The sequence below is a fragment of the Cornus florida genome, unplaced genomic scaffold, assembly GCF_030987335.1.
Source record: "Cornus florida cultivar Cherokee Brave unplaced genomic scaffold, ASM3098733v1 CherokeeBrave_3.0.0_Hap2_Chr05, whole genome shotgun sequence".
NCBI classification, from domain to species: Eukaryota; Viridiplantae; Streptophyta; class Magnoliopsida; order Cornales; family Cornaceae; genus Cornus; species Cornus florida.
The window spans coordinates 31019116-31091204 of NW_026775575.1; the positions used below are offsets into that span (position 1 = coordinate 31019116).

The 72089-nt window shown below is 37.8% G+C and overlaps 1 pseudogene; it reads right to left on the reverse strand.

The window, feature by feature from the left end:
• Window positions 1-1672: 1672 nt before the first annotated feature.
• Window positions 1673-40759, reverse strand: LOC132309119 (beta-glucosidase 11-like; annotated as a pseudogene).
• Window positions 40760-72089: the final 31330 nt, after the last annotated feature.

Sequence of the window (72089 nt, forward strand, 5' to 3'; positions counted from 1 at the left end):
CATTAATACCCTCTTTAATATAAATGAAATAATATTAAAAAAAAAATAAGCAATGTAAAATTGCAATTTTAGATAATTTATTCTTTTCTTTTTCCATTTTTAGTTGATTGATTTGTAAGTCGTGGTAGTGGAGGGTTCAAAGGCGGCCAAGGTGATGGAGGGAGAAAAGGAAGGGGCTTCAGAGGAGGAAGAGCCTTGGGGGCCCCAAAGGTGGCGGCGGCTTTAAAAGTCGTGGTAGCGGTAAAGGTGATGGAGAAAGAGAAGGAAGAAGGCCCGGAGGCCCCAAAGGTGGCAGTGGCTTTAAAATCAGTGGTGGCTGTAAAGGTGATGGAGGGAGAGGAAGGGGTAGAGGAGACCGCGGTGGACGTGGTGGTGGAATGAAGGGAGGGAGTAAAGTAGTGGTTGAGCCTCACAGCCATCGTAGAGGCCCTCATCACCGCCGGACTGTACTTGGCTAACCCCACTGACCTCTTCCTCAGAGGTGGTGGAACAACTCTCATCTGGAACCACCTCATGAGGTTCACCGTCCTCCGTCTCATTGTTGTAGAATGAGACCTTAACCTTTCACCGTCAGCCAAACTTCGACGGCAAGCTCTCTTCCTTACTAGACGGAAAATGCCAATAGATCTAGACCCTTCTCATCAATTGCCATCACCGATGACATATTAACAGTGTCCCGAACTTGCCGTCCTTCACCGTTGCCAACAAGCACCAACAGTTAGGTTTGTGATGTGGCTTTGTTTGATGACACACTGAGTTAACTCAACAGATCAGCGCTGAACTTTAGCTTTGGGGTTAAATTTAATGGCCAGGATAAACATAGTGGTGGTGGTGGTGAGGATGGTAGTGGTGGTGGAGCGTAGGAGAGAAGTGTATAATAAGAAAAGAAAAGGGTAAAATAGGGTTTTTGAATTTATTTTATGTCAATTTTGACCAAAAAGTGGTCAGAGGGGCTTATATGAACATTTTTTGAATTTTATGGACTGAAATGCACATTTTCAAAAAGTAGGGACTATTTCTGCACAAACCCTATATATCACGGGTTTTTTTGCACTTAACCCTAATTCTAATAAGGAATGATAATGTTATACACTTGATATAAAATAAATAATAATTTTCAAAAAAAAGATAATATTATTTATTTTTAGATTATATTCGGCTGAATGGAATTAGAGTTCTGGAAATAAAATTGTGAAATTAGAGAAAAGTTTAGTTCAAAGATACACAAAATTTAACTAAATTTTTTATCAATTTTATCCATTGTAATTCCAATGCTCCAATTTCATGGAGTCAGACATTGGGCTTAGAAAAGTTGAAAGAAAAACGAAAAATGAGTGTCATCTACATTTGGAATGAGATGCCCAGACGGTGTGAAATGTTGGGGTTACACCCAACTAGTTAGTGATTCGATCAAGTTTTGTAGTTTTGTAGTTCTGATCAAACACAAGAAAGAATATTCTCCAATAGCAAAGAAAGTACATTATTTTTTGTAATCAGGAAATTGCAGTATCTCACAACCAATTGTTCAGAGTATGTGCGATATCACAAATTGCACATAATATAAGCAAGTCATGTAACTAAATAGGAAGCAAAACCAACATATTATTACACAAAATACAAATGGCGCTTGGATATATACTCGTGTCCGACGTCCATACCTGAGTCTAGGCAACTTTGGTTCAGAGTAGTTACAATTTTGCACATAATTTAAAAGCAAGTCATGTAACTAAATAGAACCTATTGAGAAAAGTGAGATTGAGAAAGAGCAGACATGTTCTTTTCAACATAAATAGCTCTATCCGATTTGATGCTTCTTTCCTTTAAAAAACTGGAGTACCATTTTGCAGAGAGCTTGGGGAATCATTTCAAATCCTTGTCCTCCAAATCCACATGGTACAGGCCAAAGCTAAATTCAAATCCACCGAATAACTCATGTAAATCTAAAAAAGGACCACACAAAATACCCTCTTGCATTGCATCCATTCCTTCCACCATTAAAGAACAAAAGGAAACAAAAACAAGATAAATGAGAAGAAAGGAAAGGAAAAAAGAAACCAAGTTCTTTCTAGAGTTGAAATAATGCAATATAAAAATACATAAATAAAAGACTCATATTAAATTCATAAAGCATTTGCCACAGTCAACATGTCTCTCTCAAACCTTGTCGCAAGTGCTTTAGAACAGTCACCAATCTTTTACTTAGTTTTTCTGAGAAGCAATGATCATATGAACTAATTCTCCAAAAAAAAAAAAAAAAAAAAAAAAAAAAATGATCATACAAACTATGGACCTCCTAAGGACATTTTGATCAAATTCTAGTCAACAGGACACTTATGAAGAAGGTGATGATTAAAAAGGCATAAGCATTAGCCTTTAGGTTCACCTTTGCTTAACACTTTAGGAAACTAACGTTACATTTGAAGAGGGAGTTGGAAGGACAACAAATTAAAGGAAAAGGAGGGAAAGGAAAGGGAAGGAAAAGGAGGACATTATTAAGGAAACATAGTAAATGATTATCCTTTTTGTCCCTATTTTCCAAAATTAAATCCCTGTTTTTTCCATCCCATGGATATAAAAGAAAGATGAGAGGGTTACAACAGTCTTTTCCTTTTCTTTTTCTTTTATTTATTTATTTATTTATTTTTACTCCCCTAGTTGCCTAAAAGGGTTAACAGTATACTTTCTTTTCTTATGGGATGTAAGTTTTTTAGAGGAGGATGGACTAGCAAAGCAAACTTCAATAAGAGTGCATCTGAAGCTTACTTGGAAGTGGATAACTACTTTTGTAGGATCAATTCCATTATTATTTCATGGAATAAAGCTGCTGTAATTTAGCCGTCAGTTGTGATAGTGGCTGCCTTCTGTTACGATGATGCCAACCGTAACAATGAATATTATATATTGTTATTGAAGGATTTTCACTCAAAAAGTTGAGCTTCCACAACCTCAAGCGAAAAACAGAATGAGATCCAACTTGGTGTCAAGTAGACATACCTTACAGCATCAAGCAAACCCCCAATGAAAACTTGTATAAAGTTGATCCTTAATGTATCGTTTAATGCTACACTATATGGTGTTTGTTGGCCTGTCAAACAATTCATAAGAGTTTCAACACTAAGATTATCACAACAAAGAGAAAGAAAATAGATCAACTACATACATTGGATGCTACAGGCAATAACCAGATACATTGGTCCAAACACTCTTCCTCATGCATGATTCTCATAGTAGGTTTATTTATTATGCAGTTCAATAATTTTGAATAAACTCCTTTGTGGCCACAACTGTTGGGATTTATATGCCCTGGCATAGCAAATTCGTATCTGGATTATAGTGACATATGTTCCTGACGTTTCTAAAATATTTATGCTTTATACAATTGGTGAATTCAATGTATTATGTTTCGATTCATTATAGAATTGATAGTGTCCACTTGATTACAAGAGATAATTATGTATGTATGTGATGGCAATCAATACATGAATATAAATAGTAATCATAAATTGTTCATAGTCGGTAATTATGGATGGACTCATAATTAGTTAAAACTTGAACTGGATCCGCGTTAAGTTGAGATATATTGCGAGAGCCATCGTATGCAATTACTCCATATCACCATCATGGCATTTGACTCTTAAGCATGAGAAAATTATAAACTTTTTTATTAATTAATAATTACTTTGATTTGTTCGGCGAATTCTTCGAGATCCTTAGACCGACGTTTTGGGTAGTTATATAATTAATAGTTAGAGGGTTATATTTTCAATATTTGCATCATTGCTACTTGTATTTATTTTGTACTGATTATGGTTGATCACAAAGTAAATTCAAATGCCTTTGTATGTTTTTATACAAAATGATTCATTATATATTTATTTATTTAAATTATTATTTTTTGTCAAAACAAATGTTTTATTGTGATCGAGCCAAATATAATCAATGGTACCAAAATAAATATATTAATTAAGTAGTCGGATTGATGGCTTATTTATCCAATAACTAATTATGCATAGAGGGGTCAAAGTGCAACATTGACTTAGAGGTTATTTATTATTTAATTCGAGTTCAATTAATTTCTTTTAGTGGAGTAGAAATTAATTTATGAATTAATTGAATTGGGTCCATGGACCGGGCCAATTATTAATTCATTGTAGCCAATAAAAATAATAAGCCCAAAGGATTCTCACTCATAGCCCAACTTGATATTGGAATCATATTAGATTTGAGACATGTAAATTAGAGATTGAGAAGGATTTATTGTTTCCTTTTCCTTATCTTTATATTGTCTATATATATACATGGTCTATGTATATTTTAGGTGTGATTTTTAGTAGAAGGAAAAAGGAATATATTTTCTTTCTCTAGAAAATTAGGGTTAGTGTTCTCATCTAATGAAGGCTTCCACAAGTCTAGTTTTCCAAGGTCATTCATGGAGGCTTATGAGTGATTCCCAATGGCAAAACAAGTACCAAGAAGATGGAGATCTAAGGAGAAGGCATCTTGCTAAGGGATCTACAATAAGTGAGAACATTCACTTTAGAGGAAAGATTTAAAGGTTTACTCAGACCTTTGATATAAGTATTCAATCTATTAATTGAATGACACATCATATTTTATTTTTGCATAAAACTTGTCTCTTTATGATGAATCAAGATCTATGAATCAAAATCCCTCAAAAAGTTTTTAAAACTTGCACGTTTCCCAATAGTGGTTTCAGAGCATGGTTTGATTCATTACTGGAGATCATGTTTTTAACAAAATCATCATCATGGATCCAAATTATATATATATATATATATATATATATATATATATATATATATATATTGATGTATTATTTAATATATTAATACATGATGATGTGGATGATGATGTGTGTTTGGGCTATAGATGAAACTTATAGGTTATTTGAATGTAATTTTATCTTTGGATGAATGTAATTAAGGCTTTAATTTAGCCGTTTGAAAGTTCAATGATGTAATTTAATTTTTTTCATTGTATTTCAAATTGTAAATATTTTTAAAGCCACGTAATATTAATCAAATGATGCTACCAAGCTTCAAGAAGGTCCAAGAGGGTTAAATTAGGCTTCAGGAATTTTTCCAGAATTTTTCAGGAATTTTTGAAGGCCTAATTTAATTTCTGGGAATTTTTAAATTTTTTCTGGATTTTTTGGCGATTTTCGGGCGACCGAAGGATCACCGGTGGCGAAAACGGCGCCGGAGTATGGTCTGCCGATCAGGTGCGGTGCGGTGCGGTTCACTAGCATGCAGTACACCCGGATCATCAACCGTTGGATAATGACTTGGTTGATGAATGATCAGGTGTGGGCAGATTCATGGTGTGCAACTAACGCACTAATAAGGACGCATGCCGGATCTTTAGCACCTTGCTGGCTCGTGAAGAACACGTGCCAGGCAAGGCTTCAGCCTCCACACGTGCGTGCACGCGCATGGGGGCACGTCCACACGCGCTACAGCGCCTTCCTAGTGCGTGCGAGAGCGTGGGGGAGCATGGGGGCGCGTGCCACGCGCTGCTGCGCCCCCCAGGCGCGTGCCAACGCGTGCAAGGTCCTCCGGTCACTTCCCAAGCGTTGTATTTGTTTCTCCTAATGCGTTCAAGCTCCCTACAGGTGTATACAAGCCGTTGGTAGTTGCCAGAACAACTAGAATAGTATTTGAATGTTAAAAGCTGATTCTATTGACTGTTTTTATTTGCTTTATCTGTTATTTATTGATATATGTGATGCATGGAATAGATAATTGTTTATTAATTATTATCCATGCATTAGATCCATGATATTTAATTAAATGACTTGATTTATATTAATTAAATTATGAAAATAAATTAGATTTGATTACTAATTAATTTGAGGGCACTCATTGGGAAACGAAAAATTATTTTTGTAAATTATTTTTAAAGTGTGCTTCAAATTAAATATTAGTGAATCATTTAAAGTCCAAATATCTTCTAAATTTAATTAGATTAAAATCAAGACGTTTTGCATGCATCATATCATGTGGATGAATAAATTAAAAACCCTAATTATTAATGATTAAAAAATTGATTGGGAGCGGGGATTTTTATACATTACCCCATGGTCTTTGTTATTAAAACCATTGTAATTAGATCTTAAAAAATAAGGCCCCACGCATGATTTGAAGAGTCTTAATATTACAAGAATGGTTGTCTCATGAAAAAAAATATATTAAATGTTTGTTGTAATTAGATCTTTAAAAAGAAGGCCCTACGCATGATTTAAAGAGTCTAGATTAAAATGACAAGATATTTAATGTTTTATTTTTCATTAGAGCTTTAATAACATTATACACTCAATCTAAAATTAATAGTGTTAGCTCCCCAACGGAGTAGTCTACACTAGGTGATTTTAGAAAGGCTAAACATAATCGGGAATCATTTCATATAGATAGACAAGGCATTGTCTTAAGAGATTTGGAAATGATGGGATTTACCCGCCAATAGCAATAATGAACTTCGCCAACCGAATAAGTTATTGGCGTATTGGTTATTCGATTTTTCATGCAATGGTTAAGGGACCCACATATTGTTATGGAAGCACTCACCTAATAGCAAATGAATCCCAACAATAGTAATAATGAACTCCTCCATCAGGATAAGTTATTGATGTATTGATTGTGTGATTTATTATACTACGAAGTTGAGGGACCCGTATTAATTAAAAGGGATTGTTTACCAATAATGATAATGATCTCTTATTCTATTGAGATTATTATATTATGTGGTTAACAAACTTATTTAATTTTAAATTTGCATGATAGTATTAATAATTCACCATGTATATTGTATGGATGCATTTATATTCAGATTGATTATGTCTAATCCATTTTATCTGCTTGCTTACATATTCAATGTAACTGGACCTTATTAATATTGACTGGAAAATGAACTTCGATATTTTATTCACAACGTGATGGTACAAAATGTATTTACTACTCCTAAACCAAATCCTTTAACTTTAAGATGCCCAAGAGAATATTAATGCTTTTAATAAGTGAAATAAGGCAAATGATATAACTTGGTGCAATATTTTAGAGTTTATCTCGAATACACTCCAAAGTTAACATTTACATTATTTTATTTTCTTTAAGCATCATGTTAAATGTCAATAATATGTTTTGGTGAGATTAGATAGAGATTATGCCAAAGTACTATGTCAGACTTGAATACCATCAAGATAGCCTAAGGAACTCCAGTATGAGATCGAATTTTGGAAAATGATTATTTAAAAATTAGCTGGAGATCAATAGGGCTGACTTGGGTGGTAAGTTGCAAGTTGACATGATTATTGCCTTATTATCAAACTGGTTCAGCTTTTTCAGAGTAAACTATATAAGGAATCATTTTGAGTTCACACTCGCTGATATTCTTATAGATTTGGTAACTGATGTAGGGATAATCAATAGTATCGGCATTCCTATCAATCTAAGCTAGTCTATACCATCTTCTTCTAGGCCCAAGTAGACGGGCAAAAGAAAGAAGAAGGATGATAATAGGACTAGGCTAGCACAAAACAAGGGTATCCAAAAGGTTAAAGGGAATAAGGCAGTGTATGCTGAGGACGAAGGAAACTATTTCTTTTGCTGCTAACTAAGACACTAAAGGAGAGAACTGTCTAAGCAATGATGTGGCATAGGAAAATGTATATTTAATCATTGAGTCATGTTATGTGGTTGTATCTATTAATTCTTGATGGATAGATTCTGGAGTCACTAAACATTTTTGCAATTTGTTGCAAAGATTTCAGGAATCCAGAAGCCTCGATGATATGTATATATATTTGTTTTTTGACCTGATGCAAAGGTTGTAGCTAAGTCAGTGGGAGTATTACATCTGAAATTAGAGAGTATAAGGATATTAGTATTAGAGAACTATCTTTATGCATAAATGTTAGACGCAATCTAATTCTTGTTTCACTTTTGGTTTATAAAAACTGTATTGTTAGTTTGTAAAACTGGTTTTATAAAATTGAATAGATGTGTGATTGCTTCTGGTGCATTGAAAGATGGTTGATATACTATAATCACAAACTTTTAATATTTGCAAAATGTAGAAACTAATGTTGCATTTTCTGAATTGAATGTTAAGAGAAGATTTGTTATTCCTGACTCATTGTATTTTTAGTGTCTATTTTTGGGTTATAATTAGTCAAAATAAGATTCAAAGATTGGTTATAGAAGGTTTATAACCTAGTGAGGCAGAAGAGAATAAACCCACTTGTAAATCTTGTTTTGAAAGGTAGATAACCCTAAGGGCTTTAAATCAACCAAATGAAATCGATATAAAGAACAATTGGAGTCGGTACACACTGACACATGTGGTCTTATAAACATCCAAGCAAGATTACTCATGTTTTGGATAAATTTACCTATTGCGATACAAGTCTTAAACTTTTGGTAAATACCGAGAGTGTTAAGACTGATGTGGAGCACATATTAGGTAAACTTATCAAAACATTTCGATCTGATCAGGGATATGAGTATTTCTTGGGATAGTGCAAAGACTATATGGTCAATGAGGATGTTGTGTACCAGTTTTCCGCAATTGATGCTAAATGGATTTAGGTGTCAAATAGGAATAACAGAATTCCGCTTAACATGGTTAGATCTATGATCTATTATGCTACATTATCTCTTTCATTTTAGAGTTGAGCTTTGACGATATCTATGCATATTATGAATTGCATTCCATCTTAGTCTGTCTCAAGGATATCGTTTGAGCTGTGTCTTTGACTAAATCTTAGTTTGAATCATAAGCACATATGGGGTAGTCTTGCACATGTGCGCTTGATATGGACAAGTAAGTTGGAGGTAGATCATATGCATGATAGATTTGATAGTTACTCTAAAGGCACTATGATGGATTATTTTATGATCTCAAGGATAAAAGTTAATTGTTTACACTCACTATTTATCTATAGGAGGATCATATTATGAATCATATACCTAGTAGTATAATGTTTGAGAATATGGTATTAGTACCAGTTGTACCACAAGATGAACACACTTATTATAGAGACTAAGAATTATCGATGAATTTCCTATTGATGCGTCAGCATCATCTAGTACACAGATTCTTGGATCGGTACATTGTTGTAGTGGGAGGATTATCATCCAATCTGACAGAATCATGTTTTTAGGTGAGACCTTTATGGACATCTCTGTTAAACATGAGTTGGACACAATAAGCTACACGGAAGCATGAACCGATTTGGATTCAGATCGTTTTGGCAAGTTGCTATGAAATCAGAGTTGGAATCTATGTATTCTAATTAAATCTGTGATCTTGTAGAACTTTCTAGTAGGGTGATACCTATAGAAGGCAAGTTAATCTACAAAAGGATACCAGAAGATTTCTTAGTGAATAAATCGTGAGTGTACAAGGGAATGTTATTATTTTTCTAATTCTATATATATTGATGACATCCTACTCATTTAAAATGATATGAAAAGTTTTGTCATCAGTAAAGAGGTAGTTGTTCAATTACTTTTAAATGAAGGATCTTCAAGATGTAAGCTATATTCCTAGGATCAAGCTTTTGCAAGATCAGGTTAAAAGGAAAATAGGCTTATCTTAATAATCATACATTGTTAAAGTTTTGACCAAGTTTGGTAAGTAAAACTTAAAGAATGAGTTCTTACTTTATTGATATGGATTGCTCTCTCTATTAAGTACTTTTCTAAGACTAGCAGAGGAGATTGAGCAAATGAGACTGGAACTATATGCTTTGGCATATGGGAGTCTCATAAATGCCATAGTCTATACCAAACAGGACATCCGCTACATAGTAGGGATAGTCAGTAGATATCAGTCCAATCCTAGACTTGATAACTGGTCTGTTGTGAAAAATATCATTAAGTACCTTAGGAGAACCAATGATCTCATACTCATTTATGGATATGATGATATAGTCCTAGTCAGGTATGCTAGTTATGATTTTTAATCAGAAGTAGATACTATGAGGTTCATGATTTAGTGTATATTCACTCAATGGAAGGGAAATCAGTTAGAAGATTGTTAAGCAGATTTCAACTACTGACTCAAACCTGTAGGGGGAGTATATTGCAGCCTTAAAGGCGGCAAAGGAAGCCTTTTGGTTCGATCTCACTGATTTAGAGGTTGTAGAGCATACTACCCTGCCTATTGAGCTATATTGCGACAATAGTGCAGAAGTAGTGGAAACCAATGACCAAAGGGTCCATAGAGGAACAAGATACACTGAGAGGATATATCATGTTCTACATGATATTGTCTAGCAAGAAAATGTACTCGTGGCTAGAACATTGCATTGGAACACAACTTTGTTGATCTATTAACAAAGGTGTCATTGATCAATAATTTTGATCGCCATCTGGATAACATTAGAGTTAGATGCAATTTGAATTGGCTATGAGGGCAAGTGGGAACTGTTGGGATTTATATGCCCTAGCATAGTAAATTCCTATCTGGATTATAGTGACATATGTTCCTGTCATTTTTGAAATATTTATGCTTTATACAATTGGTGAATTCAATGTATTATGTTTCGATTCATTATAGAATTGATAGTGTCCACTTGATTACAAGAGATATTTATTTATGTATGTGATGGCGATCAATACATGAATATAAATAGTAATCATAAATTATTCACAGTCGGTAATTATAGATGGACTCATAATTAATTAAGACTTGAACTGGATCCGCGTTAGGTTGAGATATATTGCGAGAGCCATTGTATGCAATTACTCCCTATCACCGTCGTGGCATTTGACTCTTAAGTACGAGAAAATTATAGACTCTTTTATTAATTAATAATTACTTTGATTTGTTCGGTGAATTCTTCGGGATTCTTAGACCGACACTTTGGGTAGTTATGTAATTAGTAGTTAGAGGGTTATATTTTCAATATTTGCATTATTACTACTTGTATTTATTTTGTATTGATTATGGTTGATCACAAAGTAAATTCGAAGGCCTTCGTATGTTTTTAGACAAAATGATTTATTATATATTTATTTATTTAAATTATTATTTTTTGTCAAAACAAATGTTTTATTGTGATCGAGCCAAATATAATCAATGGTACCAAAATAAATATATTAATTAAGTAGTCGGATTGATTACTTTATTTATCCGATAACTAATTATGCATAGAGGGGTCAAAGTGCATCATTGACCTAGATGTTATTTATTATTTAATTCGAGTTCAATTAATTTCTTTTAGTGGAGAAGAAATTAATTTATGAATTAATTGAATTGGGTCCATGGACCGAGCCAATTATTAATTCATTGTAGCCAATAAAAATAATAAGCCCAAAGGATTCTCACTCATAGCCCAACTTGATATTGGAATCATATTAGATTTGAGACATGTGAATTAGAGATTGAGAAGGTGATCGGTTGATCAACTATACATCAACCTTCGCAATAGTACAAATCATTGTAAAATAGGGCTATTGGTCGAGTAAGTCGAACCACTAGGACTGCGCTAATCTATGGCAACCTAAGTATCTAGAGTCATTTTAGAGTGATAAGGGGTGTTTATAGAGGGTTTGTTTTATTTGTCACTAAACTACAAATTCAGAATGCATAAAACAATAAATTGAAGGAGGTTAAAAGAGAAGATTTAGAGAAGGAAGTCTAGGGAAGTGAGTCCACTCCAAACCTCTACACAAGCTAATTATATGATTAATTTGGGGAATTAATGTAGAAATGACCTTGATATATAATAATACATGACTACTATAATATCTTCAAGAAATTCAATTAATTAAAGAGTAAGAACAACCTATCAAAGCTTCACATGGTTGAGTTACCTAAACTAAGATGCAACCCTAGACATGCTCACTAAGCTAGAGATTGTCAAACAATTAATCAATTGGTGGAAGCACATGATATCAAGTCACAAGATTAACTCATCAAAAGAAATTCTTAAGCTATGGATTAACAAGCTACTCAAAACCATGCCATTAAAACCGTTCCATAATCTTAGTTCCATTGTCACTATGAAACTATAAGCCATACAACTATGAGATTAAATAATCTAAGACAAGAGTATGTAAATCAACATAGTCATTCAAACATTGAAAATCTTCATTACAATTTGTAACATGATCTAGACCATGGAACTAGCCAAATATACATTTCATTCCCCAAAATAAATCAAAAACTAGACATGCTTACAAGGTAGAGCTTCATCACCTCCCTAGATGGAGGTTTAGTTACCCATTGATGCACTAGAGGAAGGAAGAGGCAAAGCCTTGACCTCCATTTTCGAGCTCCCCTCTTCTAGCTCTAAGAACACACCTTTCTTTCTCTCTTCTCTCTCCTCTATCTTGCAAAAATTCAAGGATATGAAATGTGTGGCCTTTGGTTGCCTTTTGTCCTCCAACAAAACCCTCTCTCTCCCCCAAGGAACACCTCCAACCACTTCATAAAGAAGGAAGATGGCATTGAGGAAACCAATGTGCAAGTGGCTGAAATTGAGCCATTTCCGATTGCAATCTGCCTGATTTTCGAGCACTCGAAGAGTGGTCTCGAGCACTCTAAATTAGTGTAATGTGCAACATGCTCTTCTTGCTTAGCACTGGCCTACTTTGGTAAAACTGCTATAACTTTGTACCCTAAACTCTGAATGATGAGCTGTTTGAAGATTTGGAGAGCTGATTCAGTGGTTTAAAAACTTCATGTTTTGATGAAGACCCAATTCTCAAGTCTGGTTGGTCGAAAATGGGGAGAAAGGCAGTACTTCAGTGCTGCCAGGCAGTTCTGCGCACCTCTGTTAAGAAGATCATAACTCTCTGCTCTGAACTCTGAATGACAAACCGCTTAAAGATTTAGAAAGCTGATTCAGAAATATAAATCTTTCATGTTATGATGGAAGTCCAGTTCTTGAGTTTACTAGGTCGAAAATGGCGACAAAAGTCAGGTTCTACTGCTGCCAGAAATTCAGAATTGGCACCCTTTTTGTTCAAAATTCCACAAGGCATCATTTTTGCTTCCTTTTTGCACTTTAACCTGAAAATGCACAAAAACATGCAAATGGAGTTAATCTATATAAAATAATCAATTAATGGACTTTGTTAATGTAATTTAGGGCGCTTGAATATACAGTATTCGACGCTTATCACACCCCCAAACTTACATTTTGCTAGTCCCTTAGCAAAACCAAAATGCAAAGCTCAATGGAATGAAAAACATGGGAATGCTATTAGAAAAATATCCACCATGGCAAAAATAAACATAAACATAGCTCAAATACAACTTGAAACAGATAAAGAGCTGGAGACGGGATCATTGGGAAGACTACCTTGCATATATGAAGCATTGATACAAAAATTGGTAAAAACCATTTCAACATGCATGCATCAACATCATAGTCCATATAAATAATTCAATTATCATCTCTTAAATGGAAATAACTCAAACTCCAGTGAAAGTGAATTGAATTCTCAACATGCGGCTTTTACTTTCTTTTCCAATTCCAAGGCACAAGTTTTCAAATCAATGAATTCCCCTTTACATGAAGTCCCTAAGGTATGATTTTATTTTCAAGACAACTTTTGTTGCCTGTTAATAATTTATTGTAACTTATTAGCGAAACATAGAATGGTTGTGCAATGCTAAAGTCCCTTAAGCTTTCTAACCAACCCATGTAGCAAGCGTTAGGCCAACAACTCCCAAACCAGATGGCTTTAGGGTGTTAAGTGTAGAGACACTCCAAAGGGCTTAATAGCTCAAGTTGGAAAGGCTACGAACTCTAGCGAACCATGTTTATTACAAATTTTTTTTTGAATGACCGTGCAATGTTTAAGTCCTTTAAGCTTTCTAACCAACCCATGTAGCAAGCGTTAGGCCAACAATTCCCAAACCAGATGGCTTTAGGGTGTTAAGTGTAGAGACACTCCATAAGGCTTAATAGCTCGAGTTGGAAAGGCTACGAACTTCAACTGGTCATTATTTTTTTTATTTTTTATTTTTATTTTTTTTTTTTTTTTTGAATCATGCCAAAGATATTCATCTATCAGGTTCATCAAATCAGATTAACTAGGCCAAGGTCAAGGTTGATCAAGTTGCATGCCTTACAGTTAAGTTTCCAATGTGCATCTGTGTATTGTGAAGCTTATAAGAGTGTAAATCCAGCAAGAATCTAATTGGGGCATTCATACAGACTACATTGTATTTGCATGATCATTTCAAATTCAAATTTCTTTATTTTCAAAAATTTCTCAATTGCTTCTATACACAAGGTATTAAACATATGCTTTATCTCCGACAAGTTCCAAGTTACACTGTCATTACTTAGCAAAAATGTGAAACCAAAAATGTCAAAATGTGAAACCAAAAATGTCCTATTGCACCCCCAAACTTGAATGTCACATTGTCCTCCATGTGGGACATGGATGTAAGTTAGAGACAAAAATGACAAAGAGTATAAAAAAGGAACAAAAATACCCAGGGGGAGGAAACAGCATGGTGAAACAAAAACCCCCAAACTTGAATTGGACTGCGCAACATGGAGAGCATCATGAAGAACAAAAAGAAACAACCACAAACAGCTTTAATAGCACAAGCATAAATACAGAAAAAGAATGTACCTAAAGTTAACAGAAAAGAAAGAATTTGCATTTCAAAAAGAGTTTACATGATTACAAAAAGAGCTGTACAGGGATCACGTCTACTAGAGCAACCTATACATAGCAAATTCTTACAGGTCAAAAGGAAAACAAAAGATACAAGAGAAATAGTTACAGATGAAACAAAAAGATAAGGTCCAACACTCGCAACAAGCTACGGTCCAGAGGGTAAACGGGCGAGGATGGAATGGAGGAGAGATTGAGTCTTACGCCGTTCAGCGGAAGCCAAACGACATTCCTCAGCTGCGACACGGCGGTCTTCAGTAGCAAGACGACGATCTTCTTTGGCACATGAAGAAGTCTCACACAGAGTCCGAGTGTACGCGGACAAAGAATTCTCAAAACGATCCAGCCGCTCATGAATACCGGCAATGCTAGCCCAGATGAAAGCCTGGTCCTGGTGAGAGTCGACCGGAGGCTCTACCCTTGCAGTGGCTGCTGCGGTGGAAGCATCCTCAGAAGGAGGAGGAGGTGGAGCTTGGATGAACAGGGGGGCAGCAGGCTGAGGGGTACTAGAATGGCTAAGAACATTGATCCACTGGCGCTTGGTAAAAATTTTAATCTTTTCGCCTTTTGGTTCATGGGGAGGAACAACGAAACCCTTGTGCTGAAGGAGCCGAGTGATGAAAAATGGCAAAGGCAATTTTCGATTTTCAACTCGCGGAATTTGTGCATTATGAGCGTCATGCCAAAACTTCATAAATGTGGTCCAAATGAGCTCTGGGATGGAGAACCATTGGCCTTGGTCCATGGCATATAAGGCTTGCAAAAGGAGGCCCCTACGCTCGGTGCTATGCACCAAAGGGCAGACATTGTGCTTGAAGACAGTGTCAATGAACTAGAGGCATTCCGGAAGATTGGTTTTGTTGATAAAAGACCGGGGCCTATTAGGATCGTCAACAGTGCAAATGGCAGCGGCAATCTGCTCCACAGTTAATGTATCCGGCTCCTCATATAAGGGGAGATTCTCACGATTGACAATGTCATCAGGGCACTCAATGGGGCAACCAGAAACCTGAATGATGTCAGTCATAGTGAAAGCATAGGTGGTGCCATCAGTGGATGTAGTGAGAGAAATGGGTGGCTCTTCAGGGCATTGGAGATTCTGGTAGAAGAGGCGCACTACACGGGGGTAGGCAACCCTGGAAAGGGGCGCGCAAATGTGTTGCAGACGCCGGTTAGTCAATTCGGCTACAGCCCACGAAGTTGTGGGTAGAATATCAAAGGCATCCGTGAGCGGAAAAGAAAGCTCGTAGTTGAGTTGTTTGAGATCCCAAGGATCACGTGGTCGCTCACGATTGACAGCACGGGCACCCACAGAGGGTCTAGGAGGGCGAGAAGGACTGGCACGAGACATTTAGAGAGGTGGACTTGGTTGAGGAATTTCGGCGAACACCTGGCGTGCACCACAAAAAGGAGAAGGTGAAAATGAGTGGGGTGGATGATGAAGCCCAAAAATTTTGTGCACAAACAAGGCTCTAGCATAGAGCAACATCAACAACAAGCAACACAGAACCAAACTCCAACATTACAAGCCCATCCTCCTTGTAAAACACCATGAATGAACAAAGGAAAAGAAAAATAAATGACGAGGTCACAGACCTGAATTTTAGTGTATCCGAGAGCAAGAAGGAAGGCAGGAAGAGGTTGATGGCAGGCATGGGTGTGCATGGGTTTATGGGTTATAGGTTGCTTCATGGTGCATAGTTTAGGGGTGGCATTGAGAGTGGGTTGATGGAGGGATGAAGAAGATGAGGGAAGGGTGTGAGATGGGTATGTGGGAGCCGACAGGGGTGAGTGAGAGAGGCTTGGTTTTAAAAGAGAGAGGGAAGCTTGGTTCGAGCACTCGAAGGGTGTCTTCGAGTGCTCGAAATTGGGTCAGTGAGCTCGGCTGTGAGGATGGTGTATTGTGCTCCACACTTCGAGCACTCGAAATGGGACTTCGAGTGCTCGAAGTCTTGGCAGTGAGTGAGGGAAAGGTTGGAGGGGTGTAGATTGGTGATGGTGGGTTGTGGAATGAGAGAGAGTTGATGAGGGATGGTGGGGGCTTGCATGGTGTGCATGCATGGAGGTGTGCTTGAGGGCATGCATGGTGAGAGGTTGGTGGGTTGGAGCTGGCTAGTGAGAGAGATAACCGAGATGGTTGATGGGGTTGAGGGATGATAGAGAGGGGTGTTGATGGGGGTTGAGTTGAGTGGTTGATGAGATGGTTTGAGGTTGCATGCATGCATGGAGGTTGTGGGTGGAAACCGAAAGGTAGTAGTGTTGCATGGTGTTGGATGGTAGGTTTATGGAGGCATGCATGGGCATGCATGGTGGCTGAGAGTGGAGGTGGTGATAGGGGTTGAAAGAAGGAGAAGGAAGGTTGGTGGAGGGAAGTTGGTATGGTGTGAGGTGGTTTAGGAAGTTGGTATGGTGTGAGGTGGTTTAGGAAGTTGGTGGTTTTGAGGTGAGAGATGAGCTCGGTTAAATTGCATGGTTGGTGGCATATAAGTGGGTTGATGAGGTTGAAGCCGAGAAAGAGAAGGTGAGGCTTGTGGGTGGGATGCAGGCAAGGCTGCATGGTGTGTGGGTGGGTTTTGGGTACATATCGAGAGGTTCATGCATGGATTGCATGATGTGTGGGATGTATGTGTGAGGTTGATGTCGAGGGTGATGGTTTGATGGAGAGAGAGGCTGGTTTGGTTGGTGTTGCGGGAGAATGCTCGAGCACTCTCCAGGTGGTTGCATGGGAAGGGTTTGATGCTGAAGTTGCATGCATACATGGAGCTTGCATGCATGCATGCATAGGTGTTTGGAGTTGAGGATGGTGTGAAGAGTGGTGGTTTGTATGGTGGTGAAGCTTCGAGCATGGTGGTGTTGGGTTATGGGTTGAGGTGGAGAATGGTGTTGGGTTTGGTTGATAGGGCTTGAAGTTGCCGAGAGAGAGAGGTTTGGAGGTGGTTGAAGGTGCATGCAGGGTGGAGTTTGAGCACTCTAAATAGGCTCAGCGAGTGCTCGAACTGAGAGCATTGAGTTGGGTGTTGGGTGTAAGCAATGTTGAGCACTCTAAATGGTATTGTGAGTGCTCGAATTGAGAGCAGTAGGTTCAGTGGTTTAATGCATGGACCACGAGCACTCCAAATTGGAGCTTAGATTTCTCGAAATGAAGCCAGAGAGGTCGAGAGAAAATGCAAGGAAGCTCGAGCACTCTAAATTGGAGTTTGAGTGCTCGAAAGTGGGTCAGTAGGCTCAGAATGTTGTGGTTGAAAAGAGGTTGTGCTTGAGCTTGATCTTGAAACCATGGAACCATCAATGAGCTTGCAGGGATGGAAGATGAGTGCATGGAACCATCCATCCATGGAGTGAAGCTTGCAAGGATGGAAGATGAGTGCATGGAATGGCATGGCTGGTGCAATGCCTGTGAGTTGCAGCCAAATTGAATGCAAAGAGCTTGCATGAGGATTTAAGCAACATTGACTGAGCTTGTGCACTCCAAAAATGAGGATTTAAGCAACATGGACATCTATGCATGCAATGCAGCAAGTTGTGAAGGCATGCAAGGATGCTGATGGATTGTGCCACAGTTTCAAAATGTTTCTATGCATGCAAATGTAGTGCCATACAATATTGAAGTTGGATCACGTGATGAAAGTTGAATGCATGAACTTATGAAAGAATGTACGAATGCAATACAGGCATGCATGTATGCAACATTGTAACCTATAGATTGATCATTCTTATGCATGCATGATAAAATAAATAAAAATAATAATAAATAAATAAATAAATAAAATAAAATAAAATAAACATAAAAATATAAATAATAACAAAATAAAGTAAGATAAAATAAAATAAAATTAAATACTTCAATGAATGAAATCCCCCCCCCCCCCCCCCCCCTTTTTTTTTTTTTTTGTAACTTTGCAATTTCTAATGCATGGAAAAATTGTCAACTTTCAGAACATCACACAAAGCATGATTAAAATTTCCGGAGAAAATTTTAAACTTGCAAATTCATTCCATTCCAATGCATGGGAAATTTTGAAAGTTTTGTTTTGAACCCTTGCAATTTTTCAACTTTTTAATCATCTCAAATGCATGAAGAATTTTGAGAAAATTTTCAGACTTTTCATTAAAAATGCGAAAATATGCACATGAGTCGCATTTGAAAAATCTAATGAAATTGCTAGAAAGCGGTGGAGACTTCCGGGAATAAAAATTAGAGGTGAGAAGGTCTAAGAAAAATCAAACTTTTGGCTTTTCTAAACCGTTTCCCAGAAAATTTGCAAGGCACGAGCAATTTCAAAGAGAAGGAAGCTTGGAAATTGAAAGAATTGCTTCCCCTGAGTTGCTAAATTTAATGTCGATAGCTAGACAAAGCTAGAGCAGGCACTAATCCTCATAAATTGGATCCGTCAAGAGGACTTCCTCAACTTTTTGGGTTAGGATTGAGCCGTCAATGCAAGGCTTAAGCCGTTGGCCATTTACCTTGAAGAGTGATCCACTTGCAGGATCATGAAGTTCGATTGCTCCATGAGGAAAGACGGTAGTGACAATGTATGGACCATCTTATCTTGACCGAAGTTTACCGGGAAAGAGTTTCAAGCGGGAATTGAAAAGCTAAACCTTTTGTCCGGGGGCAAAAGACTTCTTGACGATGTGTTTGTCATGGAAAGCTTTAGTCTTTGCCTTGTAGATTTTTGCGCTTTCATACGCGTCATTATGCAATTCCTCAAGTTCATTTAATTGCAACGCCCGATTAGAGCCGGCTTGTTTGAGATCAAAATTGAACCTTTTTATGGCCCAATAAGCACGGTGCTCTAATTCTACTGGGAGATGACATGCTTTGCCAAAGACAAGTCGATATGGTGACATGCCAATGGGTGTCTTATAAGTTGCCCGGTAAGCCCAAAGCACATCGTTTAGCCTTAATGACCAATCTTTGCGGTCCGGTCTAACCGTTTTTTCCAAAATGTGCTTAATCTCCCGGTTAGAAATCTCTACTTGACCACTCGTTTGAGGGTGGTAAGGTGTAGCAACCTTATGAATGACTGAATACTTAGTAAGGACGGATTTGAGATAACAATTTCGGAAATGAGATCCACCATCACTAATGATTGCTCGGGGCATACCAAAACGGCTAAAGATGTGAGACTGAATGAAATAGATCACGACTTTATGATCATCGGTTTTGGTAGCCTCGGCTTCAACCCATTTAGACACATAATCCACCGCTACAAGGATGTACTCATAGCCATACGAAGATAGAAATGGTCCCATGAAGTCAATCCCCCACACATCAAAAATTTCAACAATTAAAATGTTGGTGAGGGGCATCATGTCTGTTCGGGACATGGATCCAAGTTTTTGACATCATTCACACGATTTGCAAAAATTGTATGCATCCCGAAACAAGGTAGGCCAAAGAATCCGCTTTGAAGAGCTTTGTTAGTGGTCTTTTTGGCACTAAAATGGCCTCCACAAGCAAGAGTATGGCAAAAATTTAGAATGCTTGTGGCCTCGGTTTCAGGAATGCATCGCCGGATGATTTGGTCCGGGCAATACTTGAATAGTTCCGGATCTTCCCAAAAGAAATGCTTGACTTGGGAGAAAAACCAGTCCCTCTCTTGTTTGGACCAATGAGCTAGAATTTTGCCAACCGCAAGATAATTGACAATATCCGCAAACCATGGAAGAGTAGAATGTGAAACTTGAAGAAGTTGCTCATTCGGAAAGGAATCACGGATGGCTGCGAATTCTGAAGATTTCTCAATAAGTAAGCGAGAGAGATGATCAGCGACAACATTGTCGGTCCCTTTTTTGTCCCGGATTTCAATGTCAAACTCTTGAAGTAAGAGGATCTATCGAATTAAACGGGGTTTTGTCTCTTTTTTCGCTAACAAATGCCTAAGAGCGGCATGATCCAAAAAGACGATGACCTTGGAGCCAAGAAGATAAGAGCGAAATTTATCCAAGGCGTACACCATAGCTAGCAATTCTTTTTCAGTGGTGGTGTAGTTCAATTGGGCATCGCAGATAGTTTTGCTAGCATAATAAATGACATGCGGCAGTTTATCCACACGTTGGCCCAAAACCGCCCCTAATGCATAGTCGGATGCATCACACATGATCTCAAAGGGAAGAGACCAATTAGGGGGTTTCATGATTGGGGCGGATGAGAGGAGATTACGAAGTTTGATGAAAGCTTCCATGCAAACGTCATCAAAATTGAACGGAACATCCTTGGCTAAGAGATTACACAAGGGCCGTGAGATTTTGCTAAAATCTTTGATGAAGCGACGATAGAATCCGGCATGGCCAAGAAAAGAATGAATTTGACGGACTGAATTCGGAGGAGGAAGATTAGAGATTAACTCAACTTTTTCCTTGTCTACCTCGATTTCCCGCTTAGAAATGACATGTCCTAAAACAATGCCTTCTTGGACCATGAAGTGGCTTTTCTCCCAACTTAGAATGAGATTTGTCTCTTTGCATCTTTGGAGCACAAGAGATAAATTTTTGAGACACGAGTCAAAGGAGGAGCCAAATACGGAAAAATCGTCCATGAAAACTTCCAAGAACTTTTCAACCATATCGGAGAATATGGACATCATGCACCTTTGGAACGTTGCCGGCGCATTGCATAGACCAAAAGGCATGCATCGATAGGCAAAAGTACCAAAGGGACATGTGAATGTTGTTTTCTCTTGATCTTGGGGGGCGATTGACTCTTGGTTATAGCCAGAATAACCCTCAAGAAAACAATTGAAGCTTTGGCCGGCTAACCTTTCTAGGATTTGATCAATAAATGGGAGTGAAAAATGATCCTTCCTAGTTGATGAATTGAGTTTTCGGTAGTCAATGCACACACGCCACCCGGTGGTGGTTCGTTGTGGCACGAGCTCACCCGCTGAATTTTCAACAACGGTTAGACCAGATTTCTTGGGGACAACTTGTGTAGGGCTCAGCCACTTGCTATTAGAGATAGGGTAGATGATTCCCGCATCTAGCAATTTGATCACCTCTTTCATGACCACTTCCTTTATATTTGGATTTAACCGGCGCTGGACCTCTCTAGTAGGCTTTGCGTCATCCTCCATATGAATGTGGTGCATACAAATGGAGGGGTCAATTCCTTTCAAATCCGCCACTGTCCAACCAATAGCTTCTTTATGCTCTTGGAGAACCACTAAAAGGTTGGTCTCTTGGTCTTTTTGAAGGTCTGAGGCAATAATGACCGGAAGGGTTTGCTTTGGACCAAGGAACACATACTTGAGATGGGCCGGGAGCAGCTTAAGCTCAAGTAGTGGTGGAGATAACAATAATGGGACCGAAGGAGTGGTGGAAAGTTGGGGAAGTGGTTCTTTTGGAATTTTCCAAGGAGGTACATCCATGATAGCATTAATATCAAGTAAGGAATTGACTTCTTGAATGGCTTGATCAACATCAAAGTTTGAGAAGTCAAAATGGGACATGCAAGTTTCAAGAGGATCTTTGCTTAGAATGAAGGGGAGAGATTCTTCGACCACTTCATCAATGACATCCACAAGAAAACAATCATCCTCATTGGAGGGATATTGAGTTGCATGAAAGATGTGGAGTTTGACTTGCATGTTTCCAAAAGCAATGTCCATCACCCCGGTTCGGCAATTAATTGATGCATTAGTCGTGGCTAAAAATGGCCTACCAAGGATCACGGGAATGTGCTTTTTTGGGTCATGGACCGGTTCCGTATCAAGAACCACAAAATCTACCGGGAAGTAGAATTTGTCCACTTTGATGATAACGTCCTCGAGAATACCTCGTGGATGCTTGACCGATCTATCGGCAAGTTACAAAACCACGGAAGTCGGCTTAAGATCTCCCAAACCAAGTTGTTGGTAGATTGAATATGGAATTAAATTCACACTAGCTCCTAAGTCAAGGAGGGCCCTCTCGATTTTGCTGTCACCAATGACGCAAGAGATTGTGGGGGCACCCGGATCCTTGTACTTCGGAGGAGTGCTGTGCTGAATGATAGCACTAACATTTTCAGTCAACCTCACTTTTTTTGGCAAATGATTTTTAGAAGTGCGCTTTTGAGTACACAAATCTTTGAGAAATTTTGCATAGGGAAGGATTTGCTTGATAGCATCCAAGAGGGGCAAGTTAATCTTCACTTGCTTGAAAACTTCCCATATGTCTTGAATTTTACAATTCTTGTTCCCAAAATGTGTCGACTCTTGAAGACGTTGAGGAAACGGAGCTTTTGGCTCATAAGTAGTTTCCACATTTGGGGTGACATGTGTGGGATTTCCGTGAATGGTATTTGGACAAGAATTTGGATTAGAAGAGCTTGAATTTGGATTTGAAGAGCTTGGATTTGGATTTTTCAAAGGAGGGTTTTTCTCACTTGTGTCTCCATCAACCTTGTTGTCAACCACTCTACCACTCCGAAGGGTGGTGATAGCTTGAACTTGTTCATGAGTCGGCCCACTCGGAGGAGGGGTTTCATCAATCACATACATTCCTCTAGGATTTTCAAAAGGTTGAGAGGGAAGCTTGCCCTTGTCCTTTTGAAGCAATTGATTCACCGAGTTAGCTATTTGGCCCACTTGATTTTTGAGATTAGCTATGGATTGAGTATGAGAGTGAACCATTTGGAGAGTAGGCTGCAAGGATGTCAAGAGTTGCTTGTTAGCATCCATTATTTGCTTATTTAATGATTCCATCATTTGCTTGTTTGCAGCTACTATCTCGTCAGTTGGACACACAGGAGGTTGATTGGAGACATTTGGATTGTAAGGAGGATGGTAGCTTGAAGAGGCTTGGAAAGGTCTACCTTGATATTGAGAAGAGGGTTGATTTTGCCGCCCTTGGTTTTGGAATTGGGAATTTTATGGGGCTTGTTGCCGCCACGAGAAATTCAGATGATCTCGCTAACCCAGATTGTAGGTATTGGAATATGGATTGTTCCCGGGCCGCGAGAACATGGCATTAGCTTGCTCTTGGTTGGGATTGGGAAATTGCTCCAGTGTGGGGAAATCTTTCGAGAGATAGAATGGACTAGTACATGAAGTACAAACTAAACTTGCCGAATTTTGAGACAATGAAGGAGGAAGACGTGGTGCCATCAATTGGTAGAATTTATGAGCGATGGCATCCACTTGAGATGATTCCTCCCTTATTGATTTTGGTTGACAAGGGTTGGTGTTGTTTGGAGTGGTTGAGGTCGGAACCCTACGAGAATTGTGTTGAAGTGAATTTTCGCTCAAATTCTCAAGTAAGGTCCAAGCCTCATCCGCATTCTTGGACATGAACATCCTACCACATGAAGAGTCAACCATGAATCTATGGGTGTCGGTCAAGCCGGCATAGAAAGCTTGCACTAATTGCCATTTTGGGATCAAATGATGAGGACATTTTTGAAGAAGATCTTGTAGCCTTTCCCAAGTCTCATGGAATTGTTCTCCATCAACTTGAGAAAAACTTAGAATGGAACGCCTCATTTGGTTGGTTTTACTTACTGGATAATACTTCTTAAGGAATTCTTATTGCAATTGAGCCCAAGAAGTAATAGAATTGGGAGCGAGGGAGTTCAACCAATATTTTGCCCTATCCTTTAGGGAGAATGGGAAAAGATGTAAGTGAAGTGCATTGTCCGGAAAACCTCTCAACCGGATGGTCGAACAGATTTCAAGGAACTCATCAAGATGCTTATATGGATCTTCATTATCAAAGCCATGAAATGATGGAAGCATTTGAATGGTACTAGACTTGATCTCATATTGAGCTGCATTGATGTTTGGCATCACTATACAAGAAGGAGAAGCATAGGTGGTAGTAATGAAATGATCTCTAAGAGTCATTGGTTCTACATTAGGAATTTCAGCCCTTTCATTCCCCGGATTTCCTACGTTATCCCCCATTGTATTGAATTCAGTTTCAAGATCCCTTGTAAGAGTGGGTTCCCTAAGGTTCCATCTAAGAGTTCTTTCAAGTGAATTTATATCAATAGGCAGGTCAAGTGTGGGTAGAGAGAGTGACCTACGGCCAAACATCAACAATTCACAACAACATCATCACAACAAATCTTTATCATCAACTCCATATACGATGTTCCCTTTCTCCTCAATTATTAAGACAGAAAATAAATGGTCATGACAAGGACCGATGCTTGAACACGAAATTAAAACAAGATAATAGCCTCTACAAGGGTTTCATAACTAAATTAACTACTTCTAAAGTTAACACATGCACAATATCCACAATTCGAAACTAGAAGTCACGAAACTTACCTGGGGTCTTCTAGACTTACAATTTGCTAGCAATCCCACGGCGAGCTTCGAGTCCCTAGAATCTTACAACACGAAGATGATCAAAACACACAAGGAATATTCACAAGACACAATATTAATAATCAAACTAAAATTAACCCTAGAACTTTGGTCGCTAAACCGTTTGCAGTCCCCGGCAACGGCGCCAAAAATTGATCGGTTGATCAACTATACATCAACCTTCGCAATAGCACGAATCATTGTAAAATAGGGCTATTGGTCGAGTAAGTCGAACCACTGGGACTGCGCTAATCTATGGCAACCTAAGTGTCTAGAGTCATTTTAGAGTGATAAGGGGTGTTCATAGAGGGTTTGTTTTGTTTGTTACTAAACTACAAATTCAGAATGCATAAAACAATAAATTGAAGGAGATTAAAAGAGAAGATTTAGAGAAGGAAGTCTAGGGAAGTGAGTCCACTCCAAACCTCTACACAAGCTAATTATATGATTAATTTGGGGAATTAATGTAGAAATGACCTTGATATATAATAATACATGACTACTATAATATCTTCAAGAAATTCAATTAATTAAAGAGTAAGAACAACCTATCAAAGCTTCACATGGTTGAGTTACCTAAACTAAGATGCAACCCTAGACATGCTCACTAAGCTAGAGATTGTCAAACAATTAATCAATTGGTGGAAACACATGATATCAAGTCACAAGATTAACTCATCAAAAGAAATTCTTAAGCTATGGATTAACAAGCTACTCAAAACCATGCCATTAAAACCGTTCCATAATCTTAGTTCCATTGTCACTATGAAACTATAAGCCATACAACTATGAGATTAAATAATCTAAGACAAGAGTATGTAAATCAACATAGTCATTCAAACTTTCAAAATCTTTATTACAATTTGTAACATGCTCTAGACCATGGAACTAGCCAAATATACATTTCATTCCCCAAAATAAATCAAAAACTAGACATGCTTACAAGGTAGAGCTTCATCACCTCCCTAGATGGAGGTTTAGTTACCCATTGAAGCACTAGAGGAAGGAGGAAGCAAAGCCTTGACCTCCATTTTCGAGCTCCCCTCTTCTAGCTCCAAGAACACACCTTTCTTGCTCTCTTCTCTCTCCTCTATCTTGCAAAAATTCAAGGATATGAAATGTGTGGCCTTTGGTTGCCTTTTGTCCTCCAACAAAACCCTCTCGCTCCCCCAAGGAACACTTCCAACCACTTCATAAAGAAGGAAGATGGCATTGAGGAAACTAATGTGCAAGTGGCTGAAATTGAGCCATTTCCGAGTGCAATCTGCCTGATTTTCGAGCACTCGAAGAGTGGTCTCGAGCACTCTAAATTAGTGTAATGTGCAACATGCTCTTCTTGCTCAGCACTGACCTACTTTGGTAAAACTTCTATAACTTTGTGTCTCGAACTCCGAATGATGATCTGTTTGAATATTTGGAGAGCTGATTCAGCGCTCTAAAAACTTCATGTTTTGATGAAGACCCAATTCTCAAGTCTGGTTGGTCGAAAATGGGGAGAAAGGCAGTACTTTAGTGCTGCCAGGCAGTTCTGCGCACCTTTGTTAAGAAGATCATAACTCTCTGCTCCGAACTCCGAATGATGAACCGCTTGAAGATTTGGAAAGCTGATTCAGAGCTCTAAATCTTTCGAAGTCCAGTTCTTGAGTTTGCTAGGTCAAAAATGGCAACAAAAGTCAGGTTTTACTGCTGCCAGAAATTCAGAATTGGCACCCTTTTTGTTCAAAATTCCACAAGGCATCATTTTTGCTTCCTTTTTGCACTTTAACCTGAAAATGCACAAAAACATGCAAATGGAGTTAATCTACATAAAATAATCAATTAATGGACTTTGTTAATGTAATTTAGGGCGCTTGAATATACAGTATTCAGCGCTTATCAGAAGGATTTATTGTTTCCTTTTCCTTATCTTTATGTTGCCTATATATATACATGGTCTATGTATATTTTAGGTGTGATTTTTAGTTGAAGGAAAAAGGAATATATTTTCTTTCTTTAGAAAATTAGGGTTAGTGTTCTCATCTAATGGAGGCTTCCACAAGCCTAGTTTTCCAAGGTCATTCATGGAGGCTTATGAGTGATTCCTAATGGCAAAACAAGTACCAAGAAGATGGAGATCCAAGGAGAAGGCATCTTGCTAAGGGATCTACAATAAGTGAGAACATTCACTTTAGAGGAAAGATTTAAAGGTTTACTTAGACCTTTGATGTAAGTATTCAATCTATTAATCGAATGACACATCATATTTTATTTTTGCATAAAACTTGTCTCTTTGTGATGAATCAAGATCTATGAATCAAAATCCCTCAAAATTTTTTTTAAACTTGCATGTTTCCCAACAATAACTTCTTCGAAACTGGCAAGTTATTGTAGTGAAATACTTTCATGGAGACATGTTTTGGAATACTATCAGGTGGATCCTCTTTTCTAACAAAATAACTAATTGATTCTAGTGCTTTTCTAATTTTTTTACCTTTCAATTTATTGGGGAGTAAAAAAAACCTGCATTTTAAAGTTGAAGATGCAAGAAATTTTCCCTCTTGATTTGGAAAGAATATCTCTACACTTCAAATATTTTCCAACCCCTTTTTCCCTCTATTTCCTGTCTATTTATAGACTGTTACAGATCTTCTAGAAGCTTCCTAACTAACTTTCTACACTGGGCTGATCCTCCGAGCTTTCTTTGATTGTGGGCTTAATTCCCTCTATCCAAAATAAGGCCTCCAACGTGATTTCCCGGTCCTAGGCTTGACTAGTGAAGACTTGGTCCAGACCGGTTGTTCTTGTCTGACTCATTCCTAACCATCTGGATCATAACCGGCCCAGGTCATTTTTTGGTATCCTTATCTGTCCCCATAATCTCTCCCTAATTAATAAGGGTGAGATTATCGAAAGGACATAATCATGACATGACGGCTCGAAGTGATGATGTAGGGAAGCGAATGGTTGGTTTAGAGACCCATGCTTTGAGATCTGCACTCCACTTTCAACATAGCTCCTTGAATGTTGAACCATTTTTATTTTAAAAATCCCGATCTCTTATTTTTTTGCCTTCACCCTTCTCATCTTCATCTTCCAGTGTTATCCTCCCCGATTACTTCTGTCATCCATCTGCACTTTCCGGCGGGTTTCCTTAGTTTTCTCCTGCGAGTTTTCCTCTTGCGATTCGACCTTCGCTCTGTTACCAGGTACTTTAGAAACTCTCTTTCCAAGGTTAGTCCCTTCCTCTTGCTACTTTCCTTAAACGAAATAAATTTTATACTTAAAGATTTGTTTTTCCCTCTCTTCATGGCTCCCCTTGATTTCGATGCTATTCGTGTAAAGAACAACATCCCCAATGACGTTTCCCTTAGGATTTATCCTACGAATCTGGATGAGAGCTCCGGTGAGGGTCTCCTCCCTAGGGAGATTCTCTTCTCGGCTCTTCATTTGAATGTAGTTAGATTCTCCTTACACCTGTTTTTTTGTTACGTCTTCAGTAAATTAGGGCTTTCCGCTCTTCAGGTTAACCCTAATTTCCTTAGGGTGATATCGGTCCTTTTAATTTTGAATCGTGATAGGGGTCTTGACTTAGATATCATAGACCTTCTCCTTTGCTATCGAATTGTCAAAACCAGAAGCAACGAAATGTATTTTCACTTCCATCCTATCGAGAAACGATCCATCTGTATGGACAAGCTCTCATTTGAAAAGGGCTGGAAGAAAAACCTAATCGGGGTCAGTGGAAATTGGCGAACTCCGTTCGCTCAGACCTTCCCTGCACCAACCACTTTTGGAGAGTGCTCTATCCTTCAATATAAAAAATTTAGGAGGCATCCTTCCGACTGCCATTACGAATCCTGTCTTACTCGTTTCTGTATTTTTTTTTTGTAGTTGCCTTTAAATAAATCATGATGAGTTGGTTTATAGCATTTGTAGGGCTACGCTTGATATTTTGAAGAAGAGGGTTCTGAACAACATCCCCTCAGCCACTGACCTGCTCACCTCTGATAATCTTTCTGACATATCCGTTCTTAGTTCCACCATGGAGAGTATCCAAATTCCTTTTTTCAGTCAGAGGAGGCATCCTACTCCCACTCCTCCAGCTGTACCAGCCACCATAACAACCACTTTAACCGCCTTGACTTTGTCTCAAGCTACCGAACATCCAACAGTTGGACCATCTGCACCAACTTTTACTAAAGTTCAGCCTGTCGCGCCAAACAACTAACCCTCTGACATTTTGAATGAAGCTTCCCCGAATGGTGCTCAGGATGTTAGGGGTTCTTCTTAAAACAATGGCGGATCTCCTCCCACCCAGGCTGGTGTTTCAGAGAAGAGCCTGGAGAAAAAACCCATGCTTGAGGGTGGTCTTGATCAGAGTGTCCTTCCTCCAGCTCAGAGGGCCCAGATTTCTTTCAAGGTCACCAATCTTACCCCCTGTCCTCAGCTATCCATTCTAAAGGGTGAATCAGTCAAAACCTCCGTCTCTTTGCTAACAGTAACCGCATGGCGCCCCTTGCTTAGTCGTGAGGATGGATCACTCATTGCCCCCACAGATTCCTTGTTCAAGGATCTACTCACATCATTTACCTTCTACAAAGGCTTTTGGACTCCCAAAGACATTGAAATTCAGAACAAAATGACCTTCAATGAAATGTATCAGTGATTCCTAGCAGTTGTTGTTGAGGTAATTCTTCCTCTCCTTTTTATATGTTTTTTCTCGTTATAATTAGTTGATGGTTATACTTATCAGAGCACCTTTGCCATTGTGCAGACTCTATTTAGGATGTTCACTTTTCAGACGAGCATTGAAATTCTGAACATGAAGATCAAATCCCTCTCTGCTGGTCTTAAAAGGTCTGTTGACTTAGAGAAAATAACTGAAAACAAAAACACGGAGCCGTTCGTTAAGCTGAATGAATCAGAGAAAGTGATGGATGCTCTGAGGATTGAGAGGGACGCTCTTAAGGCTGAGCAAGATGCTCTAAAAACTGAGCGGGATGCTCTTCAAGATGATGCTAACGTTTTAAAGACAGAGAGGAACGTCACACAGATAGAGAGGGATGCACTGAAGGCTAAGAAGGGGGACCTCCGGCGCACTTTAATCGCCGAACGGTTGACCCATGCTAATTCTGAGGAAAAATTCCTGAACGAGCACACCACTCTGTTCAATGTTGTTAGCCGTGTTGATGGCGGTATGAGAGCTCTTTATGCCTGTTTCACTAGGATCGGGGCTCTTAGATATGTTGAGGGGTATAGGGACGGTTTCATTGACCGGTATCCCCTTGAAGGTGAGTCTAGCTCCTGTGCAGGTCCGGATGAACTAGATGCCTCCCTAAATATTAACCCACCGGGTGTATATAAGGATCCATCTCCCACTCCTACTGAGAACATCTTTATTGAGTGCAATGAGATTGCATCTTCAGAAGTTATTCCACCTGTATGTCCTCTGAACGTTCCCCCCATCACCACCATCGTACCTTCACATCAGTTGCCTCTGACAGAATTTTACTAGCTGGGGAGGTCATTCATCTTGACTCTCCTTCCAAAGATGGTGATGCGGTTAATGGTGAAGAGAACAACATCGAGCCAGCTGGCAATGATAGGGAAGGCAATGGATCCGGACTAGGGGAAGAAACTACAGACTAGCGTTTTATTGATCTTTGTAGTTGTTTTTTTTTTTTTTTTTAAAAAAAAAAAAAAAAAACATTAACTCATGTAATTTAAGAACTTATCTTGTGATGAATAAAATGGTATTTCTGTTTTGCAAAGCTCTTACTCTTTAATTTTGAATGAGTTGATAACTTGATTTTCCTATTTGGTTTTTATTTCACAAGTGTTCAACATTCGGCTATTAGTGCCATTTGCCGCTTGACTTTTATTTTGCACTTGTGCTTGGTGTTTGGCTAATAATACCCCTTGCCACTTACTTTGCTAAGTGTTCGGCGTTCGGCTCATAATGCCACTTGCCACTTAGTTGTTTAAGTGTTTGGCACTCGGTTAGAATGCCATTGGGCACTTTTTATGCAAGTGTTTAGCGTTCGGCTCATAGCGCCACTTGCCACTTACTTGTTTGAATGCTTGGCGCTCGGCTAGAATGCCACTTGCCACTGGGCACTTTTTATGCAAGTGTTTGGTGTTCGGCTCATAGCGCCACTTGCCACTTATTTGTCTGAGTGCTTGGCGCTCGGCTAGAATGCCACTTGCTACTGGGCACTTTTTATGCAAGTGTTTGGTGTTTGGCTCATAGCACCACTTGCCACTTACTTGTCTGAGTGCTTGGTGCTCGGCTAGAATGCCACTTGCCACTGGGCATTTTTTGTGCAAGTGTTTGGCGTTCGGCTCATAGCGCCACTTGCCACTTACTTATCTGAGTGCTTGGCACTCAGCTAGAATGCCACTTGCCACTGGCACTTTTTTTGCAAGTGTTTGGCGTTCGGCTCATAGCGCCACTAGCCACTTACTTTGCTAAATATTCTTTGCTCAATCAGCTTTTAAAAACGAAATGACTTCCTTTATAAATCTTGGAAATTCTACACATACATCTGTGAGTACATAACCCAAAATGTGTATTACTGAAAATGGAATTCAACTTTCTATTGGTAGTACCTTTTCAGAGCTGTGGCGTTCCATAGTTTATTGACCAACCTTCCAGCCATGGTCTTTAAGACGTATGCCCCCTTTCCAATGACTTCTGCAACTCTATACGGTCTTTCCTAGGGTGACACCATCTTCTTGACAATTCCCACCTTCTTCTTTAGAACTAGATCACCATGTGCAAAATCCCTATGCTTCATCTTTTTGTTATAACTATTAAAAAACGTTTGCTGATACGATGCGAGCCTTATTACTGCTGCATCCTTTTTCTCTTCTAACAAATCGAGATTAAATCTTAACATACTATCGTTCTGCTCCTGACTCCACGCCAAGCTTTGAACAATCGGAACCAAGAGTTCAATCGGTATTACTGCCTTAGTGCCATACGCCATAGCGAATGGGCTTTCACCGGTCGGTCACCTTGGGGTTGTTCTGTAAGCCCACAGAACGTTAGGAAGCTCCTCCAACCACTTATCTTTCTCGTCTTCAAGCTTTTTCTTAATACAAACAAAGATTATTCTATTTGTAATTTCAGCTTGCCCATTTGCCTGCGGATGGCTGACCGCTACTAACTTGTGATTAATCCCATACTCTTCCAGCAATTCCCTCACTTATTTACTAACGAGATTAGTTTCATTATCCATAACGATTAACCTTGGTACACCAAAGTGACAAATAATATTACTCCAAATAAAGTGCCTTACCTAAGTTTGGGTCACACTAGGATATGGCTCTGTCTCCACCCATTTGGTAAAGTAATCTGTTGCTAGCAAAACCTATTTGTTTTGTGACCTCGCGGTCGGCCAGGGGCCAACCACATCCATTCTCCACTACACAAAAGGCCATGGTTTGGCCATTACATGCAGGTCTTCAGGTGGTTGGTGGATCAATGGACTGAACCTTTGGTAGTGATTGCATCTTCTTGAGAATTCTTCTGTATCTCGCGACATGTTCAGCCAAAAATATCCTTGTGTCATCGCTTTATGTACGAGAGATCTTCCTCCTGAATGACTGCCACACACACCCTCATGGATGGTTCACAAAATTTGTCTAGCTTCTGTGGGGGTTAAACATTTCAAGTACGACCCTGAGAAAGACCATCTATAGAACTGATTATACACAATAGCATATTTTGTAGCATTTGACCTGATCTTCCTTACTTCATCTTTCTGTTCGGGCAGCACACCATCCCATATAAAAGTCATGATTAGCTCAATCCAGCTCGGTTCATATGGTATAACATTAACTTCCCAAAAATCTGAACTGGACAGTTCCGAAAGATAGATGGTTGGAATAACACGTCAACTGGTATAACCCTGGCCAATGTTTTTCCAGAACTTGATACGCTACAAGCCAATCGATCGGCATCTTCATTGTACTCCCTCGGCAACTGGATGAATTTGACCTGATCAAAGTCTTTTGCTTTGCACAGAACGGCAGAACGGTATGCCTCCATTGTCTCATCTTTTGTTCCATACTCTTTAGTCACCTGCCGAATGATCAACTGTGAATCACTGAAAACAATTAGACTTTTGATCTTCAATTCTTTTGCCAACTTTAGTCCACCCAATAATGCTTCATATTTTGCCTCATTATTGGTTGCGCTAAATGCAAGTCTGATCGTTTGGCTCAATGTTATTCCCTCCGGCGTTTGCAGTTTGATCACAATTCATGCCCCCATTTGATTAAAAAAACCATCCACAAAGAGCTTCCATGAAGTACCCCCAAGATCTTCTTCTATGTCTTCTACATCACATTCCAGCAAGAAATCAACCACCGCTTGTCCTTTGATGGCCGTTCTGGGTTCATACGTTATGTCAAATGAACTCAACTCTATGGCCTATTTCATCATTCTCCCTGATAGGTCTGGCTTATGCATAATCACCCTTATAGGAAGGGCGATCAGAACGACGATTGGATAGGATTCAAAGTACTGCTTGAGTTTCCTTTTTGCATTTACTAACGAGAGGATCACTCGTTCAGCCTTCAAATATTATCTTTCCGGCTCGGCCATAGTTTTGCTAACATAAAACACTAGGAATTGCTTACCTTCTTCACAGTGCACCAAGATAGCACTCGTTACGATGCTGGACACACCAAGGTACAAAAAGAGCTTTTCACCTGGCTCGGGGGCAGACAAGACTGGAGGGTTCTGCATATACTTTTTCAAGCTGTTCAATGCCTGTCATTGCTCATCCCCCCAGGCCTACTTTCCATGGCCTCTTATTGTGTTGAAGAATGGTTTACAGCGATCTGACAGCTTAGAAATGAACCGACTTAGCGTGGTTATTCAACCGGTGAGTGCTTGCACCTCTTTGATTATTCTTCGTTCTGCATTTCTGATCAGAGCTTCTGCCTGAGCTGGGCTAACTTCAATTCCTCTATTATTAACCACATGTCCCAGGAACTACCCTGAGCTCACGCCAAACGAGCACTTGGTTGGATTTAGCTTCATTCCATACCTCCTCAATAAACTAAACACATTGCGCAGATGCTCCAAGTGATCGCCCTTCTTCTTGCTCTTCACCACCATGTCATCAATATAAGCCTCCATGGTCTTTCCCATCTAATCTTTGAAAATCTTGCTGACCAACCTTTGATAAGTAGCTCCAGTATTCTTTAGTTCGAACGGTATGACTTTGTAGCAGTAGATTCCTCATTCGGTGACAAAAGAAGTTTTCTCTTCATCATTCTGGTCCATAGGGATTTAGATGTAGTCTAAGTAAGCATCTAAGAAGGTTAACCATTCATATCCAATGGTAGCATCCACCATTTGATCAATCTTTGGCAACAAGAAGCTGTCCTTTAGGCATGCTTTATTCAGATTGATGAAGTCAATACACACTCTCCATTTCCTATTCTTCTTCTGCACAACAACTATATTTGAGAGCCAAGCTAGGTACTGAACTTCTCTGATGAATCCTACACCTAGCAACTGATCAATCTCATCAGCTATGACTTGATTACACTCCAGGGCAAACCTTCTCTATTTTTGTCTTACAGGCTTAGCGTTCGGATCTACATTGAGGGAATGGTAAGAGATGGAGGGACTAATCCCTGGCGTATCTGAATGACTCCAAGCAAACACATCTGCATTCTGAGTCAGGAAGCCAATTAACTACCATTTTCCCCCTATGCAAACCTTGACCCTACCCTTGTTATCCTTTCTGGCTTATGAAGATCTATCTGCACATCGATGAGGGGCTCTTCGGTAAGAATCAAAGGCTCATCGTTTGCCCCGATCACTTTGGGGGGAGGTTCCTGTAATTGCTATCTCAGACTGTCAAACCGAGCTAGAGTTTTTCCCTTTCCAGCAGCTTTTATTGTCACTGAATAGCATTCCTTTGCTGCCACCTGATATCCATGAATGTCAATCACCCTGCTCCCATCCGGGCTTAAACACCTCATCACCTGGTGTAATGTTGACGGGATACCTTGGACCCTATGGATTTATCCTCTTCCTATCAAGAGATTGTAAGACGGATGGATCTCAATGACCATAAAGCTCTCTGTCATAACTCTTTCAGCAGCTTGTACTGACAGTTCGACCATTCCAATAGGCTCTACTCATTTCCTCTCGAACCCAGCAATGGATTTCTAGTGGGCTTAAGCCTTTCTAGCTTGATCTCGAGCCGATCAAACGTTATTCTCTACATGACATTCGCACTACTCCCTGGATCGATCAGAACTCTATGCACCAAGTATTCTGCCACTGTCAAACTTACGACCAGAGGATCTTTATGTGGGACTTGAACACGCAGCAGATCCGTTCCGGCGAACTTTATGTGAACTGATGCGCTCTGCTGGTGCAGAGTGTTAATGCTGCCTATCATTCTTTTCATCTGCATTTGGCGGAGATGCATTCGGAGTAATTCTTCTAATTCCTCGTTCGGCTCAGGTCGGCCGTGGATTGTATTTATTATCCGAATGGGCTGAGCGTTATGGTAGCCTTGCTTTTGACTCTTCTTCACTTATTCTGCCGGTCGGTTCTACTGCACAGTCGGTCCTTGAATATATCCTTCAAACTCTCCCCTCGCTATCAACATCTCGACTTGCCTCCTTAGGTTCCTGCATTCATTAGTCTGATAACTAAAATTGTTATGAAAAGCACAATGTTTAGATTGATCTCTCTACTCGAGAGGTTGTCTAATTAGTAAGGGGGAGCGAAACTTATCTTTGTTCTCCTGATACAGTCTTGCGAGGCTGACTTTAAGTTGAGTGACTAACTCCTCTGCTCTAGGCCTCTTCTCTGCTTTCCAGGAGGTTTGACGCTATGACGGAGCTTATTTCTGCCAGATCTTGGCTTTTGACTTCTCCTCTGTTTATATAATCGACGTCTTCCTTGCGTTAGCCGCTTCTTCTTCTTCCAATCGCACAAAACCATCAGCTCTCTCGTTCAGCTAGTCCATTGTCTTCAGCGTATTCACCACCATACTGGTGTGGAATGGTGTTCCTTGATTCATTGCCAGCTTGAATGCTTGAACTGCTGTGAATGGATGACATTCCATTACCATGCTCTTGATGAGGTTAAACTTGGTGAGGAAAGCTTGGAGTCGTTCATCTTCATGTTGCTTCATTGTAAACAGGCTTGAGACATCTTTAGCAGGGTGTTTGTTCCTATAGTACTGGCTGATGAATTTGTCACACAGGTTTTGGAAGCTAGTTATTGAGCCTTTGGCCAAATTCTTGAACCAATTGAGCACTGGTCTGGTCAAACTTGTAGGAAAGCACTTACATATCAAAGGATCATTCTCCTTATTCAGAGCCATTTTCAATTGGATGTGGTAAATCTGATCGATAGGGTCACTCGTTCCGTCAAACAAGATGAACATTGTCATACAGAACTTCCTCGAATTTGGGGCGTTCAGTATCTCGTCAGTGAATGGTGAAACAATCGTTCTTACTGATGAACGGAAGGCTTCATTCTCCCTTAGAAACCCCAAGAAAATCCTCTGATCTGCAGATCTACCATCCAAACCTCTGTAGCTGTACGTAGCCATTGAAGGCCGGTAAGGCGGATCAGATGATCTTTCTTCCGTGAACACTCTCTGCCATGGTGACGTAGCTTTATGGTGACCAAACTCCATGGCTTCCTCTCGCCTGATCCACTCATGATGCGGATCCAAATGGATAGATCCTTCTCGATCCTCCATGTGACGAGTATTTGGCGGTAAATCATCTGGTCAGATCTCTTCGTTGTGAAGATCCACGCGATTGTTCCCTTCTTGCTTGCCTTGGTGAGCAACATCGGACTGCAAGGCTCACTCCCCTATTGGAAGTGGCCGTGGTATCGCCCTGCATTATCTCTTCTTAGGGCTTTGATCATGCTCATCAACCCATCAAGCTTTATTTGTTATCCATTTTCTTATGGATCAGAGCCCTCACATCTGACCATCGTTCCTGATCAGAGCAGAGTCATCAACTGTGAATTCCTGATCGGATCTGATTATTGCTAACGCGAGCACACTAGATCTGGCCTCATATTAGCTGAATTCCAATCTCTTCTTACCAGGTCTGATCTACAATTTGTTGATTCTATTCCTACCATAAACTTGTTAGATCTAATCTCGGTGAACAGATCGAGATTTTTCAGATCTAATTCCTATCTTCAAAGATCAATTAGAGCCAACACTTTGCAAGACAGACTGTGATCTCGCCGATTTGAATCCAATTTCTAGATATCAAGTTTCTCCTTCACGAATCAGCCTTGATCACATCACTATGGATCGAATATGAATCAATCTTCATCGTTCCCACGGACAGCGCCATTGAAGATGCAAGAAATTTTCCCTCTTGATTTGGAAAGAATATCTCTACACTTCAAATATTTTCCAACCTATTTATAGACTATTACAAATCTTCTAGAAGCTTCATAACTAACTCCCTGCACTGGGTATTGTGGGCTTAATTCACTCTATCCAAAGTCAGGCCTCCAACATGATTTCCTGGTCTTGGGCTTGACTAGTGAAGACTTGGTCTAGACCGGTTGTTCTTGTCTGACCCATTCCTAACCATCTAGATCATACCCTGCCCAGGTCATTTTTTGTATCCTCAAAAGTGTAACGAGAAATACTAAAAAATGAAAGTGAGACGCATGAAAAAGAATCATTTTTATCTTTCATAAGTGATTCTTTAGTTAGCACTAGAATGGATAACCTAATTCTTCAAATTATCATCACAATAAATGAAAAATAAGCCCTCCACCTCATTTGAAGACTGCCTAGTACTACATTGAATTAGACAACAACCTGGAGATATATACATAATATATATAGAGAGAAAGAGAGACCATTTTCATGGATGTAAATAGGAGGGTTGCTGTAATATTGCTTGAAATACTCTAGAACTTCAACCAGGCCATAGGGTAGAACAAAGTACTGCATCAAATAAACCGATCAAGAATGAAGTGTATAGACTCAACTGGCATTGTAGCACCTCCTTTACCTACAAAAACAGAAAAATTCAGTCAATTCCATTAAATCTATTTTATCGGTCAGAAAATTGATTGATGAGCAATGGTATATAAACTGACTAAATAAGCAATGATATTGGGGTTCACATGATTTCATCTTTTCCTATTTTCTCTTATTCTATTTAGTCGATTATTTTTTCTGGATTGATTTATCTCAATGTTGGCTCATCCGAATTTAAGAAAACATAAATCCAATAAGCCAAGTTATCCAACAAGAACACTATTTTCAATTGACCCAAGATAACACTCAGATGAAGGTAAACTATAACATGGGGTGTAAAGCCTAATTTTTTTCTTTTCTTTTTCTGAAAGTTCAAGCAAATGCACACACCCACAATATTACCCCTAACTGGGCTCAAACTCTCAACTTCCCCTTTAAGGAGGAAAGATTATACCATCTGGTCTAATAGAGTTGAATTTAGCTAAAAGTATATTGAGGTCTTAAAGTATACTAAGTACTTACCAATCAATTTTGTAGCAATATCTGCATTGAAGTCTTTATTATCCCTCTTCAGGTTGCTGGGGTTGTCCTTGATATATACTGTGGTGTAGTGATTCAATCCTATGAAGTCAAATAAGTCCTTAACTTGTTCGGATTCAAATTTGGTGAAGGCTGGTAATCTTTTGCCCACATTTTTCTTTACTATGTCAGGGTAATCACCAAATACCAAAGGATCAAGAATCCTGAAAATCCAACAGAATCAAGAACCTAAGGGTGGCTTTCACAAACAAAAATATCCCTCAATTTAGCCCAAGTCAAATATTTGTTTTCAGTTCCATTATGCATTGATATATATGATAATTGAAGAGATATAGACATCATTGTATCTTTATTTATGGTTTATAACTCACCATCCAATAAAAAAATCTTTGGCTCTCTGAGTTGCAATCACATCTTCTGTTGCATTTGTACAAAGAAAAAACCCAAAAGTATATATGGTAATTCCTATGAATCCATGTTGCCTGTCCTACATTATGACATGTTGCTTTAATAATCATTTACATTTCTGTGACATTTCTTTTTGTCATAATGGGTTTTGCAAGTTAAATATTGGTGCAGGATTTGAGTTGAAATTCATGTAGTCAAGCACAGTAGACTCATTAGTTAATGCAAGAATTTACATAAAAGCTCATACAATACCTAGTACTTCTTCTTGTATAATCTTGCAGCAGATGCGTGTGCTAGCAGAATATTATGAGCAACAACATATGGCTCAGTTGAGGAATTACCTCTAGCACAGTTGAATCTGAATAGGGAAGAGCAATGCTAGGGAGGTATTATTCCTAGATTATAACCAGTAATGACAAAAATATTGGCCTCATTGAAGTTAGTCCAATGCAAACCCTATCTCTAAATTCTCTAAAGTAGACATCAGCATACTCTGTGAAGTCTTTCCTGCACACACATAGAATTGCATATGTTGTCCTTTGTTGAAAGCATGTAACATAAGTATAAGATTTGAATGAACTAAAAATAATATGAGAACTGAGTATCATGTATAATTTTTCGGCTAAGATATCCTCCATATTCATCCTCAAGAACCTGTGGTAGATCATAGTGTAATAATGTAACATGTAATTGTATTCCTATTAGAAGAATAAAGATGTCAATTAATAATGCGGAGGGGTTAATATTTTCTCCTAAATTCTACAACATTTGTCAAAAATGATAACAAAAAATTTATAGTGAGATTTATGATTGATATAAATTGGGTGTAACCATGGCTGGTAAGTTCATTGATGAGGTTGTTGTAATATTCTAAACCCTTTGGATTGATAGGTCCTCTTCCATCTGACAAAGAAAGTGAGCACAAGGGTGAGAAAAAGAACCAAAAAAATTGCTTTATATTTGTTCAGTTAATTGAGACATGACTTTGGTGATCATACTAGGGATAAGTCTTGACCATGAGATGGAAAATTTATAGGCCTCCAAACCTGTATCTGCCATGAGTTGCATATCCTCCTGTAAGAGATAAACGGAAACAAAAAGATAACGTATACATCTTTAACGGAATAATAAAGTACATTACTGCATGTCCATTGACTATAAATTATATCTCTAATCGCAGATTTGAAGTCGTGTGATTATATACATAGGAAAGGTTGCAAGAAATGCAGAATGTATGACCATATGCAGAAAAGGAAAAAGGAAAAAGGAAAGAATCATAGAAAAAAAAAAAAAAACAGTGCATTAAATCAAGACTGAACAAAAAGTGAAATTGAACATCTATAAGATCATTGAAATACAATTTACAATTCTACCATTTTTCTCTCTATAGTGTGATTTTTTTTTGTGTAAACTAGGGTTAGGGTTTCCTGCATGTGTGGTGTAGTTTGGTAGGGGTAAATCACGATGGAAGAGGGCTCTACCTCCTCACATTTGCCTGAATTGTCTATCCGGCAAACAATGCCCTACCAGTCTCCCCTCGAATGTCATGGTGAAGTTGCTTCGAGGGGAATGAAAGCAATTCTTTTATCAATTTACAATATGTGGCTCCAGTATCTGGCACTAAGGTCAGCATTACGGAAGCTGATGTTATCGACGAAATCAACTATTGGAAATCTTCTGTAGTGGGCTATGTGATGGGTAAGCGTCTATACTACCTTCACTTTAAACTGTTTATCGAAAAACACTGGGCAAAAGAAGTTACATTGGTTTATCTGAAGAATGGTTTCTTTATGGTAACGTTTCAAGATGCTGTGGATGTTCAGAAAGTGTTATCTCGTATTCATACCTTTGAGGGATGAGTGATCATAATTAAGCAATGGTGTAAGAATGTTAGTCAGGAAAAGGAGAACTTTGATTCGTTACCAATATGGATACGTGTCCATGATCTCCTTGTTCATTATTGTAACTCTACCTCTCTCTCTAGGGTTTGTTCCTTATTCTCTAAGCCTATTTATATGGATGATCCATCACTTCATCGGGATAAAGGCCAATTTGTTCACGTTATGGTAGAGGTGGATGTTCGGAAAGAGCTGCCAAAGAGTTTGGTGGTTGATATTCATGGTGAAGATTGCACGTTTAAAATAGAATATGAATGGAAGCCAGTGTTATGTGCATTATGCAAGCAGGTAGATCATGTTGCAGAGCACTGCCCAAAGAAAGTTTTGAACAAGCCAAAAAAACAATCAGTGGATAAATGGGTTGTAAAATAGAAAGGTAAATTAGTAGATGTTGAGAATGTTCACCCGGTGGTTGTTGAAATGCCTGTGAGACAAGCTCAGAGTAATAATGTTGTCACACACAATTCCTTTGTAGTGCTTGAACAGGCTGTGGTGGTGGACGAGGCTTTGATAGATGGGGTTACTAGTAATCAGTTGGTTACTTTGACTCACAATGAAGAAATGTTTATTACACCTTTGAAGCCTGTAGTTTCTGAAGCTGTTCCTTATGTGGAAGTAGTGGTCATGGAGGAAGTGGTTGACAATGTAAATATTGAGACAATTCCCATTCCAAGTCCTATTTTTAATTTATCAAAATGTGACGCTTTACATTAAGATTCAGAGATGGTTGTTACAAATGTTATTGAAGATCTTATGGTTAGAATTCCAGTGACAACTAGTGTTGAAGTTTCTGAGCAGGAGTTGAACACTTCAATTTCTATTAACTCTTCCAAAGAAACAAAGTTGGAGATAGGAAAGAAGAACAGATATAGAGCATCCAGTGCTTCTGATAGGGTCACTCGAAGTCAAGTAAGGGTTCCTGCCCCAACCTCGATTTCTAAATGATAGGTTTCTGGAATGTTAGAGGCTTAAATAAGCCTAAAAGACAGAGGGAGGTTAGAAATTGGATAGCTAAAGAAGCCCTTTAATTTGTCTGCTTTGTTGAAACTAAGGTTAGAAAAGAAGCTTTTGATACCATTACTAGAAAGATTAAAAGCACTTGGAATTAGTTACATAACTATGATGCTTATGAGTAGAATCCATGCTTTTTTCTATTCAAGTTTTAGATGTGCAGGCCCAATGTTAACTTTTTAAAATTAGAGTTGTTGTGACTAGGGAGGAATTTTATTGTACTCCTGTGTATGCTTTTAATTTGGCTAGAGATAGAACTGCTCTGTGGGAAGCTCTTGGTCATCATTCATCTATAGTTTCAGGCCCTTGGATGGCAATAGGTGATTGGAATGCTATTTGATTTTTCAGTGATAAAAAGAGTGGGAAAATAGTGCCACAAAGATTACTTAAAGATTTTAATGACTGTCTTCACCATGCTGGTCTTAGTGAGGTTTATCTTACAAATGGTAACTGGTCATGGTGCAACAGAAAACATGCTTCTAGAATAATATTTATGAAATTGGATAGGGTGTTCCTGAATGAAGCTTGGATAGATAAATTGCCAGGCACAAAAGTTTTATATACAGTTACTAATTATTCTGATCACTATAGTTTGTCTATCCATATTTCTAAGGAGTTTGTTGTAGGTCCAAAACCCTTTAAAATGTTAAAGGTGTGGTGTCTGCAACAATGTGTTCATTTTATTATTCAAAAAGCTTGGGAAAATGAGGTAACTGGTAATCCTATGCAGATATTACTGAAGAAATTAAAGTTGGTTAAGAAGGACATCAAAGACTAGAATAAAAATTGTTTTGGGGATATTGGAAAGAATCTGATCAAGGCTAAACAGAAGTTAGAGAAAATTCAGATGAAGATTTTGAGTGATCCATCTGAGGCTAATTGTTTAGTGGAACAAGAAGCTAGGGTGGAGTATCAAGTAGCTGTAGTTGATCAGGAGGTACTTATTGCCCAGAAATCCAGAGTTCTTTGACTGCAAGACAATAATAGATGTACGGCATATTTCTACAATAAGATGAAGCAACATAGAAATTTTAATGCCATTACTTCAATTGAAATGGAAGATGGTCAGAATACCATAGATTTGGAGCAAATAAAGGCCTGGTTTGTGTATTACTATCAGAATTTATTTTCAAAAGCGAGATACAACTTTTCAAGAAGATGTGATACCAACAAAAAAGCTGCAGACTGAAGAGGTTGAGGTCTTGGACAGGTTGATAAGTGAAGATGAGGTTAAAGAGGTTGTCATGGCCTTTGATCCAGATAAATCACCTGGTCCAGATGGCTTCCTAGCTAGATTCTATCAAATCTTTTGGTCTATTGTAGGTAAGGATGTGGTGGCTGTAACTCAATACTTCTTCCTCACTAATGGTATGTCTATCGGTGTCAGTAGCTATTTTATTACCTTAATCCCAAAGGTTGGAAATGCTAAGAAACTGCTGATTTCAGACCAATTGCCTTATGTAATCTGATTTACAAAGTTATTACCAAAATAATGGCTAATAGGTTGTCATTGGTTTTAAGCTCTTTGGTTGGTCCTAAATAGAGTGCCTTTGTGAGAAAGTGAAGAATACAGGATGCTCTAATTTTGGCTCATGAAATGGTTCGAGATTTAAAGGTAGTAGAGATGCCTCCATGGCTTTGAAGGTTGATATCAATAAAGCATACGATTCTGTTTCTTGGGAGTTCTTGTTGAAGATTCTTATAGGGTTTGGGTTTAGTGAGGTTTCTTATATCCACTCAATACTCTATTCTGATTAATGGTTTTCCATAGAGTTTTATTTAACCTGGTAGGGGACTTAGACAAGGCTGCCCCTTGTCCCCTTTGCTTTTTACCTTAATCACAGAATACTTATCAAGTATTATCAATACTGCTATTCAGAGAAAGGAACTGAGAATTACTTATACTACTGCTAAAATCAATCCTGCCTTGAGCCATTTTTTTTACAGATGATCTCTTGATTGCCTGTCAAGCCTATATCTCTAATGCCAGAACTTTAGCAACAGTGTTATCTTCTTTAGAGCAGTGAGAAGAAATTTAGCACTATTAAGAATTCTGAAGTGCTTAGAAGATCACTTTCCTATCAAGTATTTAGGTCTGCCATTGTGTCCTTATGGGTTGAAGAGGAAAAATTGTCAAGGTTTGGTTGATAGAGTTTCAGGAAGGATCAACTATTGGTGTACTAGAATGCTCTCTCTAGCTGGAAAATTGGACCTTATTAGATCCACAATTATTTGATGAGCACTGAAAAGTGCGTATTTAAATCCCTTAAGCTTAGGCATTCTAGTACCTTTATCAATCTTACTTTACCGTTTTAGATTGATTTCGTATTATTTCTTTTTTCAGGCACTTATCCCAAAAATAAGCTAACTTAGCCAAATAAGAGCTTAATTGAAGCAATTCTGGGATTAAACAAAGAAAGGAGCAAAGTGGAGAAAGAGGGAAGCAAATGAAGCCAAAGGTGGCAAGCAGCAAAGTTCGATCGATCTAAGTTCAAGGTTCAATCGATCGAATAATGATCGATCTCAGCACTTCAAGATAGATCCAAGCTTTGACCCAAAAGTATAAAGTTCCAAAAGTTCGATCGATCCAACAGCATCCTTTGATCGATCGAACTCTTTTGTCCTTATTCAAATGATTGATCTTATCCACAGCTGTACCACCCACTAACCACTTTTGTCCTTTTCCCATAAATATCTCAAATTTGTCTTTTTCCAAAAAGCTCAGCCAGTTGGATCGATCCAGCCTAAGTTCGATCGATCTCACTTACTTTCGATCGATCCAAGTTCAAGGTTCAATTGATCGAACTTCTTCCACTGTGAAAAAGTTAAAATTCCATCTCATTGAAAGTTATCCTTTATCCAATCATTAAGGAATATTGTGTGCATGACCCCAGCTCATTTTGGGTGTCATTTTGACCTACCTATATAAGGATAAGGATTGGTTTTTCAAGGGGAGAGCCAACATTATTTTCATATCATCTCTTGGAGAGGAAGTTTAGAGGAGGAGGAGGCTAGAGACACCATTGGAGACTCTTCATCAACAAGGAGCAGATTTCAACCATGGAATTAGCCCTTGAGGGTTGGAGTATCATCACCATGAGTGGCTAGACATCCTCTTGGGGCTAGAGTTAGCCCCAAGCATGCTTTCTATATCTTAATCTTGTGTATTATTGAGGGATTAGTGTTGTAATTGATGTTTTGACACTTTGATATATATAGATCTTGTTTATTTAATGATTTATGTGGTTTAATGCTTCCTATTGGTCATTTCATTCTATCCATATGTCTATGTATGCTAGAATAGATGTTCATGTGCTTGTCTCTAGATTTTGTGTTATTGATGCATATCTATATGTATTGATGCTATAGATTCGGAGATTGTCAAAACATTGTGCTTAAAAGAATGGTTTTGTGATTCTCTTGACGGTTCATGCTTGTCTTTTGATGGATTGTGCCTCTCCCTTAGTTTATTTTCATGCTAGTGGTGTAGATGTAGTGTAGTTATAGTGTAGTTTTAAATGGGAGGACAATCTATGCTTGTTGTTTGATGATCCAAGCTTTTGAATGCAATTAGCATATGTCTCTATCCTTGTGTTGTATTTGGACTGTGAGTTTAATGAAAGGATTAATGACTTATGTAACGACCCGGTCATTTGCCTTCCTTTCCTTTTTCCTGAAATTTTACGAATGAATTTTTTTTGTTTAATTTTCTTTTCTGAGTTCTATTTCGTGTCGCTTAGTGTCATCTTGAGTGCTCGGAATTGGTTCTTGAGACTCTTTTCCGTGGATTGACAACTTCCTTTGAGGACCGAGTCATTTTCACATTTTTCGTTTTTCGATACTATGCGCTATTTTGTCCTTTTCCCTATTCTGTCTTATCTCCGTTTGTCAGTTTTTGGCACAACCTCACTTCTCATGCTCGAAGTTGGTTTTTGACTTCACGTGCCTTCATCTTGAGTGGTTTTCTCGAAATACGTATCTTTACTTTTGCAAGAAAGTACTCTGGTTGCTCCCGGTGCCCATAGAGGCATGGATGCACAATTCTTTAGAATCTTTTTCATTTCTTGGGGTGTTTTTCGTAAATATCTTTTGAAGATATTTTATTTTAGGGGTATCTAAGAAAATATATTTTGGAAGATATTTTCATTCTGGGGCAGTTTCGCAGTTAACCTTTTTTGTAGGGGTCATTGTGCAATTAATGAAAGTTATCGCAAAATGTCTCATCTGGAGCCTGGATTCTGATACAGGATTCATTTTTAATTTCTTCGAGTCGTGGGCTCTTAGAATTTCCTTCTGGTCGTTTTCCCCAGTTAAGGGGATTTCTGGCCCCGATTGCCGCCGAACTGTTTGGGGCATAACTTTCTGCTCGGGACTCAGTTTTTGATGTCGTTTCTTCTGTTATTCATATTTTCTCATTTTAAATCTTTTTCATTCATGGAGTTTTGCCTTTTGAGTGCGTCTACTCAAAATCCACTTTTCCAGACCCGGCGAGGCCCTTTCAGGGCACGTTTTGTGATTTTCTATAAATAGGGGGTTTGAAAAATTAAAACAGAAATTTCCACTTCTTCCCGACATGTTCTGGACCAGATCCCACAGCCTTTCATGGCTGCCATCTTCTCTCTCCTCTTTTGGCTCACTTTTCTTTGATGAAAAGTCTTCGGCCATAATGTTTAATGCTTGTCATGATGCCGCGCATCTTATACCCTTATTAGAATCCATTTCCGACGATTTTTCGAGTTCAGGTTTGGAGTCAAGTTGGGATTTTCATGGGGCTTCTTACGGATTCTTGTTCACAGTGTTGTCCCTGACAAAACCTCTCGGTATCGTCGGATTCAGAACACTTTCGTTTCGGTGGGGATTTGAAATTTTCATCTCAAATTGAGGCAGGGGATGTTCTAGGTTTAAATTCTTGTTATATAGCATGCTTGTGATGCTTATACTACTTGTTTGCATGATTAAATATAAAATTTAGAGATTTTATTATTTATTTTTTTTGTACGGGATCTAATTTTCCCGGTTGCTTGTGACTTGGTTTAAACATGTAGCATGATATTATATTGCCCCATGATATGCTCATTGTCGTGTACTAAAATTAGAGCATTTAAATAAGTACTAAAACTTTTATTTAATATTTATCTTAGGTGAAAGATTAATTCACATGGCCTTAACTAGCTTGAAATCAATATGTGTTAGCATATTATATTAGGCCCTAGCATGCTCTTCAACATAGATTAAATTGAGAGAAATCGGAATTATTTTGAAAAATTAGTAATTATTAATTAACTTGATTAATTAATTTGCCCCGAGTGCACTATTCACTCCATTTGAATTCCGACTTGATATTCTTGATCTACATGCCATATAGCTTCACATATATTTGATTTAGAATATTCAGTAAGGATTTGAAACCTTTCATTTAATTAATTTCCTTGTTTAAGATTTAATCCTCATGGTGATATACAACTTGGAATTGATTTGTGGTATGCTAGAAAATTAGGCTTTGGTATGGTTGTTCACGTATATTAAATTGGGATTAATAGCTTGAGAATTGCAACTTTTATTTTATATTTAACTTTAGTGAAAGTTTAATTCACATGGTCGTAAATTGAATAAGATAAACTTGTAATGTGATATTTCATTAGTCTTTGGCATGTTCTCTAAGATATGTTAAATTGAGAGCATTTGGTTAAGTTTGAAAATCTAGGGATTTTAATTAAAAGAATTAATTAAAATCTATTTAATGGTCCCCTTAGCTTAATTAAGTTTTTAACTTAATAATTGTATTGATTATGACTTGTTTACTAGCATATATTAATTTGGGACTATTAGAAGTTGCTTTAGAACCTTGGGATTTAAATTAACATAATTTAATTAAAGTTCTACTTTGTTGTTCCAACAACTTAATTGAGTTTTAGAATTGATATAGGTGATGACCATGCCACGTCCTTTAACATGTATTAAATTGAGGTTATTTGGAGTTGAATCGGAATCTAGATAATTTTATTGTGTTTATCTATTTAAATTCTATCAATTTGCTCCATGATCTAGTTGTGTTTTAGAAGTGCTTTCTATATTCAAATCATGGACTTGGACTTGTTGTATATTCATTTGGTTATGTTTTGAGCATTGGATAACATAGTTGCTATGTTTATACTCATGAGAATATGTTTTCCTTATTGAATATATTGTTGCCTTTTGTAATGATTTGCACACTTCGTATTTAACATCTTTCATGCATAGCGTGTAACGAATCGCACACTGAAGATTCGACATCCATCATATCATATTAGTTGTGGACTTAAAGCATGTATTGTATAGGTTTCCAAATTTGGTTTTGCATGGTAGATAGTTGATTATCTTGTATATACATGCTGATATATACGTTGTTGCACAACTTGTTGATTTTGGAAACTTGGGGATGTCGTTGTTTGACTACAGCTAGGACGTGGTTCTAGTACGGGGGATAGTCCCCTATATAGTCTAGTGCGCACATAGGGAGGTTGCCCATGGGCTAGTAACCCTAAAGTAACCACATTGTCGATTTGATCCGGCGTGACATCCAAGTATCCACTTTATTTGATTTCGTATTTCATTTCAAGTTGATAACTAGATGATGTTGTGACTTGTTGTTTCTTTGTTGATTTCCCATTTTAAGTTGCAAGATGTTAACTTAGAGAAATCATACTTTACGCGTTGTATTAGAAGTTCTAATGTTGGTTAGATGGCATTGAAATTGTATTTATGTTTTGATGTTCTAATGTAGTTTAGGATTGATCCTATAGATTCAATTGGAACATAGATATTATGCCCCATTCGTGATTTCAAGTATACTCCTTGTCATGTTAATTGCATCGATAATGTAATTCTTGTTAACATATGTCCGAGCATATTTATTGTCATGTTTTATGGAATGTTCCATCCTTGTATACTTGCATAGATATTATGCCTTATTCTTGATTCCGTGTATAATTCTTATCGTGTTCTTTGGATTATCCCAAACTTGACTTGTTTCATATGTGTATATGTATCATGATTCTTATTGCTTATGCTCCATGATAGCTTAGGATGCGCCCTGAGTCTCACTTTGACATAGACGTTAGGTGGCATGAGCCCCTTTGAAATGTTTCACCTTAAAAATGCTAGGTCGATGCATGCTCATCTCCTACGAGTAGCTTTATGTTGCTCACCCCTATGCTACTGGGGCATATTTCAGGTATGAAGACTTGGTTCGTGATGCTTAGCATTCCTTGGATGTCGTGTAGCTTTTAAGTTTCCATTTCATGCAAATGTTAGCATGAAATGTCATTTTGTAGACTTATATGTAAAACTTGTATTCTTTGATTCCATGTATGTAATGTGTACATAAGTACACTCTTTACAATGTATTTGACATGTCTGAGATGAGGCCGGAGGCCAATGACATGTATATTGTATCCCATGTATCTTTTGATTTCTTGAAATGCTATGAAATCCTTGAAAAATCGCAAGTCATTGGTTCACCATAGTTGCATCGGGTGTGGGAATTCCATTTTCATTCTTTCATATGGTCTTATAAATCATGTTTGAAGTGTGGCCAAGGGCCAAACGGTTATTTGACCCCGTTTTGTATTTTTGGATTCCGAGTTTTCATTCCAAGTTCCATTTTTGCCTTTTTACCCGTTGGGGGGTCGGATTTTGCATCGGTGGTATTTTTAAGTTATGGACCATTGTACCATGTCCTAATAGGTAAGTTACGTTTGCGTGCATGGTCGTTTCCTGGTAAAACCTCATCCTTGGTGATTTGAGCCTCTTGTGAATTCATTTCGCACTTTTTTTTCATATTCTGATCTAGGGGCATTATAGACTTTTCACTATGCTTTTATTTTCTTCTTTCAACATGGTTGAATAGAAAACATGATTTTAGGGGGGATTTCTTTTCTGTGTTTTTCCAGAAAATGTCGTCTTGATATCGGAAATAGCTTACGAAGTTCAGCTCTCAGTTTTTCAATTTAGTAGCTTTTTAGACCTCAATGACCAGATTTCATGGAGGGGCATTTCGGGCATTCTACATTGTATTTTTTTTTTTAATTCTCACATTTCATGTAGAAAACTCAATTTTAAGGGGGGTTACTTCTTTGTGTTTTTGCAAAAAAGTTTATCTAGGCCTCCAAATTCAGCCTCTGTTCTGTTTTTTTTTTTTTTTAAAAAATAAATAAATAGCAGCTTTTGGGCTACTGGCAACCATGTGTGCGCCCAGCGCGTGCGCGGCGTGCATGGGTGTGCGCATAGGCCTGCATGGGGGCTATCATGGCCCCCTCGTCGGGCTGTTGTGACGTCAATTCTTCTTTTGGGCTTTTCTCCTTCGTCCGGACTCCGATTCAAGTGAATTTTTTTTTTGAACTTGACTAATTTTTTGCTGTCTTTCTAATGATGGGCTCGGTTGCACCTGGTTCTTCGTGGATAATTACCAGTTTACCCTTTTTGCCTTAAGTGCTCGTTTTTCTTCGTCATGCCGTTTCTCCTTCATCCGGACTCCGAATCATGCGATTCTTGAGTCCATCTTGATTAGTTTTTTGTTATCCTTCTAGCGGTATGCTCGGTGGCACCCGAATTTACAATTTTTAAAAATGACTATTTTGCCCCTGGGGGCTTATTTGTCATATTTTTGATATTTTGCTACCGCATCAGTTCTTGTTGAGTTCCACGACCTCATAGAAGGTCACTTTGACTTCTTAGAGTCTTGTTTTCTGTTTTCACTTCCGCATTCAGATCCGTTATCGGATCATCCTTACAGTTCATCACAGGACACGCTGGCCTAAAAACTAGAGTCGTCACAACTTGTTTTGATTTATTGTGCCTTTTATATGTTGTTTAGACAATATATGCTTCATTGCTTAGATATATTGTGCCTTTCACATAATGTTTAGACAATACATGCTTAACTAGTCATTCTTGCTTGTTGAATCAACCAAATACACACACACCTATATTGTAACACACTATTTGCCCTTATTAATCACATGTCAATGATATAGAAATGCATTGCTTGGTGGTGATCTCTAAACCCCAAGATCTTTCTCCCTCTCTCTTACTTACTCTTAATTGCACTCTTTTGCTATTACTTAGTTTAATTTAGTTGCTCTTTAATCAACCAACCAACCAATTGTTGATCACTCGACCTACTAGCCCTCATTGTGATTCTATGACATTGCTCGATCCTCATAATCCCTTAGGACGATCCCTACTCACTCTTGCTACGTTAGTAGTAGTGCTGGTAGTGCTTTTTATAAATTTAAACTTGACCAAAAAGGCTTTTCTTGAACTGCACATTCACCACATCAATTTTGGCGTATAGGAATGGCCTCGACTCAACCGTCATTGCTCCTATCTTTCTGTATTAGTGTAGTATTTATAACATTCCTGTGACGACCCTGGTTTTTAAAGCCAGTACGTCCTCTGATGAATTGAAGATTGACCCGATAACAGATCCAAATGCGGAAGCGAAAATAGAAAACAAGACCTCGGAGATGTAATACATCTCTAAGAAGCCAGAGTGACCTTCCATGAGGCCACGGATTTCAACAAGAACAATGCGGAAACGAATGATTAGAAAAATAACGAAATAAGCCCCCAAGGGCAAAATAGTCATTTATATGGAAGCAACGTCACTAGGAATGCACATCATTCCCAAGACAGATCCATGACTTCCCATGAAGTCACGGAACTCAAAAGAAAATATAACGGAAGCAAAATAAGAAGGAAAACTGGACAAGTTTAGCCCCAAGGTCAAACTAGTAATTTTCTAGATAGTTCCAAGTGTAACTGAGTACACCAATGGATAGAAGATGAAAAATAAATCAAGTTAGACTCAAAAATCGCTTGATTCGGAATCCGAACGAAGAAGTTATAGCTTAACGACGAAAAATGGACAATTAAAGTTTTAAGGAAAAATTGGTAATTATCCAGAAAGATCCGGTTGCAACCGAGCACATCATTGGATAGATGACGAAAAATTAATCAAGTTCCAAAAAAAAATTCACTTAAATCAGAGTTCAGACGAAGGAGAAAACCCCAAAAGAAGAATTGATGTCACGGTGGCTCGACAAGGGGGCCACGACAGCCCCCATGCGTGCCCATGCGCACACTGGGCCCACATAAGGCTGCCAACAGCCCAAAAGCTGCTATGTGGATTTTTTTCAGAAAAATCCAGAACTGAGGCTGAATTTGGAGGCCTAGATAATTTTTTTTGCAAAAACACGAAGAAGAAACCTCCCCTAAAATCAAGTTTTCTACCCAGCCGGGTGTAAGAAGACAAAAAAAAAAAAAAAAAAAAAAAAAAAAAAAAAAAAAAAAAAAAGACACACCGTGAAATGCCCAGAATGCCCTCAAGAAAAATCAGGTCAATGGTGTCTAAAAGCTGCTAAAATGAAAATAGAAAACTGAACTTTGCACGGGATTTTCGGCACCAAGACGATATTTTCTGAAAAAACACAAATAAGAAACCCCCCTTAAAATCATGTTTTCTAAGTGACCATGTCAAGGCCGGAGTTTATTTTTCAAGGGAAAATTCAAAAAATGCCCTTATGACGGATTTTGCGGAAAAGTATAAAAATAAATCCATAGAGTACTCATTTTGCAAAATATGACTCTAAACTTGAAAATGATCATGCATGTAAATGTAATAAGTGATTTTAAGCGTGCAGGAATGGTCCATGCCCCCCATAAATGCCCAATGAAAAATTTGACCCCCCGACGGCCAAAAAAAGTGAAAATGCACATAAGGAAATTTTGAAACTTAAAATTATAAAATGGTTTCAAATTACCGTTTGGCCTTTGGTCACACTTCATGCATGATTAATGAGACCCTATAGAAGAATAAAAATGGAATTCCCACACCTGATGCAAACATGTTGAGGCAATGACTTGTCATTTTTCTATTTTTTTCATAATAAACATTGAAAGTGAAAATGCATAGAATATAAATTAGATGTCATTGGCCTATGGCCTCATCTCATACATGTCAAATACATTGTTAAGAGTGTACTTATGTACACATTACATGTTTAGAATCAAATATACACATTTTGACTTATAAGGCTACAAGTGGCATTTTCAAGCCAAAATTTACAAGAATTTGAAACCTTCAGCCCACAAATCATCTAAGCACAATGTGAATCTTGAATATTAATTCCAGTACCTGAAAAATGTCCCCACTACGTGGGTGAGTAACATAAAGCTACTCGTAGAAGATGAGCATGCAAAGACCTAACGTTTTACAAACCTATTAAATTGCTATAATTTAACTCAAATGGTCATGCCACCTAGCGTCTATGTCGAAGGTGAGACTCGGGGAACATCCTAAGCTACCCTAGCATAAATCACATCATTCATGCAATTTAAACAACATAGGAGCATGCGGTACATGCAAAAGACATTCAATATACAAGTATATGTACGCAAGTATACAATCAATATTGAAATGCACTTAAGACAAGTATACAAGCTACAAGTATCGAGGTTATCTAGAAATTAAATTATCAATATACAAGTGTACATACTAAGTACGCTAAGCAATATTGAAATGAAAGAACGAGATATATATATTCAAGTACACATTTCTAGGTATACTAAGCAATGTTGACATACATAACATACAAGTATACAAATCTAACTATACAATGCAAGAAATGAAGTATCATGCATCCTAGCACAAGTTAAAAGAAATCTAAGATTACAACTAGGAATTGAATATGAAATTAACGATTGGCGGAAAGACAAAGGACATAAGGTCTCAATGACCAAGCAAGTGGTTCCGGGTTACTAGCCCGCAAGGTACTACCTAGTGTGCAACTAAACCCGGAATATAGCTGTTATATTGGTGATTTTGGGTTACTAGCCCTCGGTGTACCACCCGGTACGCACTATATGAAATAGAGGGAACTCTCATCCCCCCGTACTAGAGCCATGCCGTAGCCGTAACAATTTTCAATGTCCATACAAGCTTTCCAAAAAAAAATCATCAAGTTGTGCAGCAAGTATATCACATATACACAATGCACCAAAATCAATCACCACGCACAACTAAGTCATGGAATACACACAAGCCATGCCCTAGGCATCCAAGTTACAATGGCATATTAAATGTCATATAAGTAAAATGTGAACACTTACAAGTTAAATCATAACTTCAACTCATGGAATACTATCATGTAATCATATAACAAGTTCCAAACTACAAATTAAGTAAGAATATAACATCAATGCCTAATTACCTCAATGGAAGCATAAAAGGGAATTTAATTATCTTAAGTATTTAATTTCTCAAGATTTCAAAGCAACTCTAAATATTCTACAATTCAAATATGCCAAAGTTCATATCAAGGCCGATTTTAATTTCATGATACAAGTTAATTCTACACTAGGCAGCACTAGGTGAATTAAATTTCATACAAGGAAATAATTAAACAAAGTATTCAAGGCTCATTAAAAAATTCTCAATTCAAAGTATGTTAATGAACATATCAAGACCTACTTTAAAACCACATTACAAGTTAATTTTACACTAGTTACAACTAGGTAAATTAAACTCAATGCCAAGAAAATAAATAAATAAAGTTCTCTAAACTTATCCAAATATTCTCAATTTAGTATATATGATAGAACATGCCAAGCTCATCAGCAATATCAAGTTAAAAATCCATTCAAGTGACTAAAGCACTTAAACCTAGTTAATTAATTTTCTCTAGATTTTTAAAAAATTTCAATTGCTCACAAATTAACATGGGTTAATGTACATACCAAGGCCTATTTTAATATCACTTTAGAAGATGATTTCATGCTAGTTACAACCATGAGAATTAAACTTTCATACAAGTGAAAGATTAAATAAAAATTTCAATACTTATTCAAATACTCCCAATTTAATATATGTTAACAAACATATCAAGGCCTAATTTAATAGCATGCCACAATTTAATTCTAAGCTATATAAAACTATAAGAATTAAATCTTATACAAAGAAAATAATTAAATTAAATTCTAGATAAAATACCTAGGCATGCATTCAAGTTGTATAAGCATGAAATACATTCAATACAACATTTATATAAACCTAAAACATCCCCTACCTCATTTTTGTGATGAAATCACAAATCCCCACCCAAACGAAAATGCTCTGAATTCGACGACACTCCTAGGTTATGTCGGGGACTACGAGGGAAAAAACTTTAACCTTTGAGGCACCATAAAAATCCAAACCCGAACTCAAAATTTGAACTAAAAAATGGTTAGAATCGGCTTCTAATAAGGGGGAAAGGTGCGCGCCGTCAAGGCCTTCGATAAATGCTAAGGCCCTATAACATTTTACATGAGGGAAGAAGGTAGAAAAGAAGAAAATAAGGTGGCAGCCCCTTAGGCTGGCATGGCTGGTCTGAAACGTGGGAGAAGAAAAGGAAATAAGCTGATTTCATTTTACAACCCCCTATTTATAGTAAAACCCCAAAAGTGCCTCGTAAGGGCCCCGTCGGGTCCGGAAAAGTGGAATTTGAGCAGACGCGCTCAAATGACAAAAATATGTTAATGAAAAAGAACCAAAATGAGAAAATATGAACAACGGAAGAAACAACATTGAAAACCAAGTCCCGAGCAAAGAGATATGCCACAAACAAGTTTGGCGCTAACTAGGGCCGAAAATCCAAAAACTATAGGGTTCAACCACAAGAAAATTCTAAGAGTACATGACTCAACAAAATGTGAAAATGCATCCCGTATGAGGATCCAAGCTCAAAATGAGGTATTTTGCAATAACTTTCATTAATTGCACAATGGCCCCAACAAAAAGGGATAACTGCAAAACTGCCTAGAATGAAAATATCTTCCAAAAGATATTTTCTCAAAAACCCCCAAAATAAAATATCTCCAAAAGATATTTATGAAAACCACCCCAAGAAACAAAAATGTTTCTGAAGAAATTTACATCCATGCCCCTATGGACACCAAGAGCAACCAGAGTACTTTCCTACACAAGTAAAGATACGTATTTCGTGGAAACCACTTAGGATAAAGGTTCATGAAGTCAAAACTCAACTCCGAACACAAAAAGTGAGGTTATGCCAACAAAGTGACAAATGGGGAAAAGGACAAAAAGTGCATAGTGTCGAAAAATGAAAAATGAGGAAATGGCGTGGTCCTTTGAGGAAGTTGTCAATCCAAGGGAAAGAGTCTCAGAAACCATTTCCAAGGGCTCGAGATGACACTACGTGATGAGTAGTCATGCTTAGAAAGGAAAAATCAACGGAAAAAAATTATCCGTAAAAATCTGAGAAAAAGGAAAGGAATGAAAATGACCGGGTCATTACAATTCCAGTTTCTGTGATCGATCAGCTGCAGAGAATGTGTAAAAATTTTCTGTGGGGTAGCACAGATCACTCCAGAAGTTACATCTTATGAGTTGGGATATGATTACTCGAACAAAGGCTGAAGGAGGGTTTGGTTTGAGAAAGTTAGTGGATATTCAGTCTGCCTCTAAAGTTGTCCTAGCTTGGGATTTTTTGACAAGTAAAGATAGATTGTGGGTGTCTTAGTATAAACACAAATATACTCCAAATTCTACCTATTGGACTGTTATCCCTAGGATAACTAATTCTATCATTTGAAAATTAATTGTGGAAATGAGGGATATTATGCTACAACACTCTTCATTCTGTATTGGGAATTGACAAAGTTTTTGTCTTTAAGATACATGGTATGAGGGGCTAATAGTTCCCCAGAAGTTTGGACATAGAGTGTTGAGATCTCTCAGCATATCTAGAACTAATACCTTAAGTAGCTTAATAAACAATAGTGGTTGGGATTTGAGTTTATTTCATGGCTTTACATCAGTTTAAGAACTTCTTCCTATTAACTCTTATAACAAATTCTGAAGATAAATTGCTTGGGATAAAGACAGGTCATCTTTTAAAAAGGCTTGGCAGATCAGTAGACAGCATGTTGAGGAAACCAGTTGGCATAAGTTTTGCTGGAATAGAGCAAGACCTCGATGGTCTATTACTTCAATTTTTGTTTTATTGGATTGTAATATATGTTTTCGATTTTTACCATTTTTCATTTTCTGGAATTTTCTGATTTTTTGAGGGTATTTTTGTCCCTTTTCATTTTGCGTACCGGACACCGTGGGGTGTGCCAGGTGTGTCTGAGAGTTGGTTGGGGAATTTCATTGAGTTCAGGACTTTTTAAAATGCAGTGGTTGCCATTTCGGCATTTTTTCCTTTTTTTGGCCGAACAGTCTCAGGTGGGAACTGCTACCGAAATTGTTGCATATGGGGATTTTATTTTCAGTCCATTACATTCCATGCATATTTTTTATATGCATATTTATATGGTTGTGTGTCATTTTGTGTGGTTGTAATATAAGTACCCTTTATGTATGAATTTGTGGTAGAAATTAATGTTAAAAAGAAAAATCTTTTTGGGGGGCCACCATCACCCATTTTAGTGGTCATGAGACCATGTTTGGTCTCATTTTTCCCCTCTCTCTCCCGTAAGCTTGCTCTCTCTCTCTTTCATTTTCTTTTTCTTTTCTTAACAATTTCAAGTTTTAATTACTCTCTCATCTTTTAGAGATTTTTGGTGCCCTTTGCAGCAAGTTAGAGCGCGTCGAGATCTTCGATTTGATCAGAGCCAAGCCCCATTTGGTGCACTTTGGATTTCAAAATTAGGGCTAGGAATTGGGCAATTTTTGGAGCTTTTCTTTCATTTGAGGTAGGGGTCTCTAATCCATGACTTCTTAGACTTTTGTGAGTCAATTCTCCATGATTTGTTGTCTAGCATGTCAAATTGTGTTGATTTTCTCTAAAATGACTCAATTGTGTGGTATATGAAATATGTGCCTATGTGTATTAGATGATTTATGTGAGAAAGCATGTTTATGTGGTAATTTTTCCATGCCTATTATGTTTAAATTGCTAGAATTAAAAATATAGAAGCATGTTGATTTGTGAGTTATAGAATTCTCTTTTGACATGGCATTGGAAAGTATGAGATATCCATGCATATCATTGGGCATGAAATGAGAGAATTTAATTTAAATGAAAATTAAAAGGTTTTGGGAAAATGTTTGATGAAAAGTTTGAGAAAAACCCGGACGCCTAGGAGGCGCCTAGTGGTCTATGGTGTTAATGTAATCTAGAGGGATGTTGAGCTACCTAGGCCCAGACGACTCCATAGAGGTGCCATATGGTCAGGGATTGCTAGCCAACCCTCTTCTTATGACGCCATAGAGGTGCTATGGGTCGGGTTGCATTAACGGTTTGAAACGATGAAATGGATTTGCTTTGGGAATGGGGGAGAGATAATACATGACATTGCATCCTATAGTGTGGTATGTTTTATTAGTGACTCAAATTATTGCCATTGTTATTATTGTTGTATTTCTCCCGGAATTGGCATGATCCCGTCCTCTCACTTCCTATTCATAGTATAGATCTTCACGAGGCTATAAAAAGTGTGTCTTAGACGCTTCCTACTGAGCTTAGGCTCACCCCTTTATTATTTAATATTTTTCAGGGCTCGGGAAAGAAGTGGCAGATGACGGTCCACCACAAAGTTAGTTTGAGGAATTGAAGTTTATTTTGCTACCTTTTTTACACTTGAACCTATTCTTTTGTAAAACCTCATTTTGAGAATGTATCGGTCTTGTATAGTATGGCCATGTACTATAATTATGTTATATGATAGTAGTTGAGGTAAATTTGAGACTATGTAAAAATTTGATGTTGAATGGGAAAATTTTATGTGTATATATATATATATATATATATATATATATATATATATATATCATGTAATCTTTGATGTTCAAAATTGTGAAATGTTGTATAGTAATTGCCATGAATTTGGGATTTGTTTGCATATCAGATCTTGTACAGGTCGGCTCATAATGGGCCAAGTCTAACTGATGTTTTAGCTACAGATAACAGCGTTCCAGGCTCTATAGGCCGGCTGACCAGGAGCATTAGCCGATTGACTGTGCAATTTTTGGTATTCCAGCAGGTCAACTCAGTGTGAAAGTTATTTCACCCGACTAATAAACACTGTTAGCCGACCAAACCTCCCTTGTTAGTCGGCTGATAGCCCTCTTTTCTAAAGTCCCAAGAGTTGATGATTTTGAGAATCATTTCAGCCGACTGACCCTGTGGATCAGCCGGTTGACGAAGGGCCATCAACTGGCTGACCATGCCTCTTTGACCTGCACCTTGACCTTTTACTTCTAAACTATATTTGGAGTTTCTTAAATCATGTAATGGATTGAGTACTACCAATGAGTATAGGAAATGATGATTATACCCCTAGTTAATCTCGAGTTCGGGTAAGGACCCGGTTAACGGTTCGGACCCACGGGTTCGTGTCGTTACAAAATTGGTATTAGAGCTTTAGGTTCGAAAACCTAAGGATGACGGGTAAGGTTGACCTAAGTGGGACTTGAGTTGATTTAGAAGTATTGCATGTTAAACTGTTTATTGTTTTGAGAAGTATGTTTATCTGTTACTTGCTTATATGTTTAAAGTTTTGGAGGCATGCCTATTTGCAAAGTGCTTACATGTTTAAATGCTAAAATTTGTGTTATAAGGCCATGCATATGAAGAAGTTATATAATTTAACGATGAAAATGAAATGTAAAGGTATTTTAAAGTATGTTATATGTGATAAAATGACAAATAGTAAGCACGGTTGGTGCAATTTTCTTTTATAAGGTTATTGGTGTGCATTTGTCGCGATGCACCCAAATTACAAGAAAGTGTGTGTAGTGTAGCCAAGTTTGAATTTATAAAATGCCACTACTAATTCTAACTAAAAATATAGCTAGGGTGAGTAGGGATCATCCTAAGGGAAAGGAGGTGTGTTTGTCACGGAAATTAATGTCAGATTAGTAGGTCAAATGATTAAAGATGATTGGTGGTTTGTTTGATTAAACAACAAAGCAATTGAAGATTAAAGCAAGTAAAAAGAGAGCAATCTAGAAAATAGGGAAAAGATATAGGGGAGAGGTCTTAGAGCATAGAGTCACCACTAAGCTTCACTTCATCAAACACTAGCAATTGTACATTAATGGGGAAATTTAAATTGTAACTTTTTGTGTGTGTGTGACATCAATTGAAACTAAACATGGAAGACAAATAAGCATAAATTATCTAGCCAAATTTTAATGAATAACACAACCTATAAAATGAGACCAATATTTCATTTAATTAAACCACAATTGATACACACACAAATATCTAGAGATGTACACATTTTGCATTCAAAAGTATGGAACATTAAGAAACAAGAATGGATTATTCACCTACCTAAGAAATTAAAGCAATTACACTACAACTAGGCTAGAGACATAAAATTAGACTAATTAAACTAGAGATGTGACATAATCCATCAAGAAACAAGTGTGACCATCAAATAAATCACAAAAGTGTTCCATTAAGCACCATGTTTTGACCATCACTAGATTAACATCATCAATACACATGGACATACATCAAATTCATTAAATCTAGAGATAAAAATATGAACATCAATTCTATCATATATTGACATATGACTAGAGCCAAATGATCAATTGAAAGCATTAATCCATACAAATCAAGTAGAAATCACAAGATCTATATTTATTCATGGTCAAAACATCTATTACAACTAAAATCCTTAAAAATTCACAAGACCTTGGTTTGAGAAGCAAGTCTAGGGGCTATCTCTAGCCTTAAGAAAAGGATTTAGCCACTCATTGTAGTGGTTATGGAACCCTCAAGGGCTAGCTTAGAGGTTGGCATCATCATCTTTATCCTTGCTTTCTTCTCCAAAAATCCTAGTTCTAGAGAGGAAAATATCTATCTAAAAATATCTCTCTAAAATTCTTACAAGATGATATGAAACTATATTCAATTAATTCATTACATTCTACTTTTGAGTAGCCTCCAAGTTAGAATAACAGCCTCTGATTGAGGAAATTCGCAACTATACATCGTAGGTAGAAATCGGCACGCTCGGGAAAAAGAATTTCGATTGATCAAACACTTGGGCTTCGATCGATCGAAGCTGACATGGCACAAAATATCTTCAGGCCTTATCCATTTTGCTGAGTTGGCACTGCCTTAATTTCAATCGATTGCAGATCACTTCAACCGATCGGGACTCCCCTTCGATCGATCGAAGTTCCCCTGGTGCATTTTTCTTGGCTTCTTTCTAACTTTGCTCCTTGGCTACAAAACTGTGCTAAATGGCTCTTGTTAGCCTGTTTGAACATTATTCACCTGAAATAGGCAATAACACAAATAAGTATCTAAGACATGAAAGTAAGATAGATGAATGGACTAAAATACCCTAGCTTAGGTGCTAAAATACGTAACATTTAAGCACTCATCACACCCCCAAACTTAGATATTGCTAGTCTTTAGCAATGAAGTACAATGGAAAGAAAGAAATAAACAACTACACATCTATGAAGTAGAAAGCAATAAAAGGATAACGCCACTTTTGTAGGGAACACGATTGCATTTAGCATATGCAACAAGCCTTTTAAACCCCTAAGTTATCCCTAATGGACTAGTGAAGTCTAGTAAGGGTTTCCAGAAATGATACCCACAAACATTGAGCTCTTTCTTACTAAAGAGGCACCAATATACAAAATAAGCATTGGGAGAAAACTACCTCAAGTATGCAATTTTTCAATCCTTTCCGAGCAATCTCCCAAAATCTCAACATCAAACAAGCAAGTATGGTCCTCCACACATCAAGAAAATGATCATGCAAATCAAAACAACTCTAGAATTCTTTTTGAGTGAACCGGCATCAAATATGTTGTTATCTTAGCCAACTAAAGAAATGATCACATCTTTACCCTCAAACTAGCACACATATCTAGTATCGATCATCAAAACAAATAGTGAACCTTTTATTAAAGCTTATTCAACTAGGTGTAATTTTTTTTTTTTTTCACTATCCTAGAGGACCAAAGATGGAAGCATGGTGCAATGTGTTGATCTATTAAGCTTTCTAGCGATCCATGAGATCGAGCGTTAGGTCAATGACTCCCAAACCGAACGGCTTTAGGGTATTAGCTGTTTAAATACCCCTAAGGACTTACAAGCTCAAATCAACTAGGCTAAAAATCAAAACAACCTCCATCCAATCATTTCCCACTTCTCACCTTTTTGGAGAAGTCCTCACTTTTTTATTCCTTTTGCAACTTCTTTTTCTTTTTTTTTTTCAAGTCAATTATTAACCTAGATTTTGGGCCTTCCATCTTTCAGTGCAAGAAATTCAGTGCTTGATAAGGCTAGAATCCCGGCTACTCAATGAAAAGGATTTGTTATCCACTTTTGTCATGATGAAAACTTTCAATGCACTACTAGCCCAATTGGGATATAACCAATTCAATAATCAACAAAGCATGTACCCCACAAATGAATGCTAGTGTGCGCTTGTGCTAGTGTAGAATCCTAGAGTGAATCTCAAAATAATCACAAAATCAGGATGATGTGGACCATAAATGCAAGCAACACATTAATCTTTCAAAAAATTTACTCCTAAATGGCATCCATAAGACATAATAGGAGTATTAGACTCTCAAGTTAAGCAATTTTAAAATTTTAAGTATCATGGTCCTCAAAAGATCAAAATCATAGCCTAAAAATCTCAAATCATACCACATGCATAGAAATGAAGTGCAACATATAAGATATGCTAATACACCCCCAAACTTAATCTGTGCATTGTCCTCAATGTACAAAGAAGCAACAGATAATGGAAAAAGTATACCAAATGGGTGAAGCAAAAGGGACCCAGCAACGGAAGCTTAGCTTTGAAAGGTGCACCCTCAAACTTAGATTCCAAAAACCTGTCTGAAAATGGTCACACTAACAACTGTCAAAGCATATGCATCAATGATATAATTGAGAAGTGATACTGAGAACTGGGCAAAAATCGTGGCATATAGCAAGATATAGCATAGGATGGCCAAAACAAATGTCAAAGATCCAAAAATCCATAGTCAAAATCTAAATGTAAGATCAAATATCCAGAAAATATCCCAACAATATATAAGATCATCCAGGCAATATCCAAAATCAGTGCAAATGTTAAGATGGTGTAAAAATATAACAGTTATAGCAGTGCAGTTAATAAGTAGAAGAGAGAGAATGGAATCAAATGGTAGGATCAGGAGTAAGCATGTCGGCAATATGTTGCAACATGGCAAACATCTCGGTGCTGTGGCGAGTGAGCAAAGTGGTAAGATCGGTCCTCAAAGCGCTAAGCTACCTCATCACGCAAGGCATCAGATCTCCGAACTAAATCATCATGTCTCCCCACCAGATCGTCATGTCTCCACACCAGGTCATCATATCTCCTTATGATATCCTCATGATGACCAGTCTTATCAGTTCTAAAAGATATAAAATCTGTATGTAATTGAGCTACCTCTGATCAGTAGTTAGAGTCAATGTTGGTCTGTGTTGTAGGTGCTGGAGGATGGGCATGTGACAGGCCATTCTGCTGTGATGCAGCCGGTACATCTGGTTAGGAGGTGGATTCAGAAGTAGTAACGCGACGTCTCTGTCTGGGCAAAGATCTATCTACTATATCATCATCTAGAGCATCACCTGCTGCTGCTGCCTGTGCTGCCTCTCTCTCTAACTGTGTATGCAGTTTCTTGAAATCTCTATTGGCTCTGTTCTTGCAGCAGGAATTGAAAGTCTTGGTCCACCGAGCCAAGTCATAAGCTCTTTTTGCCCTGTCAGCATTGGGCTCTAGGATCTCCTTGGGGTCAAACTGGTATCGCCTGGTCTATAAGCAGTTGTATGATAAGATGGCCAAAGGGTAAATGCCAGGTCTCTACTTGGGTGGTAGGCGAAAAATGACAGTTCTTCCAGAACTTGTGGATAAGCTCCCAGATAAGTGCAGGAATGGAGAACCAGTAACCCTGATTGACACAATATAAGGCCTGGAAGATCCCCTCTCTCCTCTGAGTGCCATGACCAGTAGAGAAGGCATTAAGGTGAAACACAGAATTGAAGAACCAGTACTGGGGATCAATCTCGTCCCGGTCTAAAAATGTGTGCCCCTCATATACCACCTGTGGAGATAGTGTGGCTACCATGGTCAACTTAGTAGGAAATGGTGGACGGTTAGGGATTAGAGGCTTTTGAGTGTCCTCAGCCAGTAGATAAAGTGTAGGGGCATCGACTGGCAGCAGCTATGGCCGGGAAAGAAATATTGATCTCCTGACTGTCAATGGTAGTATGTAGAAGAAGTTTGTCATCCTCATCCATCCGAAAGTGTTGGTAGAAGAGAGCAACCAACCGGGGGTAGACAACTGTATCTGCTGAAGTCATAATAGCAGCAATGCCCTGGCTCACTAACTAATCATAAGACCATCTGGTCGGGTCCAAGGTGGAGAATAGATCTCAATCAAATCTGTACTCAGTCTCCCGTGCCTTGCTGGCATAAGTCTCAGTGGGGACCTCTCTAACAATGGCCTGCTCAACATCCATAGTGGCAGAAAAAGATGAAGAGGAAGACTCTGCAACTGGAGGTGCAGGCTGTGGCACTGGGGGAACTCTCATCCTGGCAAGAGTCTTTCTTCTACGCTGCATCTGCAAAAGCAATTTTAAATCAGTGCACAGGTGAAGGATAAGGTAAGCAACTGATAAGAAAACATGAAGCATGCCTGACTCAAGTAGAAACAAATAATAAACAAATAGGATCATGCTTGTATAAGAAATGAATAAGAAAGCTTCAGAATTAGATTAAGACATGCTTCAACTAAACAAAGCAGATGAGATATGCAATGATGACATAGAGAGCAGAAAAGGCACATATGGAACATTCTGAGCAAAAATATGATCAACAGGACAAGCACAGGCTGTGATGCACATAAATGATGCAACGTGTATTTATAAACCTAGAACTTAAGAAAGTGTGGCAATGATATGAGAAGTAGACTCCAGGATGACATCATATCAATTCCTAGTAAGAATGTCTACAAGTGCAACAATGAAGAGCAAAATAGAGCAACAGGATAACATGGAGCATATAGGCATGGCAAATGTCAACCTATGACTTAAGAAACAGGCATGTCTTGTAACAAAGACTAAGTAAAATGCATGGTTGTAAAACATAGCAATCCAAGGCATGTTATGACAGATAAGTTCAAGAAAGAATCCTAGACAAAGTATGCAGCTAGATGGCATATATCTGAATGATGCACAAATAAGAACAACTCCAGATAAAGAAATATCCTATATAGAAATGCAACAAAATCAACATCTGACGATCACTCATGGCTCGTGACCTCCTCTAATGCTTAAATGAAGCAGAAAATGATTAAATATCAAGAATACGAGAAGCTTACCATCCGTAAGTTAGAATTTGGACCGGAAAAAATCTCAGTCATTGAGAATTATAAGATACCAAGAAAATGTCATAAACATCAATATCAAGTGAACACAGTCCTAACTTGGTTCACATTTCAGTTCAAAATCTCAACTAAGGCTGAAGAACAGATACAACATCTAAATCATGCATTTGAAATTTCCAAATATCCAAAAGACACCCCCAAACTTAGTCAGAAACCACATTTGGCAGGTTTCAAAGTCAGCAAGCACAAGGAAATAAAAATCATGATAAAGAATGTCAAAGAACAACAAATTGGTGCCCTAGCATGGCAAGAATCAAGAATGATATAACAAACAAGTTCAATGGTACTTAGAATATGCAAATGGATGCAAAGGAATCAAATGAAACAAGTTCCAATTCAATGAAGGGCACTTTGGTCAACTTTGGAATTTCTCAACACTTTTGGGGTAAAATTGGAATTTTTAAAAACTTTAGGGTCAAGTCATTCAATTGCATTGTAGAAAAGCTTTATGACAAGAATCATACAATGAACAATCAATATAAGGAATCATGTAACTCAACTTCACATTTTCCGACAAAGTTCAAAAATTTCCTTTTTTAAATCATTTGCAACCCAACAAGTGTGATCACAAAGCATTTCAACAATTAGAGATCATTTTACCAAAATAATGCGCTCAATCCACCTGAAACTTTGCAAAGAAGTCCGTTTGAAACAGTTTATCCATTGAAGACAAGACTTAGCATTTTTAATTCAAAAGCACAAAATTGAATCAAGTTATGCTTGCAAGCAATGTAGACAACTTGGAATAAATCCATGCATTTCATATTCAAGACAAAAAAATGGGATAAGAAGGAACTATGCTCACAAACAATTCAATGTTTCAAAGCCATTTCAAAGTCAACATCAATAGCTCAACTTGGAAAACATTTTAAAATTTGCTTTCTTTTATTTCCAAAATCAACTTGTAAAATCCTTTCAAATTCCAACTCAAAATTTAAGAATCAAATCTCATGCCATGTTTTAAAAACGAAGTGTAGAAATTTTGCAAAAATTCGGCATGGTTTCCCCTTAAAAATGGACATCCCAAAATTTTTCAAACACAACAAACAACATGTATATATCAATACAATCAATGAATCAATCTGAATAAGAGACACTGCCCACAATCAATCAACAAAACCAAGAAAATTTTCCCATTCTCCTTCTAAAAACTACAATCAACAACTACATTCCATATTCATTTGTTCTCATCAACATTCAACATACATTAGAAGTCAGTCCCAAATCAGTTGGCTCCAAATATTTTTGTTAAGCAACAATTTTCAACAAGAAATTTATTTTTCTTTTGTTATTTTTCTATTTTTCTTGGTTTTTGGTATTTTCTAATTTTCTATTTTGTTTTCAAGTTATAAAATTATATACAAAAAGAAAATTAAAATGCAAAGATTAAATGCAAAAAGAAAGCAAAAATAAAAATAAAAATAAAATGAAGCAAAATAAAATAAAAATCTACAATTTAGAACGTACCCAACATTTAAGAGAGTAGAGGGGAGAAAAGGGAGAAATCTGGAGCAAAACAGAGGTTTTTAAACCTTATTGGCGCCAGAGAAGGTGACCGGAGACTCGCCGGAGTCTCGCCGGAATCTGCAGGTGTCGCTAGAACTTGTTTTTGAGCCCTCCTTAGCCTACATCAGTCGGAGGTGATGTATTTGAAGAAAAATAGAGAGATTGGAGTTTAGGAGAACCGGTTTTGGCCACTTTTGGGCCAAAACTCGCTAGCGTTGATGGAGGGAGTGGCGGCGAAGCTTGGCCTCTTGGGGTTTTGCTAGGAAAAAAAATAAATAAATAAGGGAGAGTGGGATGGTGGTGTTAAGGGAGAGTGAATGAGAGATTGAGAGAGATATATGAGAGTGAGGGTTGATTCGGGGAGGAAGAGAAGGTGGTGACGGCTAGGGTTTAGAAGAAAGGAAGAAGATGAATAGGAGAAGAAGAAGAAAATAAAAATAAAATCTAGAATTGGAACAGCCAAAAGGATTTCTGAAAATTTCAAATGACGCATTTTCAATCGATCGAAGTACTTCGATCAATCGAACCCTTAACTTCGATCGAATCAAAATGGATTTCAATCGATTGAACCTACCATTGATTGATCGAAATAGAAATTCAAAAATCCTCATCATAGATGATTCGATCAATCAAAGTGGGACTTTGATCAATCGAACTTGAGTTTGATTGATCGAAATGTCCCTAGCAGTACCCAAAATTCAAAAAATGGCTCTCAAGCTGGATTTTTGAAATCAATTCATATCTAGACGATGCAAGAACACGTAAAAACAGAAATGAGGGAGGAATAGGGTTGTCAAACCCTATGAAATGCATTAGCCTTTAACATCTCTAGCAAGACGTTGGGCTCTTTTAGCTTAGATCAAAAATCTTGTTTGGCATCCCCACCTTGACAGGGTGAATGACACTTTGAATCCCACCCAACAAATGGTTCCCTAAAGAACTTGTTGGATTTGAATCAAAAAAGATTGATTGTCTCTTATCAATGCTACTTTTGGGCTTCTATGCCCTTTCAACACTTGTTTTCACAACAACATTCTTAGAATTCAAATTGGAAGGTGGACCTTTGGAAATTTTACTTCCATGCAAAGACTTAATTTTTTTAATTTCATTGTCGAGACACTTTTCCATAACACACACTTCTTTATGCTTGTCTATTGAACTCGGGTTGGATTAAATATTTTCAACTTCACCTTCATATGCCCAAATGATATTTTCATTATCCCTATCCTACAATTGATGTTGGCATTTGTGGTTACCAAGAAGGGACGGCCAAGGATAACTGGAATTTGGCTCTTTGGATTCGAGACCGGTTCCATGTCAATGACAACGAAATCAACCGGGAAGAAGAATTTATTAATTTTAATCAAGACATCCTCAATAATACCCCAGGGATTTTTGATAGATCGGTCGGCTAGTTACAAAACTACCGGCGTCGGTTTCAAGTCTCCTAAGCCTAATTTAACATACACCGAATAAGAAAGAAGATTAACACTGGCTCCCAAATCACGAAGAGCCCGTGTAATGACCCAGTCTTTTTCCTCCTTTTCCATTTTCGGTGATTTTCTTTTTTTTGTTTTTTTCTTATTTTGCCTTTTACTCGTTTATCGTTTTTCCTTGCTTAACCTCACTTCGGGTGTTCGGATTTGATTCTGGTTTTGCACGCATTCATGATACTTGATTCCCATGACATTGGTATTTTCACTTTTGTTGAAAAGAATGCTAGTTGCTTTTATTTTTCATAAAGGGTATGAATGCATACTTTAGTGTAATTATTCATAACTTTTGGGGTTTTAGTGTAATTATGCAAAATAATTATTTTTCATTTGAGGGACCTTTTTGCAATTTATTTTGGAAGATATTTTGAAAAATGATCATTTTGCAAATTTTGGAGTTCATTCTCGTGGTGCCACTTGTTGGCAATTGGGTGAAGAGACTTGGTACCATAGTTTCTTGATAATTGGAAGGTGGAGAGTCATTCATTTGTTGGCTTAGGATTAGTGCACATGTAACCATTGATTGTTGACAAGTGTAAACTTAGGATTAAGTCTTAGAAGAGGCATTAGATTAGTGACAAGTGTAAGGCCATGATGTAGTCTTGCATTGTGTGTGTGTGAGAGAGGCAGTGCAAGAGCACATAGTGAGTGGAGGATCTCTAGCCCTTCCACTCACCATTTTTACACTTTACCTTCTTCATTTCATTATCTCACATAGACCCTAACAAATCCACCATTGGAGGAAAACTTAGTTTATAGCTTACCCCTTCAATTTGGCTCAGTTCCATACACCTTAGACTAAAAACCTTGGGAGAGAAAAGTTTCCTCTCATTCTCCTCTTCAAGAACCCTAAACTTGTTTTCCATTTTGTGCTTGGTAGCTTGGATTATAGAGATACAATTCTCTATTGAGGTAGGGGTGGTAGTATGTTTATATTCTAAGTATTTTATAATCCTTGGAGTTTAATATATATTGTGTACATGCTTTTAATATGATAGTTTTGCATATTATAGGAAACCCTCACTTCTTGACATAGGATTTATTGGATTAAGCATGTATGTTATGTATAAACCATGTGTAGAGGATTATAAAATTTAGTAGTATGTAAATTCTAGAAATTTCACATGTGTTAGTGATAGGGAACACTTGTAGAATTATTGATGTTTTATGCAATCTCTATTGATATGAATTACTATATTTGTTGTTATAATAATTCTATGTCCTTGTGAATTACTAATTGTAACTATTTGGAAGCTTATTGCTATAATGTTGATATTTAGTATATGAAGCTTATTGTTGAGGCATGACCTAAGTTGTTAAGTTAATGGTATTTTATTGTGCGTAGTATCATAATGAGGAATTGTCATTTGGCATGCCATTCTAGATTTGGAACCCTAAGACATGGTTTGTATGATTTCAAAATACTTGTGCATGGGAGGTGGTTTGTATGCCTTAATATATATATATATATATATATATATATATATATATATATATATATAAGTTTTGAACTTGATATATGTATTTTGGAATCTCTTGGGACATTGTTATTATGATATGGCTAAAGTTCGGCTTTAGTACGGGAGGTATGAGTTCTCCCCAATTGAGATAGTGCGCATTAGGGTGTTCTTCCCAGCGGGTTAATGCCCGGAATAACCATTTTGTTCTCGGCGGAAATCTGAGGCATGATGTCCAAGTCTTCCATTACTGATTTTCGCATTAAATTTCAAGTTGACAACCAATGCTTAATTGTAGCTTGAAATTCTTGTTATTGGCGAATTGATGTTGCTAAGTATATTGATGTTGATTTGCATTGCTAAAGAATCATTCAAGTTAGCTTAAGATGATCCCTTAGAACACTTTGAACATAGACGTTAAGTGGAATGCTCCATTGTATTCGTCGATATTGATCTCGCAATGATATTGAAACTTTAGGGTATACACATATGCTTCTCCCACGAGTAACTTGATTACTTACCCTAGTGGTTTGGGTTGTTTTTTAGGTAAAGAGACCATGTTCATGGATGCTCATCATCCTGAGAAGCTTTTAAGCTAGTTGAAGCATTTTTGTATATTAGCATGCACTTGTTTAACATGTTTTATCTTTTGAATGTAATACTTTTGCATACCATGGATGTATGGTATTTTAGAAGCTAAGATGGCTTCCTTCATGTAATGTGTATCTAAGTACTCTTTTTGATACTTGTTTTGTATGTACAACCTGAGGCCAAGAGCCATTAACATGAAAGGTTGCAAGTATGTTTCTTTAAAACTCAAGTGTTGTCATTGTAGCTTATTTGTGAGAAATTGAGGCTTTGTATGCTAAAACTTGTTAATAGAATGTAATGAGGCTTTAGGCCATGTTGGTACATCTATTTTTATCATATTACATGCACTTGCATATTCACTTTGGCAAACAATACCTTTCTTGATAAATCAAAATCCTAAAGTTGCATATTTTTTAGTTTTGACCCTATTCTGTTCCAGGGGCATTTTGGGTATTTCAAAATGCATTTTTTTCATTTTGGCACATAAATCGCATAGAAAACTTGATTTTGAGGGGGGGTTTATTTTTTGTGTTTTTCCAAAAAATGTCATCTTGGCCCTCAAAATCTCATTTTTTGCCGAAAAACCCCTGCTGCCAGTTTCTTTTGTCGACCATTCTGTTTTTTTGCATCTAACCGGTTAGATGGGGCTATCTAAATGGTTAGATGTGTGTGGGTAGTGGGTTGGACATGATTGTTAGCCTTCTAACCGGTTAGATAGGCCTTGTAACCGGTTAGATGACCTAAGGTTGACTATTTTGACCATTTTGCCCCTGTTTCTTCCGTTAACCATATCTTCTTCATCTGGACTCCGAATCAAGTGATTCTTGAGTCTAAATTCATTAATTTTTCATTGTCTTTCCAACGATGTGCTCGGTAGTACTCACTTTTATGATGGAAATGAGCATTTAACCCTTGGGTTCCTTTTTGTCCATTTTTGAAGCGTCACTCCTGTACTTGTTTTCTTTTGGTTTCGTGACCTCATTGAGGATCATATTAGTGTCTTAGAGACGTGTTGTACCTCTAGGGACTATTGTTTTATCTTTTGCTTCTACATTTCGGATCCGTTATCGGATTAACCTTCGGTTCATCACTGACGCACTGGGTTGAAAAACTTGGGCCGTCATAGCCCGGTTTATGACATGGTCACCAATGATGCAAGAAGTAGTAGGTTAACCTGGGTCCTTAAATTTTGGAAGAGTGTTGTGTTGTAAAATGGAGCTTACTTGCTCGTCCAAGACCACTTTCTTTGGTGCTTGGCTTTTGTTCTTCCTCTTTTGGGTGCAAAGATCTTTCAAAAAGTTGGCATAAACCAAAATTTGTTTGATTACATCCAAAAGTGGAAGATTAATCTCCACTAGCCTAAACATTTCAATTATTTCATTCACTTTGGTATTTTTCTTATCAATAGAAATGGATCCTTTCAGGGCATCCGGAAATGGAGCCTTTGGCTCAAAAACCTTTTCAAAGTCTTTTTTCAAAATATCTTTAATACAAGAATTTTTCAAATCATTTTTCAATACTTTCTCAACAAAGGGTTCATGCACATGCAATGAAAGAGGAATAAAATGTAAAACGGGATGAGTGTCAACTTTTGGTTGCACCGGTTCACTCTCTTCATTAGAAACACCTACTTGGTTGTCAACAATTTTTCCACTCCTCAAGGTTGTCACCGCATTAACATGTTTAATTGTGTGACCTTCCGATGAAGAATTGGTCTCCATAACAAGTTGTTGCTTTGGTGGGGTATTTAGAGGCATCTTCCCTTTCTCTATAGCATTCAAGGTACTAGCTATTT